This window comes from Glycine max, chromosome 12 (genome assembly GCF_000004515.6).
Source record: "Glycine max cultivar Williams 82 chromosome 12, Glycine_max_v4.0, whole genome shotgun sequence".
NCBI classification, from domain to species: domain Eukaryota; kingdom Viridiplantae; phylum Streptophyta; class Magnoliopsida; order Fabales; family Fabaceae; genus Glycine; species Glycine max.
In genome coordinates this window covers 5,722,770-5,794,668 of record NC_038248.2, presented here as the reverse complement: position 1 = coordinate 5,794,668, position 71,899 = coordinate 5,722,770, and the positions used below count along the sequence as shown (strand labels likewise).

General features: G+C 30.7%; 5 protein-coding genes across 5 annotated transcripts; 2 read left to right on the top strand and 3 right to left on the bottom strand.

The window, feature by feature from the left end:
* Nucleotides 1-11,519: 11,519 nt before the first annotated feature.
* On the bottom strand, nt 11,520-15,079 carry DRB2A (dsRNA-binding protein Drb2a). Its single transcript, NM_001254313.2, has 3 exons — nt 14,558-15,079; nt 13,840-14,059; nt 11,520-12,520 (listed from the first exon to the last, which is right to left on the bottom strand). The coding sequence occupies exons 1-3, from the start codon at nt 14,801-14,803 to the stop codon at nt 11,781-11,783; spliced, it is 1,206 nt and encodes a 401-aa protein (NP_001241242.1). The 5' UTR covers nt 14,804-15,079; the 3' UTR covers nt 11,520-11,780.
* A 17,003-nt stretch (nt 15,080-32,082) lies between these two features.
* LOC100812183 (uncharacterized) lies at nt 32,083-33,253 on the bottom strand. The gene has a single exon (XM_003539713.5). It carries the CDS (start codon nt 32,855-32,857, stop codon nt 32,345-32,347), a length of 513 nt encoding a protein of 170 aa, XP_003539761.1. The 5' UTR covers nt 32,858-33,253; the 3' UTR covers nt 32,083-32,344.
* A 6,157-nt stretch (nt 33,254-39,410) lies between these two features.
* LOC100811654 (ribosomal protein L11 family protein) lies at nt 39,411-40,243 on the top strand. Its single transcript, NM_001254016.3, has one exon. The coding sequence runs from the start codon at nt 39,485-39,487 to the stop codon at nt 39,983-39,985; it is 501 nt and encodes a 166-aa protein (NP_001240945.1). The 5' UTR covers nt 39,411-39,484; the 3' UTR covers nt 39,986-40,243.
* Nucleotides 40,244-59,939: 19,696 nt separating this feature from the next.
* PIP2-4 (aquaporin PIP2-4) lies at nt 59,940-62,355 on the top strand. The gene is made up of 4 exons (NM_001253294.2): nt 59,940-60,377; nt 60,746-61,041; nt 61,392-61,532; nt 61,758-62,355. Exons 1-4 carry the CDS (start codon nt 60,068-60,070, stop codon nt 61,869-61,871), a joined length of 861 nt encoding a protein of 286 aa, NP_001240223.1. The 5' UTR covers nt 59,940-60,067; the 3' UTR covers nt 61,872-62,355.
* A 6,551-nt stretch (nt 62,356-68,906) lies between these two features.
* LOC100789886 (heavy-metal-associated domain-containing protein) lies at nt 68,907-70,510 on the bottom strand. The gene is made up of 3 exons (NM_001255450.2): nt 69,939-70,510; nt 69,645-69,720; nt 68,907-69,361 (listed from the first exon to the last, which is right to left on the bottom strand). The coding sequence occupies exons 1-3, from the start codon at nt 70,398-70,400 to the stop codon at nt 69,177-69,179; spliced, it is 723 nt and encodes a 240-aa protein (NP_001242379.2). The 5' UTR covers nt 70,401-70,510; the 3' UTR covers nt 68,907-69,176.
* Nucleotides 70,511-71,899: the final 1,389 nt, after the last annotated feature.

Sequence of the window (71,899 nt, the reverse complement as noted above, 5' to 3'; positions counted from 1 at the left end):
TTTGTGGCAAGACAACACTGCCTTTATAATTAATTAATATTATTAATCCTTATTGTTATTGTGACGTGACTATGACTAACACTGACTCCAAAACTTTAATCACCGTCAAATAAGTATCACAAACATATTCAAATGTCCTTCGAAACATTGAGTACTCTACCAAGCAACAACGTCATAGGTGTATGTATCGAAAAAATAAAAATATAGGAAATCATAATAAATATATTTTTGCATTTTTTAAAAATATATAAAAACCAAGTAGGCCATACATTTTCCTAATAACCTACTTATTTCAGTCCAATCTCTTAGAACATGTTGTTTGTATACACATTTATAAATGTAACTTGAAAACTTTCCAAAACAATATTTTGTAAGAAGAAAGAATTTATTATTTTTGGTTAAACGTTGGTTTGAGGAGTCTGGAGTGGAAAAATAAACATATTGTTACTTATACATGAAATTTAAAAGAAATTGTTGTCTAATTGGAAGAATTTATTTAGATTTTTCTTGAAACATATATAAATAAGACTCGTGTAAGTATTTGATAGAATCTATGAAAATACTCTTGTAAAATATCTTACAACTCAAAAATATCTTATATTTATATACAACTACAAGTTTATACTTTATATGATAAACACTTATTTAATAAATAGTCATTTAAATTATTTATTCAAACACATCATTAATGACATATAATGTTATTTACAGTATTACCTTAGTGTATGGAATTAGTATTACTCTTTTTTTACGGAAAAAAAAATTAACACTATTAATGAAAATATTATTAGTGACAAGAAAGATGTTTCGAACTTTAAAGCATATTCATTGTACTTAACCAAACAACACTTTCTGTCAACGGATATCTTATATGTTTCTTAATTATTACCTGGAAGGATAAGGGATTAGTTAATTTAAGTTTATCCCTATTACGTACATTGCAAATCATGGTCAAATTTGGAACTTTGGAGTCAATTCAATCAACATATTTATGCATCAAAGCTATGTTTACTCGTTACTTGGAAAGAAAACGGAGCAATATAAAAGTCATTCAGAGATAATGGAAATGGCAGTGTGGATATTCTTCAGGTAAGGTAAGGACAAATTCATATTACAAAATATGAGGGACCATACTTCCACTTCCATGAATAGCAATAAAATAATACACCCTAAAGTTTTCCAAAGTTTTTTTAAAAATAAAATAAAATGAAAGAACTAAGTTAAGAGAAGATAAAAATCTGATTGAAAATGAACCCTTTAACATGATCAGCGTTTCTCAAAGCTTTGAAGGCTTTAGTCAAGTCTAATTCCGAACCAAATTTATTATTCATCATTGAGTATTTTAGTTTTGTCTTTATTTTTTAAATGAAGTTGGCACTAGTAATCTTCCGGCGCCGACCACACCATCGGCGCACGTTAGTCATGATCGGTAAGATTTTGAGTTTTTTAAATATAAAAAAAGAAAAGAAGAAGAATTGGTTGAATATCCAGCAATAAAAGTAGGTGTGTATGCATTATTATATACAAAAAGGAAATAGAAAAATAATTTATGACGTGTCATATCTATGTTGCGACTGCTTTTGGCATGCGCGAAAAGTAGTGTCACGTGCTTCCCATAAATTCAATACTCAGATACAGCATATTGATATAATATAGGTATCGTATATTATCACTAGTTATTATTTGTTGTTTTCGCATTATACTCAATAATTAATCCAACTTTTCTATTATTGCATAGCAAGCAACAACGAGATAACATAATTTTTTTGCTTTTTAACACACCAGGTCGAAATTAATCTTTTGAATACAATGATTTTATATTTGGGTAGCTCATGAAATATTTGTTGCTGTGAGTATGATCCTGCGTATGCTGATCCACCTCAGAACTGCCATACAGCAGACCATTTTTTTTTAATAAAAAAAAACGTTCTTTTTTGTGTGTCTTCTATAAATAAAAAATGGGTTCTGGTTATAATAACTAGTTGTGTGGCTTAACCAATTGAAGTTAGAGAGTCTTAGACTTTGTTCGATTGTAATGAAAAAAAGAAGAAAAAAAAGTGTGAGGAAAGAAAGAAAGTGAAGAGTGAAGTGAGATTATTTGATAGATATAAAGTGAGAAGAAAGTAAGTGATGTGATGTGATGAATAATAAAATATAAAAATATAATTAAAGTGTTTATGAAATTATAATTATATTCATCTGTCATTTTATTTATTTATTGTTTTTTAAAATAATTTTAATTTTTTGAAACAAACTAATTCTCAACGGGTTGATAAGTGCTAGGATTGTTTATCTTTTGGAAAGCTTTATATTTTTTTTCTACCATAATTCAGCAAAAACTATTTTTTATATATAAAATTATGTTAGGAAACATATTTATTAACATTCACGATAAAGAATTAACACTACAAGGAGAGAGAAGATATTTAATAGAATATGGTTGGGTGCAGTTATCTCAGTCTACCATATTTAAATATGGTTGATGCATATTTGAATATGGTTAGGGTGCATTGAGCTCTCTCCACGTGTTTCCATTCTCAAGACTAATTTTGTAAACATATCAATTTCTATTATCCTTCTTCACAAATTTGCTTAGTTTTGGAAAGAAACTTAATTGGGTGGACCCATATGTCATGTGTTTTGTACCAAATTTATTTATTGTAGATTTACACTCAAATGAATTGTGAAAATGTGAATTTTTTAACCTTTTCATCCATACTTTCACTTTCTTTGTCTTTCTATCGTTGAAAACGAACATAGCCTTAGATACGTAACTATGTTTAAATCTAAGAAGTGTTTGTTGTTTATATTAGTCTGGCTGAGTCTAACCTAATTCTAGCAATATTATTTTTAGTAGATGCAAGAGAATACTTACTGTTGATACGAAAAATATTATAAAAGAAGATATATACTTATTTACACAATAAACTTAATAGGTGTTTGAGTGAATATATTTTAAAATATTTTTATTTTATATTTTAGAGAATTTAAAATATATAAAATTAATCGGTTATTGAAGAAAGGTTCTCTACTGAACACAAGTTGGTCTTGCTGTTGCTGCAGAAAAGAAGGGACCTCATGTACTGAAATCTAAATCCTGTTCATCAAATTAAAAAGTCAAACCCTCTATTTTAATAAACAAAGACACAAGAATTAAAACAAATCCTGTACATATAGACAATTCGGTAGTGGTGAATGAATTGACACCATATTAAAAAAACACTTTATAATACAAACACAAAAAGAACAAATATGGACGCTAAAGAGCCTTTGAAAATGTACAAAATGACAGAAAGAAAGAGAGAAATTTTGACATGTGTATCTACATAGTTAAAAAATACAAAATAAATAAATAAAATATATAGTCAAGATCTTTGTTGGGATATGATAAGGGAGGGGAACTTAGATTGAACACGTCTCACTCTCAGTTTCAAAAAAGAAGATTTTTCCAATCTGCTCCATACGACTTTGCGTTAAATTCCATTGCAAGCATGCCAATGATAAAAACCCATGTGGAAAATAGGAATTGGGAAGAAGAAAAAAAGGTAGAAGAGAAAAAATTGACTTCCAACATGGGAAAAAAAGCCCCTTCATGCTCCCATGGTGTTGTCTGCATTATTTGGGTGCAATGCAATCAGTTCATATTTTCCCTTTGCTGTGTGAAAGTGAAAAAGAATCGTTAATATATGGACAACACTTTGTGCCTCATGATGTGAATCTCTCATGCCCTCACACCACTATTCAACCACACCAAATTCAATTATATATGAGTGCTCAAATCCATTTTGTTCTCCAACCACAATACCCATTTAATCACCAACATATCAGGATAACGTCTTTTCCATAGTTTTGGAACAACTTTGGCGTGCAATGATGACCATTTTTTTTCGTGTTTCTAATTTTATTTTCAAGATCAATAATTCATTCTGACGCTCGACTCAAATCATAGTTCTAGAATATATGTGGGAGAGTAATAAAGCTTAGAGTGATTATGTTAGAAAAAAAAAATACAACCATTCTAAATCTGGTTTTTTTCTGAACACGTATCTTAAACTTCCTTTTCATCCTAATTAATCATTAAAATTTCATTATTTGTTACAATGGATCTTTTGTTCACTATAATTAACAAGAGTTTAAAAATTAACTAAGTGTAATTTAACACCAAATCAGTAGTGTGGTCTATTTTAACGATAATAAGATGTTAATGATTAAGGTAATCATATGTTTTTTCCTAATAATCTTATTTAATGTGTATATTTCTTAGAGAATGAGATGAATAGGGGGAAATGTTACATAATTACTCTAATTTAAGTAATATTAATTGATTAATCGACGAAGTCTTTTACCGTAAGTATAAATTCATTTAAAAATCAAAATTATAATTTATCAATAAACAATGAAGAAAAGAAAACCATATTACAGATCAGGATTTTGGAACATACGACTGACTTATTTGCTAAGCACAGAAGGGATGTGATACAAGACATGGTTGGAAACAAATTTGATTTGCTGTTTTGTCAACTTAGAGAAGAACAAGCACAGTTAGGGTGACATAAGAATGGGTATATAATTTCTTATTTTCCCTAAATATGTAGTACAATCAATGGTGTATGATGAGATACAACAAAGTCAAATGGGAATATTTTTCTTTTCTAAACTTTACAATGATGGGATTAACATCCTTCCACTTTGTCCCCCTCTCCTTCTGTGATTGTTCCATCTTTTGTGTTTTCTTTATGATTTAATTGATGTTCTCTCCTTCTTCTTTCTTCTAATTCCAAATGGGTGGAGGGTTCCCATCTCCTTTTTTTTTTTTTTTTTGCATTAGGTCATTTTGCTTTTCTCATAGGAAAGGAATATAACGCCAGTGCCTCAAACACCACCCCCTCCCCCCCCCCCCCCCCCCCCCCCCCCCCCCCCTTTTGGGCCCCATTCTAGGTCCAATCACGTGGGCCCACCCTGTCTGGGCCGGCTCCATACACACCCCTCATTGAATTTTTTTTTCTTTTTTCTTTAAAAAAAAATTGGTTTGTTGCGTAAATCAATAGAATGCTGGGGTGGCCTTGCTTTGAGGGGTTGGTGTCGTTGAAGTGGAGACTTGGTCCCACACAAGTCAGCCACTTTGACCCACAGTGAATCTCTCTCTCTCTCCTTTCTACTCTCACTGACCTTTGCTTGAGTGGCACACTTATTATTGTCATTATCGTACCCTCTCTCTCTTGTTGTTTTCTCACATCATTTCACCCTCCCATGCTCTATTCCTTTCACCATAAAGCTTTAACCCACATTTGGATAAAGATGCCATTGCAGGGTCTTGGTGGTTAAGGGTGTTGCCTAAGCAAAACTATGTACTTGGTTTCATTCCATCCACACCCCTACTACCCGGTTTTTTCCCCACTCTCCCATATCTACACTAACACCCCTAGACGCGCCATCTTCTTATTTGTAGGATAAATTAAAAAACACTGTATATTTATGATTCTGGTTTGAAATTTTCTATACACTCCTCCTCTTATGCGGAAGAATGTAAATCTTAAATGTGAAAATTTGTAGATATAAACATTTGCCGATGACCTTGTAGGCTAAAAACAAATTGTTAGAATAAACTCTAATAATACCATCTTAGAAATTATTTTTATCATAACATTATTTTTTTTATACAATGATTATATTAAAATTTGAACCTATGAATTCATGTATTTTATTTTAACCTCTACTATTAGGTCGACCTAATGAGTTCATCGTTAATGACTAATTGACTATGCACATGTTGCGAGCATTGCTAACCCTAAGAATAGTGTTAAACAAAAACAAGCGTGAGGACTGATATCATTAACCATATCACTAATCAACACAAGGTTTCCAATATAATATATAGTAAAAAATTTCAATTTAAAAGAAAAATTAATAAAATTTGGTTACAAAGAGAGATGTACCAGAATTATAGAGACATGATATCATATATGAAACCATACAATAATTTTTCAATTCCAAGACAAGCAAATTAATTGGTATTATTTGTATAACTACCTGATTTGTGCCCCTAACCTGCCATAAAGAGCAGTATAATTAGGCAGGGCAAAAAGGACCTATTAGTCACTTCAAGAGAATGTGATCACTGTTCACCGATGCTTGGCAAGAAATTAAAAACCTCAATACTGCTGCAGCACCAGAGCTCGCTGTAAGGGATTGTCTTATCCTTTTATCTTTTTTGCACTCTTCCTATTTGAAACTTGTTGGTGGTATACTCCAATGTGGCACCGTATTGAATTTCTTGTTCTTACGTACGCAGTAATGTCCCACCAATAAAAGGTAACATTCAAGGTCCAAACAAACTGGCATGAATTAAATTTCAAGAATCGTATCTGTAATATATACTTTGTCCTTATCTGTTTTGATGGAGTTGTCAAAGATTTTACTATGTAATCCTTTCTTAATACTCTATGTCTTGCCTTAGTGAGTGATTCACAATTTTTTTTTCATAAAGTATGACATAAATGTTGGCTCCATATGCAAGTATAATAATCTCTTTCTACTAGTGATCACTACCCATCATTTTCTATGAACTTGTTAAATATGCAAAGTGGGATAACGTCGTACAAGCCACTTAACATCCTTAGCTTCTTTGTCCTAATGGAAATCAATATATCTAGTCGGAGATAGAAAGAAAATTCCTCTCACACATCAAATTATCAAAATTCTAAAGCCAGCTACTATAATTTTGATGGGCACCATATGCATTATTGTACGTCAATTATAAGAATGAAGCTAGTAGACAAAAAAGTGAAAAAAAACAAAAAAAGAAAAAAAGAAAAAACTTGTGAACAAGGTTGGTTACTTAATGTTGTGTTGCTGCTTATAGGCAACCAATGAATTCGTTTTGATGCGTCTGCATCAAGTTTTGATCGCTATTGGCTTTAGATTCTTCTCAGCCTCAAGGTACCCCACTATCTATGAGGAATAAATTATTTAGTTATAATTTGGTAGACAAGAACCAAACAATGGAATATCATGCAGAATAATATTAAGGATATTACTGATGAGTGCACTTAAATATTGATTAAGAAATTAAAAAAATATATTTATGATAGAGATCATAAAAATAATTATAAATAACATAATTTTTTATGTATTTCAATAAAAAAATTCTTTTAATTCTTTAACAAATGTCTCAATAACATTTGTTATCATTTGCCTCATACTAATAAGTACTTTATGTGATCTAACAAATTTCACACATAGAGATAAAAATAAAACAAGGCTCAAAGGCAATAAATGAATGAGAATAAGCAGTTATACAGTTTTGGGAATCTCTGAACTCAATAATGGCACACACTTGCAGTTTTTGATTGTAATGTTTTTAGAAAAGAGGACCTGGCTCATAATCATGGTCAGCTTAAAATTCTGTCCAATTCAAACAAGCATTAAACAAACACCAACTACCACAGTACCACCCCATGAGTCCTTCTGCACTTCCATTTAAGGCTGGGACACAGAAAAAAGGTTACAGATTATTAGTGTAAGGTTCTGCCTGTTTTGTTATGGAAGTTTGAGTTAACCCTTTCTATGAGATTGTTGCATTATTATTTATTTATTTACAAAGCGAAGTTTGATTTCTTGTTGAATAGTAGTTCATCAGGGCTACACAGGAAGGTCTTGTAAATCAAACCACAGGGGATGAAAATGACTTGACGAGTTAATTAGGATGGCATTTCATTTGGTTTAATGTGATTTCACATTTGAACCACTCTAAAGAGTGCGTGTTTCAACTCACTGAGAACAACGTGTGGCAAAGATACGTCAGAAAATAAAATGTGGCAATGAAATTTTCTCTTGACAAAAGGTAGGGTGGATCAGTGCCAGGAAGGCCTATGGTACTATACTAACATCCGTGATCTTCCATCTTGACCTAAATAATCTTGGAAAAAAAATAATAAGAGAACAATTTTGATGCCCATAGAGTATAAAATTTTACTATCAATTAATAATTATTTTATCTATAACTTTTAGAGTATTTATTATACAAATATTATAACAACAACAATAATTGAAACATATACCTTAAAAAGAGAGTAATTAAAAAATAAGAAGTTTTTTTATAAAGAAATATGACATTTAATGTTATTAATATAACCTTGTTATAACTTTGAATAAAAAAAAAACTGTTATTTATTAATTCATTTATAATATAATTTGAAAATTTCTTAAGATAATAATAATAATCAAATTACATTGATAGAATTTAAAGAAATTATTACATCATTTAATAATTTTTATCAAAAATCATTGTTGTATTGAAACCTTATTTCACATAAATTATATTTATAATATTTTATATTAATTAAAAATTAATTAATATCCTATCTATATACATCATTTTTTTTTCAAATATATCAAAATATCAATAATATGATTAGTTTTTTTATTGTTTAATTTTCACAAATTTACGTAAACAGTGTATTATAATTATAATTTAATCGTTAAATTGATAAATTTAAAATTGTATATATAAAATTATTATTAATATCATTATTGATGTAAATACATAATATAATTTGGTTATTTCCTAATAATAACAATAAATTTATTTCAACCTAAATAAACCTACCTCAAAGCCTCAAACTATTAGGTTTTGATTTGGATTGGACTACCGGTCAAGCTGATGTCACGACCTTCAAATGAAGTAACTTTTCAAGTACTATGATGGAGAACTAAATCAACTAATAGTCAAGCCAAAAGTATAAATCCCAATTTTAAATAACTTTTTACTATACGTAAAATATGTCATTTTGATTTTACTACTTAAATTATTATTTTTAAAAAAAATTAATATCTCATATTATATTACTTTTTGTATGATTTTAGTATTAATAAAAAATTATATTAAGTGATGAAATAATATACTAATGGATTATTACATTATTATTTATAAATCACTTATTAACGACGTTAATAAAATATCACGTCATCAATTACATATTATTTAATAGATTTTTAATTAGAAAAGATACTAAAAATAACCAATGTAGATACTAAAATTGAAAAAAATAAATAATTTAAGTGATAAAATAAAAAATTACCTATATTTTATAGATAGTAAAAAGTTATTTAAGCCAAAATATAAATTATTAGAAAAATGGAATTGGATAGGAATTAGGCTAAACAATTCAGAAGAACTCATGATATATATATTCAATAGTTGAATTATAATCAAATATTATCTTGATTGTTTGCTTCAAATTTTATTAAAATTCAACAACAATAATAAAAGAAAGTAATCAAATTATTTATATTTTAATATATTTTAAATAATATATGTTGTGTAAATTTTAATTCATATTAATGAAGTATAAATAATTTTAGATTAATATAAAATTTTGTATATATAATTTTTGTAAAAAAAAAATCAACCTAATAACGAGTTTTGAGACAAAATTATCGAACTGATGTTATAATTAATTGATAGTTAGAGTTATATTGGTAACTTCATCCCTATCCCACCAGAGAGTTAGATAGATGGATAAATGGGTAGGTAGGTTCAATTTTTAAAAAAAGTCTAATAATTTATTTAATCTAAATATGATGATAAGCTAATTTGTTTATTTATACTAATAGGCTTTTGGTTTATGGGGAAAAAGTACTTTATATTGATAATATAAAATGATTTTATATTATCAATATATCACTATTAAACTCTTGGTTTATTTGGGCTGAAAAGTTTGTTGACTAATTTGTAAGTTTTATCTAAAACAAATCTTTAAATAGATTTTAGATTATTATAATGCACATCTTGAGATTTTTGAAATTGCACACAATATTTTTTTCCTATTTCTATACTAACTTCCTTATTTGTTTAAAAATATTACATTGATATCCCTTATATATCAAACTAACTGCCCTTGAAATATTATATTGTGTATCCATGTAAGGAAGGATGTTGTTAACCTTAAAAAAAAGTTTATCATGTATAATTTGAAATAATCTAAAGGAATGCCTTTGTAATTTGCTTATAAGTAAATGAGATCATGTTAAGCTTTATACTTAAGAATCTTATAAGGTTAGGATACATTGAATTCTATTTGAATGGTTAAAATTCTTAAAAAGAATGCACTTGTCATTAAATCTTATTAGACTGGCGTATTAAGTGATTTTTTTTCTGGAAGTTAGATATCCCCTAACAATAAATCATGAGATTAACCTCTGAGGACATAGAAATTATCAAAGCGAATTTTATTTTTTCCAACAAAATTTTATTCATACACATAATCAGATGATCAAATAGTGAATTTTTATTATTATTATTAGAAATAAAAACTATAAGTCTAAATCATTAATTTATATTCCAGGTTCACATAAGTTTAATTACTCCCATTTAATCATCTTAATTTTTTAATTGTACAACTTAAATCCATTAAAAAAATTGTACAATTTAAGTTCCTAGTCTGAAAATTCCATCTGATACTTAACAAAAATATAATAACGACATAGTATTTTAGATAAATTATCAAAGAAAAAATGTACAAATATAGAAATAAAAAATGTAAAAATAATGAAAGTCGTTATTTTTTATTCTTTATTTTTTAAAAATTTTCCTTACAAATTTATACAAATTAATGATAGATAATAGCTCTATTATATTTCTATTAATATTAAATGAATGTTTTTTTTTTATCAAAGACTTAATTTTGAATTGGCAAATTATAGATACAATTAATAAGTAATTAAAATTAGGAAACCAAAATACTGTATAGGCTAAAAATGCAGAACTAAAATTATAATTAAACCACATACACACACGACATATACTCTGAAAACATTTCTCAATTTAAAAATGTAAAAACAGTAAATCTAGATAATATAATCATCTAATATTAATTTTTTACATTAAAATATACATTTTACTCTAAGAAGTACTAATAACAAATTCTCTAACACTTCATTCTATTTTTGTTTAAATTCATGAGAAACTATAAAATTATAAACGAGACTCGTTTAATAAGTACAACCACAAAGTTTGATAATTCTCAATAGATTTCAAGTAACAATAGATACTTTATTAAAAAAATGTGTTGGTAACATTTGTTAATCTACTTCTTATAATAACTACGTCTTCTTGTTTTAAGCACAAATCCGTACTTATGTTGCATCAAATTTTCAGTACAAGTACACTTTCAATTCAATAGTTCGACATAAATTTATTATTATATTTATGATTTCTCTGATTTAACATCAACCCATCCAAAAACACTTGACAACTTTAGATGAAAAAAGTTGGAAAGTTACTGAACTTGGAGGATCTGATTATGCTGACAGCTCCATTGATATATCAAGAACAGTGACCTAAGATGCATATAGATGACCTGGGTCTACTGTATTTCATCACCGCTTAATGGCAATGAATGAGGCACTAACAAGCAAGTGGGCAGTGTCCACCTTTTCATTTCAACAGCCATACAAATCTCAAATGATGCCCAAAAGAAACACAGAAAGCCCCAATTGCCTGCTGTAATAAGATTGATGGCCGATGAATATGTATAATACGATAATTTATATAACTAACATTCATAACAATTAAAAAAGGCAAATTATATTGTAAACCGCTCTTGAATTTCACAGATATTTGGACCGCAGATGCTAACCAGCACCAACAGTCGCATTTTAACAGGGCAAAAGGAAGGGATGACATTACATCACTCATTATAACATGAGAAGCAAACTCCACATCATCATAAAACCATGATCACATTCTCATGGATTCAGACCTCTACTCCAATGAAACATCAAATTTTCAGCTGCTCCAAGCTCTTTACCATGTCAGGTTTAGGTGGAATGTTCTCAGTCTTGGTCTCTGCCTCTGGCGTTTTAGCTGGCAGTTTGTCTTCCGGGCTAGGGGCACTAATGGTTGGTGGTTCGTCTTTTGGGATGGGAACAGGTTCATCTTTTCGAATCGGAGGAGGTGGAGTAGCAAATACTGGAACAGCTTGCCGAATAGTGACCGGAGGTGCAACTCGTACATGAGGAGCTCGTAGTACTTGATGGGACACTGCAGCTGCTGCTGGCGGTGGGGAGAATACAGGTATTGCAGTCCTTATTGTCACCGGAGGTGCCATCCCCTGACAAGGCCTCATTTGTCTAATGGGAACATAAGGTGCTGCTCCGGCTGCAGGGAACTTAGGGCGACGGATTCCTCGGCTTTCTGGTGTAGCAGAAAGCTGTGGCATCGCAGAATTGTCGCAGGAAGCTCGTGCTGGAGATGCTCCTACTAGATGTCTGCTTCGAGGAGCTGCCTTTTGGCAAATTAAGGGAAGAATCTTTGATGTAGCAGCAGGTGGGGGCTGAGGACTGGTTGGCCTGGGATTTTGAATCTGAAACTTCTTTGGAAATGGAACTGGAGCATTTGAATTTGACATTGAAATCTTTTCCTTCAGTCTGTAGTTCAGTAAGGCCCGTGCTATAGTGATCTGTTCTAGTTCGTCATTGTTCTCGGGTTCAGTTGAAGACCTTGCAGTTTCTTTTGCCACTGTCAAGTAAAAATAATATTGTTAATTCAGTGTTCATCATTTCTATATATCTTTAGACCATAGTTGTTAATGACGGATAATAGCACACAGCAACCAGCCCAAAAACACAAAAATGACCAGTATACTTAAAAATTATGGATGCGGGATAAATAAAATTTGTATTACACATATAAACACACAAAAATACCAAAACTAAAGACAAAAATGATTAATTACTATAAGTTATAGTCTACACGCACAATCACGCTCAACCTAAGGCAGAATACAGTCAATTACCAAATGCAGCAAAGTTGAAGAAGGAAAGTGGGCATGGGCGGAACTAGAACAATGGCTGGTGATAACAATTGTCTAACAAGTCTGGGTGCTAATCTGTCCATGTACTTGTATGAAAAAAAAATAATCAGATAGAAATGAAATATTGTATCTAGAAAGTTTGTGGGAAGCAATAGTGACAGAGCAACGACCTAATAATATAGACTGGACTGCCCCCCAAAAGGGAAGGAGGTTTGGCCAAAAAATGCTTGAGCTTCTGGAATATAGTTGAAAATAATTGGAAGACAACTGAGGTGTGAACAGGTTGGACATTCTTCTATAGATTTCGTGCATGTTTGGTTCAGCTTAATTTGGAAAATTAATCAATTATTCTTGTCAACTTCCAGAGAGAACTTTTGAAAACTAAGCAATTATTTCCCCAGATTTAAGATGAACCAAACATACTAGAAAGGACTCTAACCATAAATCAGAAATTATGTCCCGAGTTGCCAGTGCTATAGGTGCACTTTTGTGTCCAAAAGGCTGTAATATCAACTACAATTTGCTCAAAACATAAGCAAAAAATCATAGATAGATAATAATTTAAAGCAGCCACGGGACAACACACCCTGCATTTGCCATAATAGCAGTGTAATTTGCTGCTACCTTGTAGCTCGCTTAAAACTTGCTTGGACAAATGGAGACAAAGAAAGGTAGTTTAGAGAGGCATATATGCAGGAAAAATCATCTGGCACATTAGTATTTTAAAGGAGAGTCACATGGGACGAGGATAGATAAGTGCATTGAAGATGGACTTGGCCATTACCACGGAATGTTCGGTAGAAACGGCCAGTGCACTGCCTCAGCAGTCCCATACTATGAAAATTTCAGTGTAGCCCACTTGCCACATTCCTTGCAAGAATAAGAGGAACAGGGCTGGACCGGGATTTACCACTGTTTTTAGTATTTTGAAGCCATATTATCCATACAACAAATTAATGTAAAGTTCCATATCATTTCACACAAAGAAAAACATTCAGTCAAGAAAAGCTAGCTAGCCACTTACATTGCTTTAGAGAAGACCATGCGGCCATAGCTGCATTTTTCTCCGCTTGTTTCTTATTCTTGGCAGGTTCACCAGTAAACATGATTCCAGCTAACTCCACTGTCCCCGTAAAAACAGGTAAATGTCCTAACCCTGACCTGAATGTAAAATACTGCGGCAACGGCGCCCCTACCCTCTGCGCAATTTCCTGCAAGAGGTTCTTGTACACCCCCGTTTCATCCTAAAAAGTTGCATGTAGTAAGCACATAAACCCCAAAATCACCAATTACACAATTACCACATACCAAGCAATGCAAATAGATAAACATCTTCGCACAATTAATAAAGACTTAAAGTATAAATTTCGAATAAAACAAAATGCTCTCAAAATGTGCATATAAATACTCATACAGAGGAAAAAAGAGAGTAAGTGTTCTTGGTGAATCAAACAAAAGTGCAGTGTCAGCCATGAAAATTCACAACAGAGGAGTGAAAAATTGAAGCACTTTTTGAAGAAACAAATCTCACGATCTCATTCACAGCACAGAATCGGTTTCTAATACTCAAAATTAGATTCAAAAATTTCACAAATAATAATCCCAAATTCAAAACCAAACCCTTCCTCTACGACAAACAGCATTGCACATTAAACGAAGGCAAGGGTAACAGCAAGGGTAACGGCAAGGGGCAGTTCGGTAATTCCATACAAAAAAGCAGTGATAGAGAGAGAGAAACTCACGAGGATCCTGGCGGCGAGGGAGTGAGAGGGAGCACGGTTAGAGAGGGAATTGAGCGCCACCTCGGCGGCGGAGTGCTCCGCCTGACGGAGCGTTGAACAGTAATGAGGGCTCTCGAAGATCTCGCCGTTAAAGTTAACGGTGGCCTTGAAGCGGGGCGCGTGATCAGGACCTTCCCGAATGCACGTGTACGAAGGCAGGTTGAAGCAGCTCCGCTGTGCCAGCTCCTGCAGCTGGTTCTTATACATTTTCCCCTCTCTCTCTCTATAACTCTCAAAACCGCACTTTCTCTCTCTCTCTCTCTCTTCAAGAAAGTGTCCGGCCCCACCCTGATCCACCGCAAAATCTCGCCGGAGAATCACCTCCGGCCAAATCGAACCTCTCTCTCTAAAATTTAGGGTTCTCACCTTCGCAAATGAGAGGCGGAGGAAAAAAAACAAAAAGACAGAAAAACACGCGTGCAGTTACAGCACCGGCACGGAGAACAGAGAAGAGAGAGAAAGTTAAGTGAAGAAGAAGAAGGTAGAAGAGAGAAAAAGAAAAGAAAGATAGGACTTACAACAACAAGTACATTTATTATTTTGTGAATATTATATTAGTAATTAGTAATAATAATAGTAATAATATTTTTGAAAATTGAGAAGGGTTATTTATTGCTATGGTGGTCGGAGTCAACTAAAAAACGCTTGGGTTGCATGGGATGTGTTCAGGGATGCTAATCTGGCTTTTTTATCATCTTAATTAATTATGGTTTGTCCTCCTAACTGCAACTTGCTAATTATTTTGAGTTTAAAAGTATGATTAACTTTTATATTTTTATTTCATTTCTTGGGTTTTGAGATGTAATAATGCATGGTTTGAGGGCGAGAGACAATTAATGAAACGCGCAATTGAAATGCGTTTTAGCCTTTTTCTTTAGTGGGAGCCAGGCAGCAAAATACTGGCTAGTATTTAACTGCAAGCACTCATCAATAAATAAAGTTCTGCAATCCCAGTTGTTTAATTTTAGTCTTATCGATAACTTTTGACCACAGTTATTAGGACTGATATTGTCTTCTAAATCAAATATTTTATATTACTATTAATTAATAATTATTTTCTATTAATAATTCCTACTGTTATATTTTTTTCTATACATCTATATAATCAAGTTGAAATTATTATTCTATCAAATATTTTAATTTATTTTATTTGTTAAGAAAAAAAAGAAGATCATCAACTGGATCAAGATATTCAAGAATTTAACCTAGTGAATCACTAGTTAAATATAAATGATTATACATTGTCATAATCATATAAATGATTTTTTTTTTAACTAGTGAATCTTTAGTTTAAAAAATATATGATTTCATAATATGTAAATTTACACGTTTAAGATTTAAATTTAAATAAAATCTAACATATTTAGAAACATAACTATAAGCCTGTTTAAAATTTTGAGCACACAACAAATTTTTTCAAAATTCAATATACATAATCTTAAGTTACAATAATCTAAAATATATTATTATATATTTATTAGAGCTCTCATCATTGTATACTGTCACACATAATTATATTGGTTTTGAGCTTAATTTGAATGATTTTAAGATTAATTCTCTTAAATAATGTTTTGTTTGAATCTTATGAATGAAAAAATATAATTAAAAGATAAGATTTTAATAACAAGTTAATCATCAATAAAACTTGTGAATATTTCACACTAATATCATGATATATATATATATATATATATATACAAATTAGTCAAGAAAAAATTAAGTGACAAATTATATTATCAAATTCTAATATGCAATTATGCTTGCTAAAAAAAATCTATAAACAATAAAAATATAAGGTATAAATTATTATTTTTTCATTTAAGTGACTTTTTCAATCTAAAAAAGACATGATATATGAATCATTTGGATTAGTGATTTGAAGCCGAGTTGTATTAATTCATGTGTATTTTCAATCCAATTGAAACTCGACCAATCACACCATAATATAAAAATGATTATATACTAATAATATAAAAAATTTATATTATTATCCAATCACATTCCATCATATATATTAAGTCTTATATCAAATTTATTAATTTTTATAATTATTTTAAAAGTCATTAACAACAAATCATAATTCCACCACAGGGTCATTACATTTTTTTTTACATTTTTGTTTATTTTATTAGTATATGTTTACCGTTTATTTAAGTACTTTCATTTTTTGACGCATCTATTTTTCATAAATATGTTTTTAATTATTTGTTGTTTAAATTTTATAATAACTTTAATCACTATTTTTACATTGTATTCTCATAAAAAATTAATATACAAAATATTAAAATAATAAAGATAAACTTGTATTAAAAATTATAAATACTATCTATTTTTGCTTACATTGACCTCATCATTTTGTCTAAGGAGAATGATGTTTATAAGTTATTTCGGCTCAATTTCTAAGTAATGTAGAATTTTTTTGTGTTTCGGAATAAAAAATAAATTAATTTTCTTGATAGATATGTAATAATTTTAAATGTTAAAAATAGTATTTATTATATTGAAAATATAAATTTTTAAATAATTAAAAATATTTAATAAAATGTATTTAATATTTTCAAACCATATACTTACAAGTATAAAATAAATAACCATTTGTTTAATAGAACTTTTTTTTTTTTGACAGAGAGAGGGGTTTTTTTTGTTTAATAGAACTAGTTTATTGCGTATTTGACCCAGGAAAAAAAAAAGAGTTAATTGAGATATCAAATGTTAATTTTTTAAAAAAATATTTATTAATTAATTTATGGACCAATAATTTTTTAAAGGAATACTGACCAATATGCTTAGACAACTTTTAACAAGTTTTATTTTATCTTTTCAAAAAGGTTTTATTTAATTTTTCCCCGTAGTTATGAGAATTTAATCTTTTTCGCTACAAGTGACAAGTCTACAGCCACAAGTAATATTTTAATTTACATTTATTAGTAAGTTACTACAGTAGTATTTTACTGTAACTTTTAGTGCTCCTACCGAAAAAAAAAACAAAAAAACAAAACTATTAGTGCCCCTAACCTGTTGCCGTAATTCTAGGTTTTTTGGAGTATGATATTGTAGCAGCATTGATTAGTACTATTTTTTTTATATATGCATATTAATAATATTTTGCTACATTTTTCAATTTCGTTTTGTACATGTAATATAATTATCTATCGGCCAATTACATTTTTCCATGAATTATAAACTTATTTTAAATTCACACTATATATACTCTGCACTGATTGCCTCTGTTTTTGTAATTACAATTTTTCACCTTTGAATTTAATCAGTGTATGAATATTTAACATCTCCACCGTAGGTACTATTTGGGTTCAAAATAAAGAAATAATAAAGAAACTCTATTGTCACAATTCTTTCATAATTACATGAAGATATATGTGATATATGAACACATACAATTACAAAATTGTATTTTTTTTTTGTCAAAAAGAAACTTTTACACTGTCATTTTTCGTACATAATATATACTTTTCATAGTTTTAATGAAACGGGTGGAATCTAATTATGTTTGCATTAATAAACTAAACCTATCATTCTCCAACCTAATTGCATTTAGGTTCATGTGCTAGGATTCAACCTACCTAAGAAATTGCAGATTCAATCACTTTGGTTTGGACCACTTTCTGTTATACTTATAGCTATAGCAGTATTATTTATTAGACTATATTTTGCTGCACTCTAATTAAAGTTTGTCACGCTGTATTAAACATGAAATATGAACGCAATTATACTCAAATCACAATTCAACCGTGTTTGCAGAATTCTTGCCTCCCTTCCTCCTCTTTCCCTCTCTTAGTAAAAGATGGGTATGCCGTTAAATTACTCTCTCATCACTTCCTATTTATACGAGTCTCGATTATTTATTTCTCTTTTAAAATTAATTAATTAATAATAATAAATTTATAACTTTTTTCAAATTTATCAATATAATTAATATTTCTCTCTCTTCTACTATTATTTTTCAATATATTATTTTATAGTTTTAAAATAGTTTTTCAATATATTATTTTATAGTTTAAAAATAATTAATACAAAACACAGTATAATTGAAACAAATATAATTTAAAACTCAATCTTATAAATAGAAAAAGGAGGAAATAGATGATGAGAATTTTTGTTTAAAATTTAACTTGAGATTATTTTGATCATGGATTAAAGATTATGAGGTCTCTTAATTTACTTGATCAGAGATTAATTTACTTGTTGGTTGTTGTTGATTAAAAAAAATTATATACAAATAAAATTAAATATAATTTTTTTCACTAAATAAATCATTATTTAACATATGATCGGAAATATGTTATACCATTGTATTAATCTCATGAGTTAAGCTTTATATTTTTTTATAAATCTACTTTACATTATTACTAAACTATAAATTATGATTAAACCATTAGGAGCATAAATTTATTCTTTTGTAAAAACTAATGACACTTAATAATTTTTAAAAATGGAAAAATTTATTGCTAATGTTTGAACTTTGGAGCATAAGAGCACTTTGATGCAAATACTAAAATAGGTGGTGGCTCCCAAAAGGGGTGGTCATGATTGTAAAACAGTAACGGAGGCACTTAGTTTTTTTCATAATGGTGTAAATAATGCAAGAGGCACTAAAGAAGGTGAAGGACCCAATAACAGGTCACGTGATCTGAATTAGTGAGATGATTATGGTGTGTTTTACTAATATTTTTCTTCAGTGTGAATGCGTGGTGGCCTCACCAGGGAGAGTCCTCTTTAGCAAAAATATAAGAGAGAGAGATGCTATATATAAGGAGGGGGTTAAAGATAGATACTTTGCCAAGTCGGAAGAAGAGCATGGTGTGTTTTTTTTTTTTTTTTATATATTAAAGGTTTAATTACTAATTTAAAATTTATAGTTTTATAATTTTTATTTTTCATTTTTTTATAGTTTAAAAGTAATTTTTTAAGTCTTTGTAATTTATATATTAATATTTTTTAGTTTCTATAATTTAAAAATAATCTTTTTAGTCTTTATAATTTGTATTTTAATTCTTATAGTTTAAAAATGACTTTTTTAATTTTTATAATTTACATTTTAATTTTTTTTTAATTTTTATAATTTAAAAGTGATCTTTTTAATTTTATATTTTATATTTTAATTTCCTTTTAGTCCTTACCATCAAAATATGAATAATATTAATTACAATTAATTATAAAACATTAACAAGTCATTCATAACTAATTTATCGTAAGATAATTTGTAATAAATAAATAATTGATAATTTATAACTAATTTGTAGTTAATTATATATGTATATATATCTAGTAAGGATTAAAAGGTAATTAAATTATAAATTATAAAGATTAAAAAATTATTTTCAAATTATAGAAATTAAAAAAAAAATTAAAATACAAATTATAAAAATTAAAAAAAAAACCTTTCAAACGAGACTAAAATATAATTAAAATATAAATTATAAAAACTAAAAAAGATAAATTTTAAACTATAAAAACTAAAAACTAAAAATCATAAAATTATTGAATCAAAATTAAATCTATATTAAAAGCACTGGGGTTCATTATCGTGGTAGAGTTAAGTGGGGAACATAACTTTTTTTTTTTCCTAATCTCCGAAATTGGTGAATAGTGGCTTTGACAAATTGGAGGCACCGAATCCACAATGAAGATGGCCAACGTAAATGATGAAAGAGGCTTGGGGAGGAAAAAGTTTGTTCTTATTTATTATATTTTTCCCCACCCAACTAAATTGAACGCACCTTATCATCATTGACATCCATGCATTTAATGGGGCATCATATTTTGGTACACATGCCATTACATGAAGGAGCATCATACAGTCACTATGGACTCGGTTATATGTATTTTCCAACAAACAAAAAAAATAGGAGTATTATATTTTTAATAAAAATATATTTAAAAAACTATAGTATGTTTTGAAGATTTTATTAACTAATTAACACAATAAATTTCTTATTTTTCATAAAATAGTTTTGAACTTTGTTATGCATTTTTTCATTTTTACTCCACAATAAGTACATATACTAATTGTAAGTATGTAAATCAATTAAAAATTAAGTAGAAAGTAACAATAAGTAGCAATTGACAAAAATTTAATTAATACAGTATTATTATCAACTTTGTAAATAAAAAATATATAAAAAATAGACACTTGAAAATATAAAATAATGCATTTTTTTAAACTAGAGATTCCATAAATCAATGAATTAAATTTTTATTAGATGTTAAAAAATAATAATTTACAAATCATCACGATTAAATAATCATAAATATATTTTCTGAAAATTTAATCCAAATGCATCTTAAAGATGTATTTGGATTAACTTTTATCCAACTCCTAGTCTCCTAAAAAAAATACTCATTGATGATGTTTGAGTCCTAAATATAGAATTATATTAAATATTTAAAAGAAAAATTTATTCAACTCAAATATAATTATCACTACTCAAGTATACCATAATCTATATGAAAAAAAACACACTTATCCAGATAGGAAAAAAGCTTTCCTTATTATATTTGAACACAAAAGTATAGACTACGAAATAATAGATGAAAAAAATAAAACAAAATACTGATTCATTTTCTTTTTTAATCACTTTTTCCCCTCTATCAGCCACATAACTAGATACAATCATTGTCATCTTCCAATTGAGCGCTTAATCATATTATATGTGCTGTATTTTTTTTATTTATCACTTTTCCATAAAAACAGTGAAAATACGGAATTTATTGTGTGTTTACATTTTAAATAATTTTTTAAAATTTAAACAAAAAACAAAATCTTGGAATATTTTTTAAAAGTGGGTTTAAAAAAAAGATACTAAACTTGGGTTCCTTAAGCATGTGGTAAAAAATTTGAATCTTGACTAGTGCACGTGAAAAAATTATTATTGAAAGGAAACAACTCACCTATGAGTGTAAGCATATCTCTTAAAGAAGATTAAAAATCCTTTGTAATAATATGCTGTCAAAAAGAATAATTTCATTCTCGTAATAAAGTATAATTATTATTGAACAAGAAATATGAATGCATTTTATGGGTTTTTTTTATTTAGTGTTGATTCTTCCCAATATGAAAAAATTAAGCATTTTCTCCAAAAAAAAATAATTGTATAGTATTAACTACAAAAGAAATTTATGGACTAAATCATTAATTTGGTCTATATGATATTATAATTAACACAACTTTAAGTATTAGTTCTTAGATGGAAAAAAATATAAGTTTTAGTTCTTATACACTCGTATTAGTTAAAGATTGATGCATGCTGTTAACTCTCAATAATTTAGTTGATGTGGCAATAACATGACTAAAATATGATAACGATGAGACAAAAAATTAAGCATTTGGTCTTTTTACATATGATACTGCTTTAGAATTAGCTGTGTTAAAAGTGAAAGTTTTACTCCTTTACTACCTTTATTAATACAAAATGGTTCATGAAGTTACATTTTTCTTAACTACACCAGTAAACATTGTTAATGATAGTTCATATGGGTTGTAAGCATCAACATTAACACCAACAATCTGGTTGGGCGTCTCTTTTGCTAAGAATTGTGATGAGCACCTTTCTGGATCTTGCTTAAATGTGCTTTCATGCTTGAATTGTGATGAACATTTAAATTCTTCATAATTAGTGATTAACAATTTTAGCTAGTAGAAGTTTTTTTTTATTAATATAGTAATGGGTTTGTTATTATTTGTGTAATGAATATGTTGAAATAAATTTTTTGTACACTTTTTTTTTATCTTGTTGCATGAGGATTGATTTAACGATAAATAAGACTTAAAATAAATTTTAAGAATTTTTTTAAATTTAAATGCGAGAGTCAAATTTAAAGTTTTTTTGTCAACATAAGTAATATTTTTCCAATACATGGTACCTTATTTACTTTATAAAAACTAAATAATTTTTTTTTATCAGTGAGCTTAAAGCTTGAGTTTTAGATGTTTTAAGCTTGACCTGATCTTATCAAGCATAAATCATATGATACAATTTCAAGGCAATATCACATTCCTGCCTTGATTGATTGCATATCTCATTTTGGTGCCAAAATTTATAGCAAAATTTTTCTTCTGTGGGTGCAACAACTATATCTTCTACTTCATTTGATTCTTCATCAACAATGTACATTCATGGAAGATCAGAACAATCTTTTTTTTTTTTCTTCACCCCTTAGATAGTCCAAGGTTGCGCCTCATTTCTCAACCTTTGGTGAGTGACAATTTTAAATAATAGATGAAGAGAATCATGCATGTTACACTCATTGCCAAAAAATGAATTTGGCTTTGTAAATGGCTTAATCCTGCAGCCTAAACCTAATGAAGATTCTTCATTTCAATCTTGGGAGTGCAACGATAATAATATGATTTTTTTACTTCTAAATTCTGTGTCCAAAGAGATTAATGCAGTTTCATTTACTGTAATTTAGCAATAACAATTTGGAGTGACATACATTGAAGATTTAGGGAAGATGTTATCAGACTTCCTTCTCCCTGTCACTTGGTTATATTCTCTTGTCTGTCTGTGGTACCAGTCCGTGGTACCTCTGGTACCGTTTTCATTATTATGATATCTTATTTTGGTTGACAAAAAAAAAAAAAAAAAGAAGCTACACAATGTTAACAAATTTATTTTACCTTTGATTAAATTAGAAGAATTCGTGTCAATTAATCTCCACAAGGTCGTTGGTTAAGGGTAACAATTTTAAATCCTTTAATGGAGGAGAGGTGTTTCAAATAAATTAGAAAACTATGTTATCTTATTATAAGTAACACAAGCTATTAATTTAGAACAACTTGTGGAAAATTGTAGAAGACGAGGCTGATGTTACAAGAAGTAATCAAAGAAAAGAGCATTAATCAAAATTTTGGACTATAAGAACGTACGAATAGCCAATGACCTTCACTGACAATAACTCTAAATAACAAAAAAAGGAATGTTATACTAAAAAAACCAACAACTTTACTTACCATAAGCACAAAAAATCCTCCCTACTTACTTATCTTTTGTTATTTTCATGAGTAAGAGTCTCGTGCTTATCTCTCTCGCTCTATATTTGTATCTGAGTAAGAAAGGATGAAATGCCCCTTTTATGCCTTTAACTCGGACGAGTTTGGGAATAGTGGGAATCCATACCCAATTTATTTTTTAAAATTAAAAACCTTGTAACTTTATGTTGTCTGTGTGCAAGAAACTTGGAGAAACGGTAGTACCGTGTGCGCGCAAGAAGCTTCAAGAAAGAAAAAAAAGTAAAATGAAAAAACTAAATGCTTTTAAGATGAGTTTGGGTTTAGTGGGTTTTAAATAATAGGGGTAGGAAGCAAATTACAAGTACTTAATAAAGCTTTGGATTTAGTAGGTTTAAAAATATAAAGGTAAGGGGAAAGGAATACAAAAATACTCGCAATAGTTACTCGTAATCTTTCCAAAGTAAGGAGATCCATCTAAAATATAATTTGGTTTGCAACTATATCCAACAATCTTCATATTGGGCTTAAGGATAGCCAATACTATGTACAAGTAACATGCTAAAAATAATATTAATAATAAACAATGGATTGTCTCTACTTTTTATAAAAAAATAGAGAGGACTCGTCCCCAATTAAGGTTGACTCATTTAATTGTCAAAATTAGATGAGTTAAGTTTTAGTGTTTTACCATATTTAAGAATTTAAATACAGAAAAATCTCTACTCATTATATAAGGGACTAATAATAGTAAAATGATATCACGTCATTGAGGAAATAAATAAATTATATATATCCAGGATTAAATACTAATAACATTAATTTGAAATTAAACAAAAAAAAAATAGAAACACATGGATGAAAGAGGAATCACTGTATGAAGGGAAGGGTAGAATAGAAATTTTACAAAAAAAGTGGGAGGTGAGAATATTAAAAAGAATGTGAGAAAATCTTTTTCCTGTGAAAGATAGCTTTCATTAGAATCACTTTTGGGCTTTGGCATTGAAAATCTGATCTAGTTAGTGAAGTGAAGAGAAAATTGATCAATAAATTTTTTTTAAAAAACTAATTAAATATTAAATAAAAAATATTAAACAAAATAATCAAGTTCAAGCTGAGTCCCATTCTCTATTGTTTCAAACTCGTCAGGCACATGCAGGAATGTTTTGATATTTTATCTTGATTAGTTATATTTCTTATTTGCATGTTTTTTCCCCCTTCGTCTTTCTCCGTTTTTTATTCATCCTTTTCATTCATCATCACAAGGGAAGGGAAAGTTGCATTACGTATCAGTGGATCAATAAAAATAAACGTCATTTATATGTTTTTTACAAAGAGTGTAATTTTACATTTCGGATTGGTCATTTCGAAAACCAAAAAAGGGGTGCAGGAAGCAACTTCGAGGTGCAGGAAATAACAACCCTATTAGAAGCACAAAAATCAGTTAAACATCATTTTAAAAAGATGTACAACCCTTAAAACAGATGATGAGAAAATAATGAAGTCTTTTAGGGCCTAACACTTCACAAATCGATAGTATAATGATTTTACAAAGAACTATTTTCCTATATAAAATGAATTGACCAAAGGGAACATTAAAAAAGAATAAATTGTAAAGGAATTTTATTAAACAGAAATTTATCGTACATGTTTACAGCATTTGCAAGGAAATCACCATGAAAAGGGGCTAGTTCCTAGCAAAAATATTTCATTTTCTACATCTTATATCCATTGACAAACATGGTTGCAAGTCTTTATTTTCATGACACATAATATAGTGTAATTAATTCTTTGTCGTAAATTGAAAAACTCGAATACATGTCACATGGAAATTGGCTGGGACCCTGGACACGTGGTATTCCAAGACTACCTAATAATTTCTCGACCAATGTGAGACTAAACTGACCAATAGTCGTCAAAATAAATGACTAAATCTATTGAGAATAAACAAAACTAAGCACTAGATTGATTTTTCGTAATGTCAAACGATCAAATTGATTGAAACTAAGAACCTAAATTAGTGTGGGAATCGAAAATTGAGATTCTATCAATTTCAACTCTGGTGTCGCCTTCTTCTTCTATTTCTACATGCTCGATTTCGAATTGAGAGCCGCTGGTGGCGCTGGTGTTGCCTCCTCCTTCGCCGGCATAGCCGCTGCTGCCGGAGCTGGAGAAGCGGGTTCAATGGAAGCCCTAATCTCTCCCTCTGATTCTGACTCTCTTTCGAAATCAATCATTGTAGAGAGAGAGTGTGTATGTGTGGTTATAGAGAGAAAGAGAAAGACGCTTGGGGTTTATGAAGAAATGTGTGTTGTTGTTGTTGTTGCTCTGCCAATTGCTGCTTGTCTCGGCTGGGTCTCTGACTTTGACCGGTAGCTGCTGTCAGCGGACGTTGGCGCCACGAGCTACGATTTGTGGGCTGGGCTAACTTTTTCTCTCTCGGGCCCAATCTCGTGCTTACCATTGGATTGGCCTGTGATTCCTGCACGTCCATATTTTCTAAATTCCAAAATTGAGCTTACCTTATTTATAAGCTCCTGCTAGCCTTCAGCTTCTTCACCCCATGGTTATTTAATGGAAAGAGATCTTGTCATCACAGAATTTACAAAGATATATTAACATTATACATTACGTACTAGCTCTAGTCCTATATATAAGTAATAACAAGCTAGTTTTTCTTTGATCCTAATTATGAAAAGTTTCAAACTTATTTAGGGTAAAATTTCTTCGATACACTTAATTTATTATTAATTCTGTTTACTAGATACTTGTTAAGCTAAAAAAACATTTTTGTCTTAAGAAAAATTAGAACTCTTACTTATTTTGATTAGATATAAACAAATACAAAGATTAAAAGTTGAGTCTTATGTGCTATCAAAAATTTGTGTTTGATGTTTCAAACAATAGCTAAATAGAAGCATGAATAGATGTGACATCAAAGATGACATTTAAGATTTCATTTAATATTTTGTGTCTAATATTTAATTTGTAGAAATATTCTCTTAGGGTCTGTCGAATCTTATGAAGAATAAATGAAATCAATATTTAAAGTTCCTCAATCTTCATCAAAAGAAGAGATATGCTGCACAAACTTGCTTTGACAAAAAAGGAAGTGACTGCATGCTAAGGTGTTCAATATGCCAACGATAAAGAGTGGAATTTCTGCATGAAGAAAAGACGCACATTTAATACAAGCAATAAATGCCCTTACAACCACATTCATCAAACGAAGAAGTGAAAATTCTATTTGTTGTGAGACAACAAAATCTTGAAGATAAAGCTTATATATACCAAAAAGCTTTAAAGACATGAAAGATAACTTATGCGCGAAAACATTCATTTGCTATTCTTTATGTAAAAAGCATTTTATGTGTTCTTGAAAAGTTAGAAAAAGGTTTTCAAAACACAATCAACATATTGAAATAAAAGACTAAATGCAAACTATAAGTCCATCTTTAAAATGATCATAGATTTAGTCATTATACAAACACAACCAACAAATTTCCTTTAAGTTTTTAGAGCTAACAGTAAATTAGTATAAACAAAGAATACTAGGTATTGGTCAAGCTTGAGGTAAAACTTGTTTTGTAAACTAAGAAGTGGTCATGAAATAATACTTGTAAGTTGTGAAGTTAGTGAACTTGGTGATTTGCCAAGAATTAGATGTAGTCTTAATGGCAGAGAAAAATCAGTATAACTCCCTAGGTTTCATCTTTTTTTAACTGATCTAAGGTTTGAAATTACCTTTAGATATTTGAAAATATCTTTTGCTTGACAAAATCGTGTTTTTGAAAATCAGTTATATTTTATGAAGTTTTTATTTCAGACAAAAATTTTGTTTGATTGCAAAAAAGGCTTTAAAAATTTATAAATTACAATTCAATTCTCCTTTATATGATATTTGTTTTTACATCACTCATTCATTGGATTATAAGTACTTACATTACATTAAATGTGATCATCACTTAAAACATTTAAATTTAAGGACATTTTTGAAATAAAATTTGAATTTATGATAGTATTAAGGTTTAAATATATTTTTAGTCCTTCAAATTTGAGTAATTATTTTGCTAGTCCTTACAAAAAATTTATTTTTATTAGTTCCTCAAATTTTTAAAATGATACTTTTAGTCCCTCTTTATTTATTTTATTCATGGTTTCACAACTTGTATCAATTTTTAATTGTAAACAATTATTATTTTTTAATTATTAAAAAAATGATTTGGCTCGTATGATTTTAGGACATTTTTTACATCTGATAGTTTTAAATAAAAATAAATAAAAATACGAATATGAAATTGTGATAATTTTTTACATCGATTTTAAAGAAAAAATATATTTTTAAATTGAATAGAAAAATCATCACAAATTATAACACCATTAATACATAAAAAATTAAAGACTAAAAGTGACATTTTGAAAATTCAAGTAAGTAATAAAAATATTTTTTTAAGTACTAAACAAAATAATTACATAACACAAAATATATTTAAATCTAATATTATAATATTATATATAATCATCACTTTTTTTATCTCGAGGATTTATCCCATGTTTATAGGAGTAGAAAAAGTGGTAATATCATGAAAGATTCGGGTGTAAACAAAGAAATGAATATCACGGCTGCTACTATAAATAATAAATTCAAGCGCAATCTCTAATCTAAAGTCTAAACCAATTGAATAATTTCCGAGCTGAGATGCAAATAGTTTGCAGGAAAATGTTCCATAAAGAAATGGTTAAAATTCAAGCGCAATCAAACATATTTTTTTTAATGGGTTAAAATTAAGAAAAAATCATTAAATATGATATAAAATTCACAAAATTTTATTATTTTTAATCAAATTTAACTAATTAGAAAAAATGTATATGTTCCTAACATTTCTCATATATTCATACATGCATCCATTAATTGCATTTTATCCGGGAAGAGAGCCAAAATTTTGGCTTACATAGGATAAAAACCATAATAATTTGGTAATACAAATAATTTTTAACATGCATAGAATAAAATAAAGTTCAACGTATATGATATATCTAATATTTTTGAAAATAATAAATAAAATATGCCATAAAAAATAAAATGAATAAAATAATTTTAAATAATTATATATACACATCTTGCCATCACAAATACATTAACATCTATTATTTCTCTTTATTTCTCTCTTTCTTAAATTACCTATCACATATACAATTTTTCTTTCTTATCTCTCTTTCCCTATGTATCAACCAGATACATCTAAATTGAAAAATTATACTTAAATCATCCAAATATGCTATAATTTTGGACCCATCTCATTGAGCAAGTATTTATCATATTCATTCCGGATATTATTTTACAAATACCCATAAAGTATGGATAAAATTGTCATCTTAAAATTTATATATGTTTATAATTTATAACCAGTATTTTAACTTAAATTTGAATATAATTATAAAGATTAATTAAGTTTTCAGTCCTTTAAATTTTTTAACTTTTAATTTTTAGTCTCTCAATTTTTTTTTGACAACTTTTAGTCCTTCATTAATTGTTTAAGTCACTTTTAGTTCTTCTAAATTTTTTTGTCCATTTTTAACTTCTCATTTATTTTTATTACTTAAAATTAGTCTCATATATAAAATAAAAGAGGGATTAAAAATGGACAAAACTTTAACTAGTTTTGAGTAATAAAAATAAATAACAGACTAAAAATGGATAAATTTTTTTATAGGAACTAAAAATACCAATAAAAATTAATGAAGAACTAAAAATTGTCAAAAAAAATTGAAGGACTAAAGTTAGAATCTAAAAAATTTGAAGGACTAAAAAATTAATTAATCCTAATTATAAATAACTCAGAATTTAAGTTATAATAGAAATAACTATATTTTTTTTTTATATTTACAAGTAGCCATAAAATTTGGATAAAATTGTCATCTCGGCATTTTACAAGTGAATTCTACAACATAATTATTTATTCTTAAATAATTAGAATCATTATAAAAAATAATATCTAAATTATATTATATATGAAATTCATGATAAACAGATATTTTTAATATATAAATTATATTTTAACATTGAATAGTTTAAATTGTGACATAATTTTATTTTTAACCATAGATGCTGTATTTTAAAAAACATATTGAAATTCGATTTAGAGATAACAATGTAAAGATGGTAGTTTGAGGTGATTGAGAAATAAAACAGCTTGGCCATTGTATGAAATGCACTTTTATGAAAGAAGATGAAGAATATTGAGAATATTTAACTGAAATAAAGAAAAAAGTAAGAGACTTACTTTTTATATTGAGGATTTTAATTTATAATATAAGAATAAAATATTTTTAAAAAATCTAATAATCAAAATAACATTAGAAACAAGCATTAAATTTATAATATAAAAACAGTAATAAGTTAATTCGGGTTAATTTAGTATTATCAGACTTGAAAAGTGTACATTTCGGTGTCTAGCCCTATAATGATTGAAATACTCTTTTTATGATTTTATCTAACCTGAATAATAAATCAACTGGTATTTTTTTTAGTCAAGATGGAGTCGGATCGATCAAATTCATTTGTTTTCTCTTTTGAAGGAAAATCCATTTGTCAAAGAGAATTATGATGGTGTGGTTGTTCCATGATTCGTGTTTTCGTTAAGATGGGCCTCAAAGGGGCCTACATTTCGGAGTCTTATTTAAGGGTTATTACTTTTTGCACTACTTTTTCTAACAATAACTCCTATTTTTTTAAATTGTTATTCCAATAATATTTTTTTATATGCATTTGGTTTCATTGTTTTGAAAATTAAAATCTGAAATCCTGTAAAAATAATTTGACTTTTCAAATTTAATTTCCAAAAAAAATATAGTTTTTAAATTTAATTTTCTGAATCAATTCTTTCCACATTCAAGAAATAAGGACATGCTTACTTTTATTTTCATTTCCTATTTTTATTTTTTATTTCCAATTTTAATTTACAAAAGATTCACCTTATTTTTAATTTTTTTTAATGTTTTTAAAAATATATTTATTTATACAGGAAACAGAAAAAAAATTGCCCAGTACGTATTATCTCAATCTCTTATCTCACAACAAATAGAAAAGGATTTCTCACAACTTCTTTAGTTTATTCGAAAAAATAAACCCCATAAGTTATGCTAAATTAACTTTGATTTGGTTATAAATAGCATCTTCACCGTTATATGTTAAACTAAATTAATTAGTGAGACCAGAATTCCTATTATATAGTTCATTCTTCATGTAAAAATTACACCATCATTCACAGTCACAGTTATAGTTTTTAAAGTACTTTTTTTAGAGGAAGTCTTTAAATTACTTGTAAATATAAATAAAAAATATAGTTATTCTAATTATAACTTAAATTCATCAAATATTTCAATTGCAAACTAAACCCCATTTCACACATTTCGGAAAGGATATTCCCTCCGCAAACGATTTTGTTCCAACTTTTTCAATAGTTAAGAATGGGGGTTGATTTAAGGTTCTCTTAAGAAGACTCGTTATATATGGTCAACCTCAACCTCAATAGTCGATGCTTTGTGAGAACCTCCACAAAGATTCCATTATTGCCTTCCTCCACCTCCTTAAGGTTAACATGGTGTAGAATTAGTGAACAAGAATAAGAGGGAGAAGAAGGTACTTGGAAGTGAAAAAGGCAATACAAACTAAGGAAGAATATCAGAAAAAACTTCAAAACCACAGTGGTTGTGGGTTGTTGGAGATACAGAAGAATAAGATGAAAATTCATGAAGATAGAAGGCAACAATAGTAAAAAAAAAAAAAAAAAAAGTCGACCCTATTTAAGGCAATTTTACAGGAAAAATTGACATTTCAACCTTGAAAGTAAGGATAAATAAAGTGCCTCGATTCAAAATTTGAATTGCCATGATTGTTGCATGAAATTATATATGGTGGTTGTCTTAAGGCCAACTTTGCATAATGGGCTACCTCAACCTAAGGTGTTGCATCAACCGAAGTGTTGAGTGAAGTCAGCACGTAAATGGAAGATCACTGGAATTGTATCTAAATTTAGAGTTACCACGGGGTTATAAGAAAAAAGAGAGTAATAATATTACTTGTGAGAAGTGTTGTTTATAGTTTCATGCTCAATCAATTTTAAATGTTTTCTTTCACCACATCTTATTCCCATTTTATTTATTTATTTGAATGTAAAAAGAAAAAAACTAAAAAGCCAGCGATGAATGGATATTTGATGACTAGTGCCCACTAGTTCATGAAGTTTGTGGTGTAGAATGATAGAGCCTAATTAGGCCATTGGTCCCAAACCTAAAGACCCGAACCCCACCATCAATCACCCCAACCAAGCTGGACCTACTTTCATTTTCTGTTCCTTTCATACACCATCCCCTCCCCTAACTTCCACTCGATCATCCCACACCGTCCATGAAATACAACCATTACTTAATTTACCCAGAAACAAAAACTCAAGCGATCTATCACAGCACATGCTGCAGTCATATCGTCTCACTCTCCAAACAAACACCATCGATCAACATTCAAAAAATATATATATAATAATATTCCTTGAGGGTACTACGTACGTAGACAGTACAAAATTACAAACCTCAGGCTTCGAAATTAATAACCGAAACCTCTTATAAATTATATTTACCTCCAAAATTCACAAAAACAAATCTCGGCTAAAAATACATACCTATTACAGTAACAGAAGTAGAACCAAAAAGGGTTTAAAACCAAAAAAAAAAGAAGAAGATTCGGTTCGGTGAGTGAGAGGGCTATGGTTTTTTCTTTTTTAGTCTTGGAAACCGGTTTTGGCCCAAATGGCGTTTCGGAGCGTGCTGAGATCCCTTCCCTTTAGGGTTCTCCCAACACCCTCGTGCACGGAGAACGAAGCTACCCTATTCCTCGCAAGAAACTCGTGCGGTGGCACCCTCCCACTCCTCTCATCATTGTAACTCTCGTTGTCGTCGTCGTTGTCGCTGTGGAAGTTGTTCTTCCTCCGGTACTCGTCCCCGAGGATCTTGGACCAGTCGGGGATGTTGACCGGCACCGAAGCCGGATCACCGGAGGAGGAAGAGGGTTTTTTCTTGGCCGAGGAATTAGAGCCGCGGCCGTGAAGCGATCTGCGGAACTCGAACGAGTTGTTGGCTCGGGCCGAGTTGTAAATCTCCGACTCGTCGAACTCGAACGCGGATTCCAAATCCATGGTTAAGGATACAGAGTCGTGTATATCTGAGGCCACAGGGAGAAAACGGTGGCTTCGTGAAGTGAAGTGGTTTTTTCTGCTGGCCATTATTGTAAGCATGCAAGTGGTGATTCTATAACGTTGTTGTTGTACGTGTGGAACTGTGGAAATTTCTTCTGTTGGTTGCTTCCGCTATATATCTCTGTGTGCTAGGTTGTTTGTAGTTGCTTCGTCGATGGCTTTCTTTTCTTTTTCTCCTACGTTGTTGTTGTTGTTCATGGTTCCTTTGATGTGCTTTTATAAAGGGTTTGGTGCTATACTCGCCTTTTCTTTATTCTCGTTAGGAAAACGAAAATCGGTGTTGTATTAATATATCTCGTTTTCATTATTATTTTTTGGATAAGAACAGGAAAGAAAGAGAGAGAAGTTACGAACTGATATATTCTTGTTGTTAATATCGTGTGTCCCGTGAAAATAATATCGATAATGATAATTAATAAAGAGAAATAAAAGTGTTTTATGGACACCATTATGCTATAAGATACTTCAAGAGAAAAAGAAAAGGAGGAAAAAAATTAAATATTATAAGATTTATAAAAATAGATTAGAAACGTCGGTGGAATGTTTAAAAAAAAACAGTTTTTTATTTTTTATTTTTATGTATTATTGCTCAAAGAGAAAATGCCGCGTTACATTCTGGATAAGGTTCCATTCCATTGATTCCATCTTCTCTGTCTTTTCTTTCTCCCGTTTCTTTCTCAGTAACGTGTGAGAAACTACCAGGGACACCCATACATTTACTGTTCCAACTTTTCCAACAACATCCCGTTTGATTCACAAGATTATATTTGCCATTGTTTTTTGTTTTTTTTATACTGTATATAGATAATAGGTAAAACTGTATATCAAGACCCAAATTCCAAACCATTAATTGAGTTAGAACAACTTCACATAGAATGATTGTTGGTTGATTCACACGAGAAAAAAAAAACAATTTATCCACATGAAAATTCATGCATTTTAATGATTTACCTATAATACTTAACAAGCTACGACTCTTGTGTGAGAATTAATGTGAGATGGTAATCTTCAAAATGAAATAAAATAAAACAATTAAACGATTAATATAGTAATTTACATATAAGTAAGAGCTTGTTTATTTTTCTTCTGTAAAAAATTAAAATAACTTGTGGCTTTGAAGTTCACAATAGAGTCTTGTTAATAAGCTACCATTTACAAGTCTGTTTAACAACTATTATAAAAATAGTTATAAAGAAGTAATTCATATATATCATTAACTATGTACGTAATCATATGATATGAAATTATTCTAACTTAATTAGTAGTTTTAAATTCCAATCTTGAGTATGTAATGATATTAAATTTAAAAATTAGAATAGAAAAATACTATGCAGTTATCCTCATTGTAATTACCATTTTTCTTTGGAAATTTGGGTCTTAAACTTATAAGACTACACAAGGTCAATATTTTTGCTTAACAGTTTCCTTTAGTTAGAAGGGTGTGTACAACAAATCCTTGTTCTCTTCTGTTCACAGTTGAATCCTTATTCTTCTTTGTTCACAATTGCGGGTTCCATGCATTAGAGACATTGACACCATCCTTCAAACAACTTATTGGAGAACATAAATGATGATGATGCTATTTCACTTTTCTTTGATTAAATTATATATGCTTCTTACTTATCTTTTTGCAAGACACAACAAGAGAGTAATTTTTTATTTATTTATCTCAATGTTTAAATTTATTTAAATTCAATTCTTGTTACATTCTTTTGTTTGATATGTTATTTGATATAGGATATTTATGTCTTAAATTTTGAATATACAGGTATTTGTGTTTTGTAATTATATAATTTTTTTTAAAAAAATTATATATTTTTTATAATTAACAGAGAATTTGCGGGGAATAGCGTGGGATTTGTGAGGAATATTTGGCAACTAATGGAAGGAATGACATGGGAATAGCAAAGAGGGTGGTTTGCTAGGGATTTGTGAAGGAATAATGTAATTAGATAGGGAATTTGCGAGGGACAATGACAAAATTTGCAAGAGATCATTTTCATCGCTAATTAATTAGCTACTTGATTTTAAACAAGAGACCAATTCCTTGTTAGTCCTTCGCAAACTTATAGTGATCTTGCCATTTTCTTGTAGTGATCTTGTGTTACAATTTAAATTGTATATTTATTATAAATCTAAAATATAGTTTATATATTTAAAAATATTTATTTATTATGGAAATTTAATTATATATAAATAAATATTTATTTATTATGAAATCTAATTTACACTAGCATGACTTATACTATTTGTGAAAGACTTTTTATTACACCTTATATAAGATTGTTTTTCTTTCCATTTTACGTGATATTAACATCATAATTTATATTTTGTAAAAAAAATGATCATAATTTATATATTGTTCACTTTGGTATCTTCTTTTGTTATTATAAAATTAAAGTTACATAACTAGGTATATAATTTTTCAAATTTGATTTTAATTAAGATTAAGTTTAAAGTTATGTAATTTATGTTTATATGTTTTTGTTATAAAAGCAAATTAGTAATGGAATATGATATAATTTATGTTTTTCTAAAATTAATTTAAATTAAAATTAATTTCTTACCGTAAAATATGACATGTAAAAATTATAAAAAATCACGTTGATTAATATTTGAATCTAATTCTAAAAACCAAACACATCCACACCCACCTAGTCACCTTACTAGTTTGAGAGGGGGACAAATGTGATCCGGTAAACTAAAGACTCAAGATTAAGTAATTAGTTTGAATAATACTAGATTTAATTTTTTTATTAAAATTTTAAGTTTAAATTTCGTGAGTAAAAAATTAATCATTATTAAAATTAATAAATATTTTAGGCTGATGTCATGACAAAAAATAATAATTAAAGACTCGAGAAAAGAAATGCCTCAAGTAGATATATGTAGGACACGTGGTGTCCAATGATTTGGAGAAAGATGAAGGAGTATGATATTGATGGCACATGAGCCATCTAGCCCTGACCTTATATTATTTTGTTCTCTCAAATAAATCTCCTCAGTTTATCGTTTTATATATATTTGATCGAACAATTGAATACTTTTTTAATGCTAAAAAAGTAAAGTTATACATCATTCATTTCAGTTCATCAGTTCTGTTTAGGATTCTTGAGAAAGTGCATTTGGTGTTTATGCTGTACCGGACACACTGCACAAAGAATAAATAAATGGTGCTTACTTTGGTTCCAAATTTCAATTATCCTTATGAATAAAAAAAACCAATTATCCTTTCAATATTTTATAAAAAAAATCAATTTTCTTTTCCACCATGAAAGAAATCGAAGCACGTCTGTTATTGTAGTTGTAACTATCATTAATTTTCTCTATTGTTAATTTCTTGTCGTCCAAGGGCAAAATAAGATGTATCAAATAAAATTTGTTAACTAGTTTAATACATCTTATGCATACAGGAAATTTATAAAGTACAAGCGTGATGAAGAAGAACAATTGATATTGATTATATAAACTTATAAAAATACCTCTATGTAATAATATATAAATAAAAAAATATTTGATATAAAATTTTGTTTGCCATTTTATTAATTTTCAGCAAGTTGGGTTTGTCCTTTTTTTTGGAACAGACCTAATTTCTTTTTCAATAAAAAAAATGATTAACAGCCAAATTTAACATAACTATATATGGCATGCTGAACATTCGTGTACTTATTTCATCTAGCTTTTTACCCACTTAATTATTATTTTATCATTTACATATGTAAATGAATGGAAACAACATGTCCTTCAACTTCAATTTAATTGATTTGGATTTCATACGGATAAAGAAAAGTTTTTGTTTCTATTCCTTTATTAGCGAATGCAACGGCTGTTATATTTTTCAGGTAATTATCAATATATAATTCACTTTTATTCTAGTTTTTTTTATTGCATCACTTGTTACATTTATTTTTCACACAAAAAAAAAACTTATTACGTTTATTATTATTATTTTGCCTTTCCTCCCTATCTTTGTATTCCATCCTCTCACAAGTCACATCCACTTCGCAAATAATCAACATTCACAATTTTCCATATTTTCCCGAGAAATTTAATTTGGGCCCTTGACCTTCTCATGCACAATAGATACCAAAAATTGAGTAATACTTCCTCAGTCTCAAAACATGACTGATATTTGATATTTAAGGTTTTTTCATGCATATCAATTAAGAAATACATATCAATTAAGAAAGTAAGTATTTTAAGAAAATTAATATTCATTAGGAATTATTTTTACTAAAATATTTTTATTTTTCTCATAATTTCAATAAATGTATTATTAAATCTTAGAAGATAGCATTATTTAACAAAATTGAAATAAATATTTAAATATTTCCTTTAAAAAATAAAAACATCAATCAATTTGAAATTTTTGTGAAAGGTTTAAAAGTTTAGAACGTACGGACGAAATACACTAATTACAACATTTCATTTCATGCGACTAGTGGTGCATAACAGTACACGTATTTTTGCTTTATACCTAGATCCAGGAGATCGTATCACGATTAATAATTAATATAAAAAATGAATCAAGTAATATCATTTATCATATGTTCCTTTTAGGTTCCTTTTTTTAGAGCTCTTCTTCGGCTCCTTCAGAACTATAACACTGGTTAATATACTCAAGTTAATTATGAAATTAATAATTTATATGGATAAGCATTTGACTGGTAAAATGAATATGAAACTACAATAGCCTACTATAACTTTCAAAGCAATGTATAGAAGATTAAAAAAAAAATTATGTACCCTGTTGTGACGGATAAGAATTATAAATTATGCGAGACAGGGAGGGTCCTACCCTAAGCTAGTGTGTGCCTTAGCCATTACATGTTAAACATTGATTATATTATCGCATTTAACGTTTTGCTTTTGCCCCTTCCATGCCTTTTAGGGGTAGGGACTAAAGTTTAAAATTTATATCATTTTTGTTAAAATGTGGAATACCTGACAAATCATTCAAACGGTGATTGATTGGAGTTCTTATTTTATTGAAAGTTTTCTTACAGGGGGCATATATATATATATATATATATATATATATATATATATATATATATATTTGAATTTAACTTGTATATATGCCACTCACGAAATCAACAACTCTGGAAGGGCCAACAATATTGCATCCATTGATTAGTGGACTTTAGTATCAAGAATAAGAGCTTTATACAAAAGAAAAGCCGAAGCACCTAAACCAGGATCTTGAAAACCAGCGACTTCATTAACATCAAGATGGTGCGGTTCTTCTTCCTTTTTCGGAGAGATAACAAGTGGGAGTCTTATTAAGATTCCTCTTACCGAGTGATGGTTATTGCTTTTAAAATTGATTTAACAGCCTTAATCTTTTTTACATTTTACCGGCTACCGATATAAATCCATTTGTCATGATTCATGTGAAACAAACAAATTTTATTTGATTTATTCAAATAATTAACTCCTAATATCAAAATTAATAAATTAGTGCAATATATTAATTGATTGATTATACTAATAGCTTTTGTTTTGGTTATGGGCCGAAACTCATCAAATAACAATAAATTAAGGCAACTACTATTTTCACTCCTTATTACTTAAGACACTCCCCCTTTTCATTATTTTCCCCACAACTACCCCAGTAAATGTTACTACTTCCTTGGTCCCTTACCAACATTGCATTCGTGAGACCATCAATGGTGGAGTGAGTGACGACAAAAACCCCTTTCCTTGGAAATTGAACTACGATTGGTTTTAACCCCTTCTTCTTCCGCATGAAATTAATCGCCAAGATCCAGAGCAGAGAAGATTCTCTTCCCCTTAATTTTCCTAACTAACTAAACATGAAATGGGAAATGTTTGTTGACGTCGAAGGAGGAGTAAGAACTGAGGCTTTCACACGTGGAAAGGTAAATCATGGCTAAGGCTCTACACAATTCTATTGAATATAGGGTGCGATCTTTGTTCCAACGCACATCCTTGTTGCCTTCCATGGTGCAAACACCTATGCTTTGTCCTTGTTACCTTCCACGAATAAGCAAAACTATCAGTGAAAGTTTTTCTCAAATTCAATTTTGGCCTTTATGATGCAGATTTCAATGTTGATAAATTTGGTTTTGTGGCTGATCGTTTGTGTAGAAAGTCTGCTAAGGTGTGTGACTACATGATTCATCATTTTATCTTTGCATTCCCAAGTGTCTGTTTATTTCATTATTGGCATGGAATTTTAAAAGTTGGCATGGAGGAAGAAGGATAAACGAGTGTATATGAGATGATGGTGTTTTTTTTTTCTTCAAAAGAGACTTATGAGATGGGGAATGTGTTTTTTCCAGAAGTTATATGAGAAGGAGAAAGAGATGGAGGGGGAGTGTGTTTAATGGGTAGGTTGAAAAAAAAATTGGGGAGGAAAGTGTATTAGTGATAAGTGGACTGTAAATAGTAACTACCTAAAAAAACAGAAACCCATTTTTCAATAAACAAAAAATACAAGCCCATATTTCCGATAAACGAAAAGTGCTTGGATCCGGTCAGATTTGGGCCCAAATAGTGCCTTCAGTTTGAGAATAAGGAAAAACCCTAATCTCCAATATATATAATCCTCTCTTTGTTTTTGTACTCTGCTTCGCCTCATTTTCTGGCTAACCAACCCTGACACTCCTTCTTCTCCGCTTCCTCTTCGATCATCGCTTCAGAATGCCGCCGAAGTTCGACCCCTCCCAGATCGTCGACGTCTTCGTACGCGTCACCGGCGGTGAGGTCGGCGCGGCGAGTTCCCTCGCCCCGAAGATCGGTCCCCTCGGTCTCTCCCCCAAGAAGATCGGAGAAGATATCGCCAAGGAAACCGCCAAGGACTGGAAGGGCCTCCGCGTCACCGTCAAGCTCACCGTGCAGAACCGTCAGGCCAAGGTCACGGTGGTCCCATCCGCCGCCGCGCTCGTCATCAAGGCCCTCAAGGAGCCCGAGCGTGACCGCAAGAAAACGAAGAACATCAAGCACAACGGCAACATCTCGCTAGACGACGTCATCGAGATCGCTAGGGTTATGAGGCCGAGGTCAATGGCGAAGGACCTCAGCGGCAGCATTAAGGAGATTCTCGGGACGTGCGTCTCCGTCGGATGCACCGTTGATGGAAAGGATCCCAAGGACTTGCAGCAGGAGATTACCGATGGTGATGTTGAGGTCCCTCTCGATTAAGGAGGAAGGCTTTGTTACTCTCTTTCTCTCTTTTTCTTTTGTCTTTCTTCAGATCGTTTCGTGTTCTTTTTAATATAAATTTGGGGGAACTATCGAACGTTTTGTTTAAGGTTATTTTACCGCTTTGGATAATTTAGATGATGGTTTCGAGAGATATTATTATTATGGGCTGATTAGTTTCTTTCTCTGCTCACATTATGATATTTTTTCGATATAATTTTGTTAATGGATTTTAGCATTTATGCGTATATTTGTTTACCCCTTGTGTTGGTAAGAGTTTTTGCTAGGTAAGTCGGGATTTGCCATTACACTGTTGAGTAGAGAAATGAGGGCTGGTTTGTAGGTTAAATGGAATTATTTTATTATTTGGACTGTTAATTTCTTGTGCTAATGCTGGTTTAGTTCTTCTTCTTTTTCGTTCGGTTTTGTTAAAATTTACTGGATTGGCGCAAATTTATTTGGGATATCCTGTTGTCAACTACGTGTCTCATCTCGTGACTATGGGGCTACGAATTGTTAATTGGGATAAGAATGGTTGTTGAAAACATTGCCAATGATCTTTAGAGTCTGTGGAATGTTTTCTTTGGGATTCAAATATAGTGAATTTGTGGATGGGTAATTGGGTATTGGTTTAAGGGCAAGCAATCTATAAGCAAGTTTTGTTATCTTTTTAGTTTATTTTGATAACCTTGAACTTGATCTTTACTAGTTGAAAGTACTTATAGGAACTTCCTTGCCCTCTTAAAAAAGTTTTGCAATGCGTATGCTGGAGTAAAGGTATAATGAGCCCAAATCAGCTCTGTAGAAATGCTTCCAGACCTCCACTGACTATCTCTTACGTGGAATTACATATTAAATTTTTCTAGTTTTAGGAAACATTGTCAGATGCATTTAATTCTGTATTGAATTTCTTAAGATCTTTGAGATGTTTTCCAAAATTTTGTGGTGGTTATGTTATGCATATTGGCTGATGCGTTTTTTAGACAATGTTCTGTAACTAGGTCTGTCATTACACTGGTAAATGTAAATATTTATTGACATTTTGATTTATGTTTTTTCCTGCATGGTTGATGATGACTGAATCAAATCCATTTTCTGCTCTGGAACTTTTACTTTTTGTTAATCATATACAAGAGTTGATTGTTCCCATGTTATGAATTTTTTGTATCATGTTAATCATAAACTTGTTTTTTTTTTTGAACTTTTTGTTGGCTCTGGAATGTCCATTTTCTGCACTCAAATGTTGGTGTATCATGTTATGCATTTCCCAATATTGTACGAGGCAAACGTGCGTAGTGAATGATTGAGGAATTATGAAATTGGTGTACAGTTTGTGACTGGTGATGATTTGCTGAGAAAAGATCCTGCAGCTTTCTTTTATCAGGAAATGTTATCTCTCCATTTTAGATTTTGATGGAATTTCCATTGTTTATCCTTTGTAGAAAGATTTATTTTAAACATGTTTATTATTTAACTCCATTTCAAGCTAAAAATAGTTGTTTGATGGTGGTAAATCTTAAATGACAATGGTAGTGTTTTCACTGTGGAAAAACTAAATGTGGAACAAAGACCAAATTGTTCCGTTGATGTTGCTCCTATCATTAAATAGATAGATATTTTGAAACTCTTGGTAGTGCCATTTAGTGTGGGACTTGATCAGTTTCAGCCGTAGTGGATTTTTTTTTGTTAATACGATGTTTATGGGTATGCATTGTTATTTAACTATTGAATTGTTTCTTCATTGTCAACAAATAAATGAATGAAGTTGAAAAATATTAGGTGTTGTTTAGTTTGACTGTTTTTATTTTCAAATAAAACAGAAAGGAGTGAAAATAAATGTTTAAAATTTACTGTCTTAACCAAACCTTTTGCTTGGGCTCGGCGTGTAATTGTGTGGTCCGGAGAAACTTATCTTAAAATTAGGAAAATCAGTGACATGAAATAGTAAAAAAAACAGATTTCATATACACTACAACTTTCTTTGCCGTAGGATAATCTTTTCAGAGTGCGTGCCCGTGAAAAACTTGTCCATGAAATCTAAATAATTTCCCCGATTTGAAAACATTTTAATTGGGAATACTGCCATTCAAAATTGACTTATAACTTCATGCATCATCATTGCTGGGAAAAATCTCTATATATTAGAAAAGAAATGCAAGGATTAAGTAGATAATGTTCTTTTATTATGTGTAGAAATATTAATAATAATAATTTTTTAAAATAGTACTGTAAAATTTATGTGTAGATTATGTTGTAATTTTGACAATTATTATAACATTTTATAATGTCAGTTTTCTTAAAACTTATAATTCAAAATTATTTGTTAATTTGTTTATATGGGATAAAATTAATATAATATATATTTTAAAATATATTAAAATATAAATTATTTGATTATTTATTTTTTAATTTTAACATATTTTTGTTATTTTTGTTAATGTGTAAATATAATTCAATAGTTCAATTAATAAAAATAATATAATAATATTTTATATCAAATTATAAAAATGGTATAGTAATTGTAACATGTAATTTATTCTTGCTTTCTCTAAATATATAATTTTTTTTTGCCTGTTTTAAACGGAGACATCTATGCCAATTCTTATGTGGAAACTCTCGTACGTACCAAATAACATTGTTTTTGAAATTTATTAATTTTATCTAAGAATATTCACCGTTTTCCCTATTTTTTATGACTTCTCTTGCATTGCCGGCAGGACCAATTTTATTGCAGAATTGATGGTCTTGTTGAAAATAATTATCAGTCAATTTTTTTTAATCACAAAAATATTAATAACTGTGGTAACAACAATTAGAATGTTATTAACTTCTATTTTCATTATGTATCACAAAAATACTATTTTTTTTTTCTGTTCATCATATTTCTAATACTTCTTTTAATTACATAATTACTATATTCACATAGGATTTTTTTTCAATATATTTACAACTTTGAAGTTGGGAAGCATTTTGAGAACGATGAACATCTAAAATAAAATCAGAAGGAAATATAAAAGAGATTAATTTTGATGCATTATCATTGAGAAGATTTACTTTTTTAACTAATTGTGTAACATCTTAAGCATCACTTCTAGAGACTAGAAGTACTTTTGGTAAAAGTTAACGACTTTTAATTATATGAGAATGTATGATTAATATTAAGATACATTTTGGAATTTGGATCATGTATGCGTCTTAGTCAAAGGAAGAAGAACTGAAACAACCAAGGCATCTATTGCACGGTCAAAAGTAGTGTTATTTTTCTCTTGTTTCTTTGACAGGTCTCCAAGTCCAAACATAAGAAAACAGTTCTGCATTGTTCGTCACACTCTTTATGATCTATAAATGGTTAAATTCATAGAAACTTAGGGATACAGAATTCTAGTAAAGTAACCAACAGGATGTGCGACATGGGAACCCACTAGGAACCAGCTAAGAAAGCGCGTGAAATTCTCAGAGGGTTGAGATTCTCTTCTGTTACTGGAATTTTCAGATGATCAGATCAGTTGCTATATTGGTATCATGATGTCAGCGAATTTGACAGAACAGGTGAAGATTGTGATCATATCAGCAACATAACATTTATATTTGAACTTGAATACTATGATGGCAACGAGTTTAGAGGCAAATTTCCCCATCTGGGGTAGTTTTAGAAACTATTTCCCCAGATGGGGTGGTTTCTAAAATAATTGCAGCATGGGGCAGTTTTTTACGTGCATGCAAGAGCCAAACCGCCATTGGCAATGGCGATTTGGTGTCAGTGAGCAACCCGCCACACCCAGTGGCGATATGAGCCTAACTCGCTAGCTGTAATGGCGATTTGCAGAAGCCATTGGGAACCGCCAATCAAACTGGCGAGTTCCAACAGCTGAGTAGCCTGCCATGGCAGTCATGAAGGACAGAGCACAGAGCACGTCAGTCAAGGCCAAATCGCCAATGGTAATGGCGATTTGCCTTGCCCATGGATCGCCAACATGGCTGGCGGGTTGCTCCTGAGTATAGCTTCTTCCATTATAAAATCTCAGTCCGAGAGTGCACCAGCTACGCTTCCTTCGTGCCATTGCTGTGCTATTTTCTTCATAAGTTTCTCAGTGCGTTTTTGTTATTTTGGTAAGTGATTCTTAAGTTTATAAGTTAGGTTTTATATATTTAGATATATGTTAGGTTATTTCCTTCGTGCTATTTTCTTCATAAGCTTCCATTGCTGTGATAGGTAAATGTCAATATTATTTAAGTTAGGTTTTAAAAATAATATATTATTAGTTATGTTATATATATTTAGATATATGTTAGGTTAGTTATAGTTAAATTGATATATATTATTTTCTTGAATTATAGTGGTATATTATGATTTAAGTTAGGTTCTTATGATTTGCACGTTATATATATAGATATATGTTAGGTTAATTATGTTACAAATTTGAGTTGGTATATTATGATTTGTAGGTTAGTTGTATTGGATTTATTAATATGATTTTGTTAACATTTTTAAAATTTGAATGTTATTATTTGTGATAAAATGATTTTTAGGTTAATTTTAGTTATTATGTTATTATTATTTGGTTTAGATTTATTAGGTTTGTATGATATTATTTGTATTTTATATATGATATTTTTAGGTTTAGTTAGAATGTGAATATTATTTAATTGACTTACTTATAGTTTTTATTGAAATATATGATATTTTATTAATTATATATATATATATATATATATATACATTTTATTAATTATATATATATATGTATATATATATATATATACACGTTCTTTAAATTATTTATTCCATGAAATTTTTTTGATTTAATACCATTTTTTTGTGTATAATATTTTTGATTTAATTTAAATTTTAATAATTAGAAAAAAAATATGGTCATTTAATTAAATTTATGTACGTATTTTAATATTTAATTTTGTTATGTATAGAGTATTTTACTTAGTAAATTAAGTTTTTTTGTGTAAAATTTATGTACGTGTAACAATTTGTAATTTTATTATGTATTTTAATTTGGTCATTTATTTAAATTTTTATAGCTATTTAATTTTTAATTTTGTTATTTGTAGACTATTTTAGGTAGTATTTTAAGTTTATTTGTGTACAATTTATGTACGTGTTTAAATTTTTAATTTTGTTATGTATTTGAATTTGGTAATTTATTTAAATTTGTGTAGGTATGTAATTTTTAATTTTTGTATTTGTAGACTATTTTAGGTAGTATTTTATGTTTTTTTGTGTTAAATTTTTGTACGTGTTCCAAATCTATGTATTTTAATTTGGTCATTTATTTTAATTTGTGTAGCTATTAAATTTGTAATTTTGTTATATGTAGATTATTTTAGAACATTTATTTAAATTTGTGTAGCTATTAAATTTGTTAATTTTTTTAATGTAAAATTTTTGTTGTCAATTTTTTGTATTATATTTAACTTTACAGCATCAATGGCATCTTCATCATCATCTTCATCTAGTATACACATTAAGTCTGGTCCAATAGAAGGAGACGTCTTATGGCTGCAACCTAAACATGTTTCCGAACATGTTTGGAATGGAGAAGCAGACAGAAAACTACATATCAGACGAGCCGTACCCATGTATCAAGGACAAGAAGAAATACCAGAGGAAATTATTCCTCTGCTTCGCCAATCAGGATTCTATTGGATAATGAAAATGGGGTACCTGAAAATTAATTCTTCATTAATTACAGCCTTTATTGAAAGATGGAGGCCCGAGACACACACGTTTCACTTGAGATGCGGAGAGGCTACGATTACTCTTCAAGATGTGTCAGTGTTGTTAGGTCTTCATACTGAGGGGGCACCATTAATTGGTCAGACTAATCTTGATTGGGCTGAATTGTGTGAAGAATTATTGGGAGTCAGACCACAGGAAGGTGAACTTCAAGGTAGTGTGGTCAAATTAAGTTGGCTGGCTCACCATTTTTCAGAAATAAATATCCATGATGGTAACGTAGAACAATTACAAAGGTTTACCCGTGCATGGATCCTCAGATTTATAGGAGGAGTTCTATTTGTTGACAAAAGCAGCAGTAAAGTTTCCCTAAGGTACCTCCAATTTTTACGGGACTTTGAACAGTGCAGCGCGTATGCATGGGGACCTGCCGTGCTTGCTTATTTATACAGAGAGATGTGCAGCGCCACCGATTACAAAATAAAATCAATCGGAGGTATGTGCATCTTAATCCAATTGTGGGCATGGGAACGCTGCACGACTTTGGCTCCAAAGAGAACTCCTTCTATAATAGAAAACAAACCACTCGGACACAGGTTAGTTGCTTTGAAAAAAAAATCATTTGAAAATAATCAATAATATAACGCATCCGCACTAATTATTTCATATTTTTTTTGTAGGTGGCTGCGACGTGGAAACCAACATATTGGCAATGATGATCTAATAGTTTTCCGTCGCAAATTGGATATCATGAAACGACATGAGGTAACAAGATCATCATATATTCGTTAAATAATAAATAAAATGTCATGGTTTAAGATAAATTAACAATTGTGTTATTGTATGCAGTTTCTGTGGGAGCCTTACACAGCAACTGTTATGTCGATGTTGCCTCCCATTTGTTTGGTTGGTAGTATGTCGTGGTGCGCAGTGGTGCCACTCATTTGTTTCCATGTTGTAGAGTGGCACCAACCGGATAGAGTGTTGCGACAATTTGGAATGCAACAACCTATTCCGGAGTCTCCTTCGCAACCATGGAATGTCCACGGGCTAACACTGAAAGGCAAAATGGATGAAAATTGGTTCCAGCTGTTGGCCCCATTTATCAGTCAGTGGAATAATCGAGCTGAGTTTAGGGTCGACGTTTATGCTCGACAAGAGGGCCTATTGAGTTTTAACTCGGATTACATGGTGTGGTATAGGCGCAAAACAAAAATGTTTATCGACCCAAACAATGCAAACACGGCTACATTGGTATTTATTTCTTTTTAATTATTTAACTTCAATTTACTTTTTAAAGCATCGACATTAATTTCCTTACCCTAATAATTGCAGGGTGAAGTTACCGAGACATTGCAATATATGGTGTCACCCCAAGGGCGAAACACATGGACAGTGGATGATCTCGTGCCATATGTGGAAAAGTTAGCGATTTTATCCCAAGAGCAAGAGAGGATCACTGAGCCTGTGGCACATGGTCCAGCATCAGAGCGTCGATTTCCCCCACAAGAGTTTCACATGCTTCAGTCAAGTGTTGAAACTCGAGGTTTTGACAGACGAAGGGAGATTGTTCAAGCGGAAGATTTTTCCCAACATATGGAGCAGCGTGGCCATGGAATGTATTACACGCCACCAACATTTGCTCAGTATCCTTCGCAGATGTATCAGTATCCTTTCGAGGGCCATGACACTGATATGTCTGCAAGCGAACATTCGTTTGGTGGTGTTGCCGAAACACAACCTCATTTTTCATGGCCGACCATGACCCCTTCGCAGCAACATGATGCCCCAATGGCAACACCTAATGCCCCATTAGGTCAGCAATGGGATGTACCTGGAGCAATCCCTCCTATGGGTGATTTATTAGGTGTTGATTTGCGTCACGAGTTTTCTGCAGAGGCTGAGGAACAAGGGCGGAGACAGCGCGCAAGAAGAAATCCGGATCGTCAAGCCCGAAGGTGGGATCGACCATGTGGCACATCCTCGCGCCATCACGAACACCATGATGACTGATTTTGATGTCTCTATTTGAAATTTGTTTTGTATCTTTGAAATTTGAATTTCAGACTTAATTTATGGTATCTCATTGTGCTTGTTATTGAATTTGTTATGGAATTGCGTTTTTTTATCACCATTTGTTATTGAATCACCATCGCGGACACCATAATGACCATTTTGATGTCACGCATCAAACTAGAATAATAAATAAAGTCATAAAGAAAAAGTTAAGTACACAAATCAAATAAGTAACGATAGTAATCATAATGACTATTTTTATGTCGCGCATCAAAGTAAGTATATGGGTTAGGTTTAGGGTTAGTGGTTTATTTTAAGGGTTAGTGGTTTATTTTTAGGGTTAGTGGTTAGGGTTTAGGGTTAGTGGTTTATTTTAAGGGTTAGTGGTTTATTTTTAGGGTTAGTGGTTTATTTTTAGGGTTAGTGGTTAGGGTTTAGGGTTAGTTGTTTATTTTAAGGGTTAGTGGTTAGGGTTTAGGGTTACTAGTTTATTTTAAGGGTTAGTAGTTATGGTTTAGGGTTAGTTGGTTATTTTTAGGGTTAGTAGTTAGGGTATAGGGTTAGTGGTTTATTTTAAGGGTTAGTAGTTAGGGTTTAGGGTTAGTTGGTTATTTTTAGGGTTAGTGGTTAGGGTATAGGGTTAGTGGTTTATTTTAAGGGTTAGTAGTTAGGGTTTAGGGTTAGTAGGTTATTTTTAGGGTTAGTAGTTAGGGTTTAGGGTTAGTTGGTTATTTTTAGGGTTAGTGGTTAGGGTTTAGGGTTAGTAGTTTATTTTAAGGGTTAGTGATTAGGGTTTAGAAGTTAGGTTTAAGGGTTATGGGTTAGTTTTATGAGTTATGGTTAGGGTTATGACTTTGGGTTAGGGGTTATGGGTTGCTAATCATAATCACTATTTTTATGTCACGCATCAAACGAATTCATTGGGGTTTAGGGTTAGAGGTTAGGGGTTATGGGTTAGTAATCATAGTTTTAACTACCGAATTCAAAGAATCCCAGAAATTGAATACATTGAACAATATGTAAACAAATACAAGTCACTCAACTAACATACATAAATCAATGATTTGAACAACTCCCACGCTCAGATTGCATTGGACACCGACGCCTGTTATGCCCTTCGGCTCCACATCTACTACATTTTGTTCGGTGCTCAGTAGGTTCGACCCAATCCATCTCATTTCTTATCCTTGTTGATTTTGGCCGACCTTTCGCACGAATTGTAGTTGGGTCAGGGATAAGTGTCCATGCGTCATCAGAAGGAGGAATAGCCGCTTCATTCCCAAGAGGCCACCATTGTGCGGAGTAAGCTTTTAAGATGTGCTCGTTTGTATAAACAACATCTATATATTGGTAGTAGTTCATGCTCACGTAACCACAAGCTGCAATAATGTGTGAACATGGATAGTGAAGCGCAGAATACCTTCCGCATTGACAATGACGATCATTCAAGTTTACTGCCCACTTTTGTCCGCCACGTTGCGTTATAGGGTTGAAGCTCTCCTCTACTTCAAACCTTGTGGAGTGGATATCATACACGCGAACGATGTGCGTACAAGCTTGTTCTTGATTTTTCCTCAGTTCTTTAACAAGCTTTGAACAATATAGTTGGCCTTCATTTAACTGTCTTTGGGCTTGGCGGCCACGCTCAACAAAGTACTTTCGACACCTACTGTACGTTGATTTCACCAATGCTGTTATGGGAATGTTGCGACAATCCTTTAAAACCTTATTGATACATTCTGAGAGGTTCGTTGTCATGTGGCCATATCGACGTCCTTCCCTATCGTAAGCCATCGTCCATTTTTCCTTTGAGATGCGATCTATCCATGTTGCTATGGCTGGACTCAGTTCACGAAATTTTTCTAAATTTTGATCAAAAATGTGCTTGCATGGAGTGTAGGCTGCATAAAATTAGTTATGAATAACAATTTTAAGTATAAATGAAAGTAAAATAAACGTGACCATCAAATATGAAATCTTACCCAATTTCTTCAACATTTCTTTTTGTTTGGCATTATTGAATTTTCGATTGAAGTTGCTTGCTATGTGTCGCACACAGTAGACATGATAACCGTGGGGAGGTTGCCAACCAAGTGCTTCGTTAGCGACAGCGGACTTTATACTCGCGTGTCGATCAGATATGAGACAAATACCATTTTTATCAGTGACGTGTTCACGCAAGTGTGCCAAAAACCATGACCACGCTGTCAACGTTTCACCTTCAACCACAGCGAATGCTAGAGGAAGGACGCCACCATTTCCATCTTGTGATGTGGCCATTAAGAGGGTCCCACGGTATTTGCCGTACAAATGTGTGCCGTCAACTTGTATGATTGGCTTACAGTACTTGAAAGCCTCTTTACATTGGCCAAAAGTCCAGAACACTCTATGAAATTGGCGGTGTTCGCGACTAACCGTATTTCCAACGATAAAATCGTCATGTAGTATTTGAAAATACGATCCAGGAGAATGATTTTGCATGTGTGTTAGCCACGACGAAAGTTTCGCATATGAGTCATCCCAATCGCCATATTCAATAGCAATGGCTTTTTGTTTCGCCAACCAAGCTTTTTTGTACGACACCTTGTACGCAAATTGACTGTTAATCCTCTCCTGAATCAATGAAATTTTTATCGATGGATCTTCTCTGATCATGCCTGTCATTAGAATAACAAAATTTAAATGACAATTAAGGCTAAACAATAACATAATATGAACATAAAATACGTACCTACTACACAAGTCGCAATTAAATCTGAATCAAGTTTCTCGTGATCTTGGGTCATGGTCATATTGAGACATGTGTGTGGTCCACCCCATTGAGTGACTTTCCATGAATCAGTCTTTTTAGATAGAATTGACCTCATGTAGAAAGGGCAAGGACAATCTGCATTTCTATTCAAGCAACAAACCACATACTTGTCCCATTTGCTTTCAACCACTTTGAAACTTTTGATGCACCCTCATAACATATTGTTTGACCGCATTCTTGACCGCATCTTTACTATCAAAATTCCATGCCAACATATAATTCTTGGCCAACATTAAAAGTGGATGGCATCTCCAAACCACAAATGTCCTCCTCATCAGGATGGCTCCAGTTGATATTATTATAAGGCAAAGCATCATTCCAAAATGGATTCTCAATTGCTTGTACACCTTATAGTCCAAAAAAAATTCAAATCATACTTATTTGGCATTAAATACAATTGTCGTGAAATAATAAATGTATTGAGTGAAATATTTTTTAATAGTAAATCATACCTTCTGCTGGGTGAACAATTCTTACTGGTGGAATCATGCCGGGGACTTCATTGTCTGTATCTGATATACCGTCAACACTGTCATCTTCGTCTAACGACTCTTCAACGTATGAGTTAGACACAAGATAATCATCATCATCATTATCATCATCTTCGTCAAGATTTAAATTGCTCATATTTGTTGGCGGTTGTGTGTAATCATTAGATACATAATTTCCACATGATGTAAGGGAATTTGCAGAATGAAACATTGAACCACCAGCCACATCCTTTTCTATGTACAATTCTAGAACTGACATTTCTTGTTGTTGTTTAAAACTTTCTAGCATCGTTTCAACGTCTTCGTCATCGCAAATTTGCAAGGCAATATATTTTCCTGACACTAAAAATCTACAACTGATAGCAGAAATAATTTCATTATTTTCTAACTTTACCTTATCTCCAATTTTTTTCTTCAAAGCATTGAAACTAATTCCACGTTTAATCTGAATCGCTTTTTTACTGCCTTCAAATATTACACCATCATTATCTTCATATACCCTTCCATTGAAATACAACACTGTTATAACCGAATTCATCGTGTACCTACAAAAACAATATTTTAATTAATTATTCATAATAAATTTAAAATAGTCAAATATAATCACAAAAAGTCTCTTTAACACAATTTTACATTAAAAAATTATTGTATAAAAAATTTATTAACTTTAAATATTTTTCATGGTAAAAACTTAAAAAAAATAAACGATTCATACGTACTAATTTTAAAGCCCAAATAAATCATAAATAAAGTTAGTATTATTTATAAATAATTCATTCTCATAATAATAACTTCAACTTACGTACTACAAATAAATATAATGGAAAAAAATTAATTTTAAATACCGCTCAAGTTAATGGCTCATAAAATAAATTTACTATAACTTTATATTAAAATAAATTTCCACACTAAAAATACTTATTTCATTAATTATGATGTTACAAATTTTTTTACTTTCAATTTTTAACACTAACAAAGTATTAATACCAACCTAATCTAATTAAAAATATACTAAAATTTTTATATTTACCAATTTTTTTGGGACTCAAATATTTTCTTTAGATAAATATCATCAAAAATATTTTATATTTTACAAACACAAAGAAGCATATCAAATATAAGACTAATTTAATTAAAAAATTATTAAAAACAAAACATTCAAAATGCTCTAAAAAATTACTTAACAAATATTTTATAATACAAATTATTTGACTCAAAATTGCTAACTTGATTCAGAAATTTATTAACTCAAATATTTTTCATGGTAAAAACTTAAAAAAATAAACGATTCATACGTACTAATTTTAAAGCCCAAATAAATCATAAATAAAGTTAGTATTATTTATAAGTAATTCATTCTCATAATAATAACTTCAACTTACGTACTACAAATAAATATAATGGAAAAAAATTAATTTTAAATACCGCTCATGATGTTACAAATTTTTTTACTTTCAATTTTTAACACTAACAAAGTATTAATACCAACCTAATCTAATTAAAAATATACTAAAATTTTCATATTTACCAATTTTTTTGGGACTCAAATATTTTCTTTAGATAAATATCATCAAAAATATTTTCTATTTTACAAACACAAAGAAGCATATCAAATATAAGACTAATTTAATTAAAAAATTATTAAAAACAAAACATTCAAAATGCTCTAAAAAATTACTTAACAAATATTTTATAATACAAATTATTTTACTCAAAATTGTTAACTTGATTCAGAAATTTATGCCTCAACAAATAAATTTCAAACCTTGTAGGCACAAATTTAAATCTCAAGAAAAACTTACAATTTTTGAAAATTGAATTGTAACTTTCAAAGCACAGCACCAACACTAACAATTTGCAGTTTTGAATACACAGCGAACTCACTTTGGAAAAAAACACCACCACTGAGTTTTCAAGATACACACACACTGAGGGTTTAGACACACTGAGCACAACTAAGCAGTTTTGAACACACACTAAGGGTTTAGCAGTTTTGAACACACACTGAGGATTTTTTTTTCGAGTATATAAAGGCACTGAATCGCTAGTTGGAACGGCTATTTTCTTGCCCTTAAACCGCCAATGGCAGTTGCAACTTGCCATGAAATCGCCAATGGCAGTTGCAACTTGCCTTTTGGCCTGCAAACGCTGCAACCAGCTGCAAAAGCCTGCACCCTGGAACTCGCCAGTTTGACTGGCGGTTCCATCTTCCAGCTATATCGCCAATGGAACTTGCGATTTGTTCCTGTGCATGTGCAAGTCGCTGCTGTCAGTGGCGACTCCAAGCAGCAGCAGCAAACCCGCCAGTCCCACTGGCGGTTTGCTTGCACCATGCATGCAACCACGTAGAAAAGTGCCCCCTTGAGGAAATTTTTTTAAAAAGACCCCATCTGGGGAAATATTTTGTAAAAGAACCCCAGATGGGGAAATTTGCCGAGTTTAGACACAGTTAAGAGGGGATAAAAGGGTGTGGGGTCTTCCCAGTATATGCCACAGCGTTGGGGTTAAAGCTGGTTGGGAGTAATGGCAAATAATGAAAATGGGTGGATTTTAGAATGGTCGTTTTACCAAAGGATCCACTACCGTGATGTTATGAATCCGGTGAGTCAATGTCAGTTTCATCCTGTTATCAACTATTATATATATATATATATATATATATATATATATATTTTTTTTTTTTTTTTCTTTTTTTGTCTTTAAGCCTTCAATTCATCATGGAAAAAAGATGTTGATTAATCCAAAATTCGATTAGAAAATAAGTAAAGCTTGATAAAAAATTATTTTTGCTAAGGTTGAACTCGGATACTATTCGAATAATTCAACTTTAACTTCAGCACATTAATCACTTGTGCTCAATACCCTTGATTATCAACTATTTTATATGTGTCTCATACTTGTGATCTAGGAGTTGTGCTGTTTAGTTTACTGGCCTTTGAAAAATGAAAACATTCCCAATGGCCTATGGAACCAATGGCATGTTCTCTTTTGGGTTTTGAGTAGAGCCAATTTGAGGAGGGGTAACGGGGATTGGATTAAGGACAACGATTTAATAAACTTTTTTCTAAGTGCTTCTCTTATCAGTTTATTTTGATAAACTTTACCTTGATGGTTTCAAGGCCATATAGGAAAATCATAACCGTCTTAAATAAGTATTGCCAAGCATCTGCTCGTGTGCAGATATGATGAGCTCAAATCAGCTCTGTTGATACTCTTCCATACCCGCACTGACTTATCTCGTGTGGATTTGTGAAATAAAAAATTGTCTTGTTTTAAGAATCATTATCAGTTACATTTTCAATATATATTAAATTTCAAAAGACGTCTGAAATGTTGTTCTTATTATTTTCTGAGTTATGTTGGGCCTGTTGGGTGATGGTTTTGCTCAGGTAGTGTGTCCTGTAATTGAGTCTGTCATTACACTGGTAAATATTTATTGACATTTGGCTTTAAGTTTTTTCTTCCATGGGTGATGGTTGCTGTGGAAAATCCATTTTCTGTAGTTGAACTTCTTTTTTTTATCATATGAAACAGTTCATTGTTGGACATTGTGGCATCATTTTTTTATCAGCCAATATTGTTGTTAGTTTTATTTTAGAATGTTAGTGGAGAGATTCAAACCCACGATGTTTCTCTTTTCTTCTCCCTTCAACTCTTCAACCCTCCTTCTCAATTATCAAATCAATCTTATAACTCCTGACATTGCTGCATTATATTATGCATTTCCTGATGCTGTATGAGCAAACATACATAAGGAATGATTAAAAATTTGTGAAATTGGTTAACAAATTGTGACTGGTGTAATTGTTTGCTGAGAAGTGATCCGCTCCCTTTCTCATAGGAAATGGACATGTCCATTTATAAGCTTGTGTAAAGATGGCCAGATGTAATTGTTTGAAGTTGCAAACTTGCAAATTTCTTATTATTTGCTAGTCGCTACTAATAAATGATGTATTCTGTTTTTGGATTTTAGTTGCAGTTTGTATTCTATATGGAATGTACATGTGCAATAATGTGGCATGTGATTTTTGATGGGTTTTGGTATGCCAATTAATCCATCTAAGAGCCTGATAGGTTTCCCTCGAATTGCTGTTGTTTATCCTTGTGGAAGGTTATATTTTGAATTTGGACAGTATTTAACTCGATTGCAAGCTAAGGTGTAAGAAGAGACGAGGTTAGAACGGGTCAAGTGGGTGTTCATTAAAAAATACAATGGGATGTACATGAATTCAAATCAACAGTTATGTTCTGTAGGGGCTGGAAATGTGGGTGGAAGGTGTATAGGAATGTTCAATTTCAATACTCAGAAGTTGGAAACCAAATTCTACCATCAATGAAGAGTTGGAAACAAAATCCTTACAAATATGACTATTTGAGTTATGTAGGAATTATACTTACAAAAGTTGAATTGAAGTGCTTCCATCATTTTTAGGCACAATCATGTTTTACTAGCTTGAGCGTTCGAACCTTTACAGGTACACCCCTTTCCACTGACCAGAAGGATGCTTGTAGCAGTTGGACCCTAAATAAATTATATGCTACGCAACAATCAAATTTATCATTCAAAATCTATTAAATTTGTAAAATCATTTTAAAAAGAAGTGTCTGAAAAAAAAGGCAAAAAACGTAGAGGTATCCTTTAAATTGTAATTCAAGGGTGAGTCATATGAAATCAAAGTTATCAACTTTCAGAATTTATGTAAATTCGTCACTTGTCAAAGATTTATAAACTCAACTTGTAAACTCATAAAACTCTACTTTATATATAAATAATAATAAAATACATATAAATAACATAATAATTAAATATTTCAACAACATAATAAAATAAAATAATAAATCATAAATTTAATAATACTTAAATAATCAAATTTAATAATGCACCACTACTAGATAATAATTTATAGATATGATAGTAGTGGTAAAACATTTTCATCGAAAATTTGATGTTGTTAGAGAACAAGAATTTGATATTATTAGAGGTGAAAGTTCTTTGATGCATGAACAATGTATTAAATGGAGGTATGTTGAACCCAAACTTACATAAAATAATTGAAAACGATTTATGTTTTGGTTTAATTTTTTTAACTTATTGGTTTGATGGTAAACTCGAGAGTATAACCTGTTTGTATTACGTCTATCAAGTTTATCCCGAATTTACTAAAAACAGTAAACTCATAAATTTATAAAAATTAATAAATTAATTGGAGAATTTTGATAATCATGGATTAAAATATAAATTAAACATATAACCGTTTTTCTAGAATTTTTTAATTAAAACACGTTTTTTTTTTCATTTAAGAAACAGAAACAAACGCCTATATCAGATGCACAAGCCAAGACAATTAATGCTGCTAAAGTGCAAAGCTTAGCTCATGGAAATGCACTTTAAAATTTTAAAACTTCTAATACAGCCACCGTCCAGTGAAATAGTCATTCTCCAATTCTTAAGTTACACATACTAACCAAAAAAGAAAATAATTTTATATATCCATCACAAAGTGTTTAACACATGGTGCTCTCTCTGCCACAACATTATATTTTATATTAAAAAAACCAATATCATATATACGACGTTCACAAGTCATTCATTAATTTGATTATCAAATAATTATGCACAAGATGCACGAGTAAAAGAATAGGATTAAACTGAGTATGCACTGAATTAGAGGTAGGGTATGGCATTGCATGTCAATTCTCACCATCATCTCCCTCCACCCTTTTCCCCCACAAGCCTAATATTAATGTTAATATTTGCTGGTCCAGCTTTTCCCCTATAATTCTCATCATCACAAGCCTAATACTAATGTTAATATTTGCTGGTCCATATATGTTGATGTTATATACCAGGGTGGTTGGAAAATTAAGTCCACGTACTACGTATTTCTAATCCCAGCTACTCTGTAAAGAGGACCAACCATTTTGGTCCCATACAATTTGGTCAGCCTGGCATCCATCAATGTATACTATAATTAATCATGATCAATGGTGACTTCCAATAATTCTTCGTTATTCTAATTTTATTAGGGCATAAACTTTCGCACTTAAGCTAATGAATGAATTTTTTTATATGTAGATGCATGTGAAAATGTTCTGTGATTTCTTAGTTCCTCTCCCATTGCCTTGGAAAATTTCCTCCCAATAACGGTATAGAAGTTATATATAATAGACTTGCTACGCTAAGGACGATGGCCAAAAACTTATTTATTTTTATTAGAAATTGTAACATTTAATATTATAGAATATTTTCACTGTAATTTTAATAATAATAAAATAATAATAATAAGTTTTATTTATTAATGTTTTAACAATTGTATTTATTAAAACAATAATTAACAAAATTCCTATATTCTTTTTACTCTTTTACAATGCAAAAAATCTATGAACACCTAATGCTATTGTACACTTAGAGAGAAAAAGAGAAATAAATATAAATATAATAAATAATATGATGTGATAAAAATGTTGATAAAGTATTTATAACATAACATGTGTATATGCATAAATAATTGTGTCTAATCAACCTTGGAAAGTAAAACTATGTGAATTATATATATATATATATATATATATATATATATATATATATATATATATTCATACAATAATTTAATATTTGTGTATGTAATAATACAAAAATAGACAGATAAAAAAATAATACAAAAATAAAACTATTTGCTTTATATACTGAAAATTGAATTAAAAACCTTTTCTAGTTCCCCACTACATTGTTTAAAATACTTGAACTAATGCTCAAGCTAAAGCTAGAGAGCAACATGATAGAAATTTGAATTGTTATGAAAAAGTAAAAAAGAGGAAAGAAAAAATAAAGGCAGGACTTTATTTTCGGAGTTTTCTCACAACGGCTTCTCAATTAAGACAAATAATTTGCATATTCTTTTGGTTTAAATTAATATTTATGTTTATATTTGGTGGTAGGTGTGTGGGTCGAAGTGCAAATAGTGCAAAACATAAATTTTATAGCCACATACTAACTTGAAATAAGATTTGAAAATTCAGGTTGAAATAGTTATGACATAAGATTTAATTAACTGCCCAATAAATTATTAATTTTTATAATCAATTAGAATAAGTAACCTCAAACTTGTGGCTGGGATCACTAGGACCCTCACTGTGTTCAAAATCCATTTGATTTTAGGCACGTCTTCGTCATCCAACAAAGATAACAACTACTTCTACTCTTATTTTTATAAAATTCATAATAATTGCAGTACTGAAAATAATTATTGATAACTTTCTTTTGTTTTCAGGATAATATATCTTAATCTCTTACAATTTTATTATGCTAATATTTCTTAGCCACTAACTTTGATGCTTCAGTTCAAAACTGAAGTTCAACGGTGTTGGTCATGTTTTTAAAACAAAACTTCTGGTAAATTCAAATGCAACTTCCTCCTAGTCTAGAGAATTCCATTTTTCAAAGAAAAACATCTTTTAAGGTATTAATAAGCTAGTGCTTTCTTTCTCTCTCCCATACACAATTTGACATCTTTCTCTTAATCAAATGGTATTAGTTGAAGACAAATGTTAATAAGTTCTAATACTAGTTTGCAAGAGTTTTAATTAAAACATAACAAATTTCGTTCTGTAATTTTTACATTGTGACATCTATTAGCACACAGTAAAATAGTAATTTTTTTTCACATGTTAATTTACTAATTGATTATTATTAATATATTATTAGATCTCCATTTTTTTTGAATAAAATCCAAGTATATAGGTTCATATAATCTTTGTTTTTTTACTCAACGGTTCGTATTATCTAAACTTTATAACTAGGTCCTTAAAATTTATTCATTGGTTCCTATAATCTGATAAATCAAGGAGCAATAGGTCTAACTCTAACTCAGTTGGTTATGCGTGAATTATAAATTTTATTGTATCTATTTTTAATTTTTACAAAAAAAAAATATGATAATAATATTGTGAAACTATCCCCTCTATGGCGAGATTAAAGAATATCTGCAAGTGTAGGGGAGATATTTTTTTAACAAATATAAAAATTTAGTTGGACTTAAAGACATTTTATATCTATATTTTGATTTAAATGGACACACATTCAAAAATAAATATAATAAGAAAATCATTATATCTATATGTACGAAACTGAGAGGCTTAAATACATTGATCTAATATATTCAATATGAATTGACAGATCGTAATTAATAAGAATGTACTCTTGAAAATTGTCGTCTTTATTTTAGTTTCCCATGTGCAACGAAATAAAACAAGATAAAGTTGAATGCGTGGAAAGAGTAAGGAGGTCCCATTGGTAAAACACAGGGGACCATAATCATTAATATCCCTCGCCAAACTTGTGACAGACAGAACAGCAAAAACAGTATAGTAGACCCTGGTGTTGCTGCTTAGTTGCCATTAGAAATATTATTTGTAGAACAATTCGTACAAAAATTATATAATTAAGAGAAAAATAAAAAGAATAATTTTGTGAAATTAAATTTGACTCAAATTTAAATTTCAATGATAATATTACGGCTTATTAGATCACTCAATCTCCAGACTTTTTGCTTGAGAAGAAAAAAATATTTTAGAGAGAGAGAGATGGACTAGAGATATGATAAAAATGTTCAAATTCATATTGGAAAAAGATACACGAACAACATAGCTGTTCTAATAATTCTTATATCTACATGGCAATGAAATTTTGCAGTTGCCCATAATGTAGCCGTTGATAGAGAAGAAAGCTTTTTAGGTCACGCTGGGCCATGGCCATATATATGTGTCTGTATGTATACACATGACATGTATATGAACAAGTGCCGTTGGAATGGCGTGGGGCCATGCAAGCGAAATCAAGCTAAGAGGGGCGGCAAAAAATTATGTTAATCATGTCATTGTCCATACACAAAAACAAAACACACATAGTTTAATTATTTGATTCATTACCACAGTCTCTCTCTCTCTCTCCCTTTCTTTCATTACTTAAATACCACCCTCTTTCCACTCACCCCTTCAATCCACTCCACTCTAGCACACAAAACTTGCTATAGCAGTAAGCTATAACTCATTTGAGGCTCTGTGAGAATTGAGAAATGGCTAAAGATGTTGAGGTTCAAGAGCAAGGAGGAGAGTACTCTGCCAAAGACTACCATGACCCTCCTCCAGCACCTTTGTTCGACCCAGAGGAGCTCACACAGTGGTCCTTCTATAGAGCCCTCATCGCTGAGTTCATAGCAACCCTTCTCTTCCTTTATGTCACTGTGCTCACCATTATTGGCTACAAAAGGCAGACTGATACAACGGTAGGTGGCACCGACTGTGATGGGGTTGGCATTTTGGGCATCGCTTGGGCCTTTGGTGGCATGATCTTCATCCTTGTTTACTGCACCGCCGGTATTTCAGGTATCACATCATCCCTTCAAAAAATATTTCATATCAATGATAACAAAAAATATTTTTTTCCCTTTATATCACTAGAAAAATTAAAACTAGTGAAGAAATAATTTATATATATAAATTTTAAAAAAATTGGTCACTATAATTTAGTGACACCAGAGTTGATAAAGAAAAAACAGTTCTTTTCTCCACTAAACTTAGTCACTGATTCATTGCTTTTTAGTAGTGAAATTATATAGCTAGGAACATTCATATCTATAAACTATGAAGCAACACACCATACTATTCTACTAGTTAGAAGGTAAGATGTTGAACGTGTATTATATATGCATGCAAGAAGAAAATATAATTTTGTGGACTTGGTGTCGTTGTAGGAGGACACATAAACCCGGCGGTGACATTCGGGTTGTTCCTAGGACGCAAGGTGTCGTTGATAAGGGCGTTGTTGTACATGGTGGCACAGTGTGCCGGTGCTATCTGTGGTACTGGATTGGCCAAGGGGTTCCAAAAAGCATACTACAACAGGTATGGAGGTGGTGCCAACTCTGTTGCTGATGGCTACAACAATGGTACTGCTTTGGGTGCTGAGATTATTGGTACCTTCGTTCTTGTCTACACTGTCTTCTCTGCCACTGACCCTAAGAGGAACGCTAGGGATTCCCATGTTCCTGTAAGCATACATACATTATTTAAGAAAAATTATTACTACCAGCAGTCTTTTTTTTTTTTTAAGAAACAAATCGTATATTTTTTATTATTATTTGTTTCTTATAAAAAAAACGAGAGATGAGATGTAGTATAGAGTATGAGACTATCATAGTTTAGATAATTTTCTAATCCACATAACTATGTTTTATTTGTAAATTGGAAATAAAATAGTTGTGTGTTGTTTAAAAATTATTCGAGACTATAGTGGTCTAATAGTTTCTATAATAATTTTCTATCATTATTAATTCATTATAAATATCACCTCTTCTATGCATCTCTTTTCTAATTTATCTCTTTGCCTTATGCAAAAAGGTACTGGCGCCACTTCCTATTGGATTTGCCGTGTTCATGGTTCACTTGGCTACAATCCCAATTACTGGTACTGGCATTAACCCAGCAAGGAGTTTCGGAGCAGCTGTAATCTACAACGAAGACAAAATCTGGGATGATCAGGTAAACATAATATCCACTCATAAACTTAACTTATTGTTTCCTTTCCCTTATTAAAAAAAAAATCATCTGTTTTATTAAGAGAATATATATTTAAATACAAACATACTATTACTTGTTACATTTTTTACCAAAGAAAAATAATGATGTTGAAAGTTTGTTATGGATGCTGATATGGATGCTGATGGTGGTCTAATTAATTTTGGTGAATTGTTTCATGATCATCAGTGGATATTCTGGGTTGGACCAATTGTTGGAGCAGCAGTGGCTGCATTTTACCACCAATACATCCTTAGAGCAGCAGCTATCAAGGCTCTTGGATCCTTCAGGAGCAACGCTTAATTAATTAATCAATTAAGCTAGCTACCTTGATTAATTTGCCAACAAGGGCTATGCATGGTGTTTCCCCCGAAGAATAATAATTTCTATGTTGAGGAGTGCTAGTGATCTGTCTATGCAGTTCCCTAATTTAGGCTTTTTCGTCTTTTCCTCTCATCAGCTACAGTTGTTGGGGGTGTTTGGAAGAGAAGGCCAAAACCATGGGGGCATGCATCAAATTGTAGATAAGCATGCTTGTGTCCAAGGGTGTATTTTGTATCCCTTTTGTGTCTTTTCTTTTTCTTTTTCTTTTTTTTAATTTCCATGTATGTATTCCTTGAGTGTTCCTTTTCTGTCTTGTGCATCCTTAGTCATTTCTCATTTTACTCTTCATAATTAAGTACTCATCTTCTCTTGTTTATTAAAGCTTTATTAATCATCATCTATGAATGTAATGTACCTTGACTTGAGTAATATTTATATATATTATGTTGCAGGTTTTTTATTCACACGGATAAGCTTAATATAAGATAAAATAATAAGTGAAACCATACTCTTTAATTATTCTTTCAGTGATTTATTGCCTTATATTTTACCTGCTCATTCGATTGTTAAAATACTCTAATAACATGTACGGAAGAGAGTATAACATATCTTTTTGATTTCAAGTATTCGAATTGAGGGATAGAGTCAGTGTTTGGTTCTCGATCCAACTTGCTTCCACACGAATTTTGAGACAAATATAACAGTTTAATGCAAACTAAACACAGAAAAAAGAGTCTAAATGTTTTTGTTAACGTTGTCTGCACCGGCAAACGATTACATAAACATACTCTTTTTTTTTAGAAAAATGGAAGCTTCTCGAATTATATATACAAGTCTAATTAATGAACTTTACTTTTGGTTTTTCTCTTAAAATTGAGTGTGTCACCACCATTAATCTTAGGCTTGGAATTTCGGACAATGTGGACAAGTGTCCTTTTGGAATTAGGCCAAATTCAATGTCCTTTAACTACTGAGTAGGCTTTACAAGATCATTCACCCATTTGCGTAACTTGCGCTTCTTGAACCTTCAAATTTGTCTGTTAATCCCCCCTAACATTGTTTATAATAGATTTCTGTTGGGATGCTTATCCTAATCCTAATATATACATAAACTATTGCGAATGTGTACTAGTGGAAGAGCTTAATTAGCACAATAATTAAATTACTATTCCACGCAAAAGCTCGCCTCTTTATTAGATAATCTAACTTGGCTTTTGTGGTGGTGGTTCTCGGACGTGACATGAAATTTGGATTGTTTTTGAAACTCATCGCTGTTGCTGGGGACACTATAAGTTAAGTAATGAAAAAGAAATAAAGAAAGAAAAAGTAAACATGTTAGGTGGATATATGACTTCGGATTCCTTACCCGTGCACTTCTCATTTCATAGATTGGTGAGCTAATATACGTTATCTTCACCATATATTTTATGTCTCCATGATTTTGTGGCCATTTGTTTTATGTAGCGATTAGCAAGCTAGGTGTGTGTTATTTGTTGATAACTTAACTATGTTTTATTATGTACGAGCACAATTTGTGTCGATAAAGCCATTCATCGTTATGATACTATTATGGTAAACCCATTTAAGAGCACTTGTGTATCTTGACATCTTCAACTATCCATAAATTCATAATATTCATCAAACTACATAGATTAACAATTAATTACTGCACAAATAATGGTTTCATATTTTTTAAAACATTTTCAGGTAAGTCAAACCACCCAACACATAAACCGATAAGATGTTTGTTGAGTTAGAGCCCAATAACACGATCATGAATTTGAAGAAAAATTAGAGAACACGAGGCTTGGATAGATTGATTCCTTATCTTATATTCGATAAAGTCATTAAAAAAATTAAAAGAATTAAAGAACTGTAAGAAAGAAAACGAAAGGTAAAAAAGAAAAGAAAAAAAGTTGAGGTTTTTTCGCATATTCTATTCTCAAGCGCATATCCATGTTTAGGGAACATGAAGGTGACGAAACATTTGAGATTTTTTTAAGAAACAGTCATAATCATGCAATGGTGCTTAAGTTAAGTATCTTAGAAAAATTAAGATTCTGACGTATTAGCAACTGAGGGAGCTTTCATTAGTATCGTAAGTTCCATTAGTCCTGCAAAGATCATATTATGCCTACGTGTTACTTTGGAAGTCTCTCAAACTCAGACCAAGAACATATTCTCGAATCTTAGGCTCATAGATTTAACTATGATACTGGTGAAATTTTTAGAAAAAAAGAGTTTACAGTGCTAAAAGATTTGTAAAAAGTAAAAAAAAGAAGTCAAATTACTGTTTGAATTAAAGCTCTACAGTAAACATTTTTTTTTAGATCATTAATTTCTTGTGTTGTTTAATATCTTTAGACCATATATATATATATATATATATATATATATATCAGTTTTTCATGTCTATATCCATATCAAGTTCATGTGATGGAAACCTATGAACTACCGGGATGGGACCATTTAGTGGGTGCAAGCTTTAAGCCTAACTGTTGGGTCAAGAGATCTTAATTAAATAAAGCCTAAGACGCTAGATCCATACATTGTTGGCTATTGCATCTGTATTTTAGAATGAACTTTCAGAGAAATGTAATAAAATTTATTACTTGATGATGAGAGTGAAGAAAACAAATGTCTGCATTGTTTTGTACCAAACCAGTCCCAGGAAGCCCAATCCATCAATTGGTCTGCCAAAAAACTCTTTACTGTGTTTTTGTTTCTGGTCTGTCTAACCTTGTCTTCACTCCTCCCCCTTTAATTTCTCTATCTAAACGTAGTATTTTTTATAAAATCAAATGATATAATTTTCATTTTCATACACTATTTATATTATAAAAAGTTTTATACTATTATTCCGAATCAAACTAATTTACGTGCTGTTTAAATGGAAAGGTTAAAGAAAGAAGAAAATTGTTTTTCAAATTAGAGAAATAACTACAAACTTATTATATTAAAGTAAGAAATTGCTTTAGGATATGTCAAAGAGTTCATTTGAAAAAGAAAAAAAATTGGCTTTACTTGGTTAAACTATTTTAAGAAAATGTTTTATCTTGAGGACACGCGCCCATGTGATCAGTGAAGTATACATGTGATTGTAACCTCTTAACAAACATTTAGGCCTGAACATATGTAAATTGGTCTTGGTCTCGGGTACTCTACTTGATATTATCGATTATGCTGAGCTGAAGGTTGGGCATTGGGCATAGGCACATGCAACAAGGAAGGGAACAATGAGTAAACTAAATCAGGGAGGGTGGAGATAAAGGTCACAATTTGATGCTGCCATAGCCGGTGAAGACAAAGTGGGCGGAATAATGCATTACAGATTTTAGATTTGAAAAGTAAAAAAAGAATTTATTCTTTAAAGTTCTACATGTCAAGAAAGAGTTAGATAATATATATTAGTCTCGATGTATACAAATAAAGTCTTCATACTGTTAAAGAAAAATTTTATTGCATCAATACGTAATTATCAGATGATAATCTAGTTGGTTGGTTTGAAGAATGAAGGACTCGTAAGATTATAGTTTTTATAGGGGACATTGGGATTGTATAAAGGATTGTGGCAGATATATACAACTTGCATTTATTTTATTTGAGATTAATTGAGCTAGGGTTGTTGATTACCGAATCTGCTCTCGGTAGTGGAGTTGCTAATGCTGTGCATGTATCCTATGGTTGCATCTTAACCCCAAGTCGTTGTGTGGCGTGTGAATTGAGATTTGGGGGTGTAAATGGCCTAGATTAGGTTTGATTTTATCTATTTTTTAATTTAATCTTAATTGAGTTAAATTGGATTGAATTTATCTTTTTTTATTTTGTTAATCTAATTCAACTTTAATTGGATTGGTTAATTATCATCCTAAATTATTAAAAAAATTGTTGTATCTTTAAGTCTTTGAAAAAATTACAGAAATCATCAAATTTAAAAATAATAAGTATATTTTTTTTCCAGAACAAGAAGGATATTTTTAAATCAATATTCATACAACGTTGTACTACTTATATGATAAGCAGAAAAAATAAATCATAAATATATACTTATAGTATTATTCATACAAAAATATATTATCTTAAAATAAAGTAAAAAGATATATTAAAAAATAATGTATTATTTTAGAATAAAAATATATTACCCGAAAATAATATGTGTTTAGTTTAGGATTTTTACATTAATAATTTATTTGTATGTGAATTGGATTGGATTTTGGTCAGACACTCTAGACCCGTCAATCAATTCAATTTCCAGCTTCTTTTTTGTGCTAATAAAAATCAATCACAAAAAATTCTAGATCTGTCATCGAGACCGTATACATGATCATGTATCTTTTATGGGACATTGGGCTGTATCTACATTGAGCTGGGTCCTTTAGGGATGATAGAAACTGAGGTGTCAACGTAGTTGGAACGTCAGCTCCATCCTTTCTTTGCCCAAACTTCTTTTTTGTGCCAAAAGAAAATTAAACAAAAATATTCTGGATTTATCATCGAGGGGTATACATGATCATGTATCTCGTATGGGCCATTGGGTCATATCTACATTAAGTTTTTGAGGTAAATATGCTTAAAATTTTTACCAAAAACAAAATTGTTTGCTTAACATAAAAGCATGTTTCAAACTATTTAACACTTGCTGAAATAAAGATAAAGGAGAAAAATATAATTATTATAAGTAATATGATGTGATTGAAAGAGGAAGGTAGAAAATCGATGAGTGTTAATTAGGCATTTGAAAAATGTGACTATTATAGGTTTTGACTGGCTAAGTACCTAAATGATGATGATTTCGTGAGGCTTCTTTTTTATAAAAATAAAAAATAAAAATCAACGGCCATCAATTTCAAGCTCTAGAGAATGTTCAAAGCAGATAATTTTAATTCATAAATTATAACTCCATGTCTCGTAAAGGAGGAGAACCCAACAAAAAAACTTTAGATCACATGTAGGATGTGGAATTGATTAACATTTTCAGTCTTACTCTTTTCTTCAATCTGTCATTTTCATCTTTCGTTTTTTCTCATTTGATTGCATATAAAACACTAATAAAACCGTTTCATTTTGGGATCGTGCTGGTTGGCCTTTTTGTAGTTTCTGCTTGGCGGAAAGGATTTTCCATCAACGCTGCATTTTATTGGTATTTATTTTCCCTTCCAAAGACTAATGCTCATTTCAACCCTAAAGGAAATTATTTTTGCAGGGACATGATGCTAACTTACGACTTGTCTTATATTTAATTATTAATTAACTATATTGTTATCACCTATGAAGCACCGATACCGATACGGACACGGACACCTAGATACCTGTAACGTCCAAAATATAGAATATAGTACGGATGTCGTGTCGGTGTCGGACTCTGACACGGACGCGTGTCAGACACTGAACACGACAAAAGACTGGAGTATCCATGCTTCATAGGTTATCACAACGTTATCGATGATAGGATAACACAATTTCCTTGGATGCGTGGTTATGGAAATTGATGAATAATCCACTAATTTTTGTCATTGAAGGATTGTCATTTGTGGTAGTGTCGACTGTCAAACTACAATTATGCCGAGAGTTATAAGGGTGTAAAATGAGAAGGGAGGGAGGGAAGAAAAGTTCGTATTTCAATTTTTTTTCGTTAATAAAAAATTAATAATTAATATTTGTTGGGAAAAAAAATCGAATCACAATTATTATATTGTGTCCAAGCATAAATCATCCATTGAAGAGGATAAGCTACTTAGACGATGGATGGTGCGATCCAATATACAATTTTCGATCCCTAGCTGAAAGCTTCATTACAATGCCAATAATTTGCACATAATTGTTTGCTTTTCAACTTCTTATAGTGTTTTCTTTTTCCAGAAGTCCGCTATTTATTCAAAGAAATTAAAGCAAGCAAGCAATACGATGAGGAAAGTAAACTACCGAAATCATGCACACACACAGTAGATAGAATTCTCTTGGCTTCTACATGGTACCTTTGTCTCATAAATTGGTTTAGAGAAAGTAGAATTCCAAATTAAAGCAAAAGGAAGATACAACACACGGCGTGGAGTAACCCTACCACCGTCAAATTTGAGCAGGACTAGGCAACCATAAAAGTGAACTATGCCCTCATCATTTGGTTACTTGTAGGGAATGTAGAAATGTACAATATTGACAAAAAGAAAAAAAGCAAACTGAAGCCTCCAACAATGGGACCTTCATGTCACATTAACTAGCACTTGGTGCTTCGAGAGTGATAATGAGAATGAGATGACATTTGTAGCATGTTTGAGATTCCGCTGCAAAATTACGTTTGATATAAAAGTAATTTTATCAATGGACTAAGGTTCTTATTTTTGTGTTTATTTTACTTTTATTCATATTTAAACACATGATACAATATTTTTAACTATAAACCAAACATGTATTTATGTTACTACTTTTGAGTATAAATAAAATATATTCACTTGCAATGATATATGGGGTGGGTGGGGAGGGTAGGTGGGCTTCTGAATTGTGCTTGTAATGAGTTATGAGTGCACAAAAAATTGGTCACTGAGCTATATGACCCACTTAGTAGTGTTTGGAAAACATCGATCATTGTATAAAAAAGAAAATGTAATAAGCAAAAGTTTGCTCAAGAGAATGCATCCCAAACAAACCAGCCGGGCCTTGAGTGCTTCCTGCTACCACTGTCTGGCATGCATTACATTGTGACTTGTCTCCCCAAGAAAATGTACTCAAGGTATGCAAGGTTCTCATGCTTAGAGAAACCGAGACCCATTATTACTTTTTCATGTGCTTAGCCCAGGGTAGTACTGATAAGTCCTTCTCTCATTGTGGTGTGAATACTCCTATACTAGCTTGTTCAGGTTCAAAATGGTTGGTTCTGACACATATTTTGAATTTTCTTTCTATACTTTGATGTCATTTATGTATAAGCAATGCTAACAGGAACAAATTAATGTGGGTCTTAGGTACATATTTAAAGTTAAAGTTAAATTATACACGTTACCCCCTTCTCCATGCATGTACCAATATAGAATTGTAAGTTCTACTACTTCAGTGAGCAGAATCAGTACACAACAAAGGAAATTACACCCATCTGACTGAAAAACATTGTTCATTTACACGACACACATTATTAAGCTTGAGTGCTTCACAAGTCATCAAATTTCTAATCATACAGAAACACGCACACCTCCTAGGTGTATCAAATTAAAGTCTAGAAGAGAGATGAAGATAGAAAAACAAAACGGGTGAAATTAATAAATATATATTATTTATGTTAAATATAAGTGATTATGTCGACCATGGAGATGTTGGCCTAGAAGATGATGACAGTAATAATGAGGATGACGATGTAGAAGATGGCCAAAGCTGTGCATTCTTCACCTTGGATACACTTGCCAGTACCCCTAGTGGTGTCACGTCTCCGACGATGATCACTTTCTTTGTCTCCATGTCTATGCTGAATGATGTCACTCCTACATATATTATATATTGGATTAGATTAGCCATATCATATAGTATTATTCTCAACATAAACAATATATGGAGAAACTACATGACCAAACAAATCACTGATGCTTTAATACAAAGAGTGGTTGATATAATGATTAATTATACTACAGAAAACGTCAAACCTTGATGTCTAGAGAAAGAAAGCAATAAGGATATCAGAATTATTATTACTGCAACTATTTTGCTAATTAAATTGATGCTCTCATTTTTAAACTCCAAAACTATGTATTGATTAACTAAACTCACCTTCCATTTTTGAAATATGTTTTCTAACTTTTCCTTCGCAGGCCTTGCAATGCAATGACACCCTCAAAACCACAACCTGAAGGTTTCAGAAGATGTTTATTATCACCAAAATGCCAACACAAAACAAAATGAATGTGAATTGGGAAAGAAAAACTAACAACCCAAATTTTCGTTAATTTTTTTTTTATGTAGTATATTGAGAAGAGCTTCCGGGGCAATGGGTTACGAAATTTTTTTTTTATATTGAGAAACAAGAAACAATGAAAGAACAAAAATTAGAAAGAAAAGAAAAACCTGATCCTTGGAGCGAGCTGAAGAAGAGGACCGAAGAGTGGGAAGATCGTTTCTGTTCTTAACCACGAGCTTGTCTTTCACTTTGACATCATGTTGAGAAGGAACCATTGCTGAGATTTTATTGGACTCAGACACCCATTCAATGAATGGTCCATCACCAAAGAGATATCTTCTGGATGAACCATCAGCACTAGCATGAGTATGAGTATAAAAGTCGTTAACATCAGCAGAACTTTTTCTACGCATGTCCCAGTTTTGCTTATCAGCTGAACTCTTTCTGTGCTTCTCGAAGTAAGGCTTAGGATTAATGGGCAATTGGGATGAACAAGGGACATGAAGTTGGCTTTTCCTTCGATCATGGTCGAAGCTTTTGGTGCTTCGTTGTAACGTAGAACGATGGTGCATGCTAGAAGTTACTGCTGTGGAACCAGAGGAAGAACAGAACAAATCAATTCCTTTCATGGTTTTTGTCCTGGTAGTTATCTTTGCTTGTGGCCAGTTATAAGCTTATGAACAAGAGAGAAAAAGTTGGATTTCTATTCTATGTAGTAGGTAGTAGCTGAAGCTAGAGCAAAGGCAAAGAGAGTAACAGGAAGATCTTAACTAGGGAAGGAAAAGAGAGATAATGCATTTGGTCCCACCGGCGTAATGATGACCTAGAAGATATGAGATTAATCTGGATTTTCAATGTTGTGTTTTATGTTGATATACACCCATTAACCTATCTTGTAACTAGAAAAAGAGATAAAGATTAAAGAAAAATATAAATATGATTGAATTTGTGATATGATAAGAAAAAAAATAAAGAGAAATGGAAAATATTGGTGAAATATTTAAAATTAAAGAATGTTTGTGTATTATTATACTTTATCTTTTATTATTAAGTTTTTTTTCTTAATCATTGTTAAGGTAATTTGAGTGTTTGTTTGAATAAATATTGATAAAATTAATTTTGAATTAAACTGATTTTAAAGTGATTGATTTATATTTGGATGTTTTTATTATAAAATAAAATTAAAAATAAAATTCAATATAAAATTTTAACCTACGTTCTGATACTAATTGCTGGATCAGCGTTTACCATTAAGTAAAAAATTATAGCTAATAATGAGAGTATAATTCTTTCTACTTAATAACATAACAATTTAAATGTCACCAGTCAACTATGATTTTGACCCATTTTGTTATAGAACAATTGATATGACAATCCAATGAACAATACTTTGTACATGTAATATAATAATAATAAATCATTTTCCTTATTTTTTTTAATTGTTGGGAATAAGAAAGTGTGTTCTTCTTTGCCGCGATATGATTACTACCACTAGTGGTGGAATTAAGAAAGTTTAGAGGTGACAAGAAGGTTCTATTATTGACGCATCATTGTTTCACTGTGGGCCCTGTTCTACAATTTATGGGCTCCGTGTTTCGTTTTCTTTGAATGAGCCCTTTTCATGCTTTGAAGGCAGTGGGTGCGCTGCGGATGTGGATGGTTGGAATTTGGAAATCATTTTTTACTATTTGATTGATAAAAACACACTAAGAGTGTATTTAGATGGAAAAATTTAAAATTTTGAGAAATTTAAAATTTTAAGAATTTTAAATCCTTCAATTAAAATTTTTTTATTTTCAAAATTTTGTGTTTGGATAAAAAAAAAATTAAAATTATGAGGATGAAAAAAAAAATATGATTAATACGCTAGTTATAGGTTTTTCTAGGTTCACACTTATCGATATTTTAAGAAAGACGGTATTTCTTGGAGAAGATTGTAAGAAGAGAATTTCAATTTTTCACCTTTTAAAAGAAAATTGAAATTCAAGATTTTTAATTGTTTAAAATTCTATTTTAAAATTTTAAATTCTTCATAAAAAATATTCAAACAATTAATTCTAAAATACAAAAATTTAAATTCTCTGATAAATTACTTTCCTCAGTTTGAATTCTCTATCCAAACGCATCC

Excerpts from the sequence above, each read along its gene's own strand:
- LOC100789886 (NM_001255450.2), bottom strand. The coding sequence starts at position 70,400 with ATGAAAGGAATTGATTTGTTCTGTTCTTCCTCTGGTTCCACAGCAGTA. Across the intron at positions 69,721-69,938 it reads CAGCTCGCTCCAAGGATCAG|GTTGTGGTTTTGAGGGTGTC; the intron begins GTTTTTCTTTTC and ends TGAAACCTTCAG. Across the intron at positions 69,362-69,644 it reads ACATATTTCAAAAATGGAAG|GAGTGACATCATTCAGCATA; the intron begins GTGAGTTTAGTT and ends TAATATATGTAG.
- LOC100811654 (NM_001254016.3), top strand. The coding sequence starts at position 39,485 with ATGCCGCCGAAGTTCGACCCCTCCCAGATCGTCGACGTCTTCGTACGC.
- PIP2-4 (NM_001253294.2), top strand. The coding sequence starts at position 60,068 with ATGGCTAAAGATGTTGAGGTTCAAGAGCAAGGAGGAGAGTACTCTGCC. Across the intron at positions 60,378-60,745 it reads CTGCACCGCCGGTATTTCAG|GAGGACACATAAACCCGGCG; the intron begins GTATCACATCAT and ends GTGTCGTTGTAG. Across the intron at positions 61,042-61,391 it reads CTAGGGATTCCCATGTTCCT|GTACTGGCGCCACTTCCTAT; the intron begins GTAAGCATACAT and ends TTATGCAAAAAG.
- DRB2A (NM_001254313.2), bottom strand. The coding sequence starts at position 14,803 with ATGTATAAGAACCAGCTGCAGGAGCTGGCACAGCGGAGCTGCTTCAAC. Across the intron at positions 14,060-14,557 it reads CCCTCGCCGCCAGGATCCTC|GATGAAACGGGGGTGTACAA; the intron begins GTGAGTTTCTCT and ends GCAACTTTTTAG. Across the intron at positions 12,521-13,839 it reads ATGGTCTTCTCTAAAGCAAT|TGGCAAAAGAAACTGCAAGG; the intron begins GTAAGTGGCTAG and ends TTTACTTGACAG.
- LOC100812183 (XM_003539713.5), bottom strand. The coding sequence starts at position 32,857 with ATGCTTACAATAATGGCCAGCAGAAAAAACCACTTCACTTCACGAAGC.